General features: G+C 40.1%; 8 protein-coding genes across 9 annotated transcripts; 4 read left to right on the top strand and 4 right to left on the bottom strand.

Annotated features, from left to right (window-relative positions):
* The first annotated feature begins 23644 nt into the window (after nt 1–23644).
* On the top strand, nt 23645–30704 carry LOC116768423 (GATA-binding factor A-like). The gene is given in 9 exon segments (XM_032659165.2): nt 23645–23834; nt 24240–24329; nt 24332–24361; nt 24364–24396; nt 26103–26272; nt 27307–27440; nt 27585–27709; nt 29362–29699; nt 29785–30704. Coding segments are annotated over 9 exon segments (1065 nt in total). The 5' UTR covers nt 23645–23782; the 3' UTR covers nt 29878–30704.
* Nucleotides 30705–33399: 2695 nt separating this feature from the next.
* Nucleotides 33400–36904, bottom strand: LOC116766780 (thialysine N-epsilon-acetyltransferase-like). The gene is made up of 4 exons (XM_061526753.1): nt 36760–36904; nt 35606–35657; nt 35304–35521; nt 33400–34871 (listed from the first exon to the last, which is right to left on the bottom strand). The coding sequence occupies exons 1-4, from the start codon at nt 36835–36837 to the stop codon at nt 34683–34685; spliced, it is 537 nt and encodes a 178-aa protein (XP_061382737.1). The 5' UTR covers nt 36838–36904; the 3' UTR covers nt 33400–34682.
* Nucleotides 36905–38428: 1524 nt separating this feature from the next.
* On the bottom strand, nt 38429–39400 carry LOC116765586 (thialysine N-epsilon-acetyltransferase-like). Its single transcript, XM_032655110.2, has 4 exons — nt 39152–39400; nt 39028–39079; nt 38744–38961; nt 38429–38662 (listed from the first exon to the last, which is right to left on the bottom strand). The coding sequence occupies exons 1-4, from the start codon at nt 39233–39235 to the stop codon at nt 38486–38488; spliced, it is 531 nt and encodes a 176-aa protein (XP_032511001.2). The 5' UTR covers nt 39236–39400; the 3' UTR covers nt 38429–38485.
* A 2580-nt stretch (nt 39401–41980) lies between these two features.
* Nucleotides 41981–45890, bottom strand: LOC116769532 (zinc finger protein 506-like). The gene is made up of 7 exons (XM_061526755.1): nt 45191–45890; nt 44804–44932; nt 43561–43787; nt 43349–43468; nt 43178–43278; nt 42579–43110; nt 41981–42504 (listed from the first exon to the last, which is right to left on the bottom strand). Exons 1-7 carry the CDS (start codon nt 45751–45753, stop codon nt 42425–42427), a joined length of 1752 nt encoding a protein of 583 aa, XP_061382739.1. The 5' UTR covers nt 45754–45890; the 3' UTR covers nt 41981–42424.
* A 249-nt stretch (nt 45891–46139) lies between these two features.
* LOC116769547 (protocadherin-16) lies at nt 46140–59984 on the top strand. Its single transcript, XM_061526793.1, has 13 exons — nt 46140–46337; nt 49411–49537; nt 54487–54576; nt 54645–54841; nt 55045–55242; nt 55321–55548; nt 55621–55827; nt 56197–56358; nt 56433–56576; nt 56657–56968; nt 57680–57834; nt 59019–59236; nt 59311–59984. Exons 2-13 carry the CDS (start codon nt 49477–49479, stop codon nt 59490–59492), a joined length of 2154 nt encoding a protein of 717 aa, XP_061382777.1. The 5' UTR covers nt 46140–46337; nt 49411–49476; the 3' UTR covers nt 59493–59984.
* A 584-nt stretch (nt 59985–60568) lies between these two features.
* LOC116766191 (uncharacterized) lies at nt 60569–64418 on the top strand. 2 transcript variants are annotated; one of them, XM_032655953.2, is made up of 6 exons: nt 60569–60696; nt 62384–62534; nt 62699–62928; nt 63010–63199; nt 63319–63501; nt 63578–64418. In XM_032655953.2, the coding sequence occupies exons 2-6, from the start codon at nt 62384–62386 to the stop codon at nt 63874–63876; spliced, it is 1053 nt and encodes a 350-aa protein (XP_032511844.2). In that variant the 5' UTR covers nt 60569–60696; the 3' UTR covers nt 63877–64418. The 2 variants fall into 2 exon arrangements, with proteins under 2 accessions (XP_032511844.2, XP_032511835.2); XM_032655944.2 differs by having other exon boundaries at nt 62681–62928.
* On the bottom strand, nt 63986–68111 carry LOC116766184 (dnaJ homolog subfamily C member 3). The gene is made up of 11 exons (XM_032655930.2): nt 67896–68111; nt 67709–67819; nt 67311–67405; nt 67123–67227; nt 66495–66695; nt 66234–66359; nt 65729–65953; nt 65528–65645; nt 65192–65324; nt 64963–65092; nt 63986–64801 (listed from the first exon to the last, which is right to left on the bottom strand). Exons 1-11 carry the CDS (start codon nt 67972–67974, stop codon nt 64652–64654), a joined length of 1473 nt encoding a protein of 490 aa, XP_032511821.2. The 5' UTR covers nt 67975–68111; the 3' UTR covers nt 63986–64651.
* Nucleotides 68112–68941: 830 nt separating this feature from the next.
* On the top strand, nt 68942–70380 carry LOC116766067 (large ribosomal subunit protein eL33). The gene is made up of 4 exons (XM_061526772.1): nt 68942–69067; nt 69290–69516; nt 69775–70005; nt 70227–70380. The coding sequence occupies exons 2-4, from the start codon at nt 69292–69294 to the stop codon at nt 70248–70250; spliced, it is 480 nt and encodes a 159-aa protein (XP_061382756.1). The 5' UTR covers nt 68942–69067; nt 69290–69291; the 3' UTR covers nt 70251–70380.
* The last annotated feature ends 373 nt before the right edge of the window (nt 70381–70753 follow it).

Raw genomic sequence — 70753 nt, 5'->3', positions numbered from 1 at the left:
AACGAAGAGTCACGAAACTGATTTGATTCTGAATAACTTCATCTTTCTGAAAATGTAATATGTGAAGCTTCCGTCCCTCTGTTCATTGCTCTATTCAAATCTTTTTTGTGTTTTTTCTTTTTATTTTCATTCGGGATGTTTGCTTCTTTGATGATCTTCTTTATTTATTTTGGCTGTGAGTGATATATATTCAGAGCAGTTAGGTAGCTAGCATCACCTGGCTTTCGTTGTGATTTCTCCAAACGACACAGATAGCAAGGAGCAGAGGTAGATTTATTCTTTATATGCTTTTGCTAATTTACCAATTTAGTTTAGTATTGTATGCAACCCTCGTCGTAAATTCTCTGAACTTAAGGAACTTGGGTTTTAAAATCTCTATTGTCTATAGGTCGGACGATTTTTTAACAAACACTGATAGCCCTCCGTTTATCTGTTTAAAAGGGTCCGAGTGACTGTTGCACGATCCTTATCATACGTCCATGTGACGGGTGAGCCTTTACTAGTATATTAAGAAAACTTGAGTCGCTAGTTTCAAAACACTACGTTATGACGTGGTAAGGCTCGTGAAATAATAGTCATGATTTACGTCGCTAACAAGTTATCCTCTAACTGACGACGAATCAGATGATCATGAGTTTATTAAGTTTATTAACGTTGTAACGATACTCGTACTAGTCTAAAGGCACTAGTTATAGATACTTAAGAAGGCTCATCTGTGAGAGGTGGTACCATCCAAAACAATCGAGCCAGTCAAGACACGGCCTTTGACCCACTGAAAGTTGAAAAAAAAACACATTTCTGATAAGGATCGTTAATAAAAAAAATGTGTATTTGGCTTCATATGCTAATTTCACGCAACAAAAAATGTAGAGCGATTTTTTTAAAACCTGTCTCATTTAAGAACATTCCCACGGATATTTTGGTAAGCCTATTAATCGGTTACCGAGAATGTGTTCCGAAGGCGTCTTTTGTAGTCGAATTGTAAACAATAGGTTCCTACATACTGAGCTCTCGTCGATACAATGAGGCTTCGACTGATCGGTGACGTCACACAGACAACACCTAATGCGTTCCCAGAATAAGAAACAGACTGCATAAAGAATATAATAACATGTTAAAAAGTAATCGGAACTTGTATTTGGAGCGTTTCTTAAAGATGTCATTATGCAAAATAATATCTAAAAAATTCATCCGCCCGGCGACCACATAGATAAGAATGTTTATATTTTTTTATTATGAAATAATTAATATAAAGGAGTTATTTAACGTTACAAAAATACAATATTCATTGGCGTCTTAAACCACAGCTCCTGATAAGTACAACTCTAGTAGCTGGGACTCTCATAATGTTTACAAAAGGACCATCATCGACGATTATCTGGTGGTCACAGCGAGCTCTTTTTGTTCCACGCTGGCCAAATGACTCCTTGTTCTCTCTAAGCCCATGTTAATGTCTCAAATCCAGGACCCCAGGATCGACTCCGCGCGGCGCTCACGGGTCCTCTACGTCGTAGCGGGTGTGAGCTGCCCGCAATTAACATTCCCATTGATTTAGAACGAGTCTTACCAATTAATTAGAGAACGAGCGAGCGTCCATAAACAAGCCGCCGCTAATTCCATTAGGGCCAGTCTGACCCCGATCGTAAATCTCCGCCCACCGCCCCGTCGCGGCTTATTTATGGAAAAGCGTGTTTTCCAGCCCCGCCCCGGCACAATGGCGGCCCCTTCCCCGGCCCCGGGCCCCGGCCTCAGCTCCGGCCCCGGCCCCGGACACGGCTCGAGCCCGCGCCAGTAGCCTCCCGCGCCTCGCCCCTGACGCACGCGCGTTCCTACAGTGTCCACGTGCAGTGTTCGTGTTCTCGTCTTACATTCACACAAACAAACATCCACTAACACAAACGGGACAGTGTCAGTTACGTGTCATCACTCAGCAGCTGGATCTGACACTCCTCCTGGCTCCAGCGGATTCAGTAAGTGAATGTTTATAATGTTATTAGTCGTCACTTTGATATTTGGAAGGTTCTGTCGTACGTCTCTGCAACGAGTCAATTGTCACTATGATAAGCAAAACTCTCAATTGCACCAAATTAATATAATAATAAATAAGAAAAATGAAATGAAATAAAAAGCGTTCGACGAATCAGGAAGCAACAGTTGTCGCGACCGAATCTAAAACCAGTTATGTTTCATGAATGATTTGGAGGTGTTTTGTTTGATTTAGAAAATTAAATTAACATGGCTGACTCGATGTGTACGACCTTACTACAAATAATATACCTTAACACTATAAAACAGTACCGGGTCGTGTTCCGCAGTAGTCTCCTATAGCTCTCATTAAAATCAGTTGTAGATTCTCTTGTAATAAGTTTGCCTAGTCCCTTCGTCCACTGTATCTGTCAGTATATTTACAACTCAGTGATTTCTTTGATTAAAAAACAACCTAAAAACAAACAATAGCTAACGAAATAAACGGAAACTGTCTATAAAATTTCTGCCACACTCTTTATATGTCAAAGTTTAATAAAAAACAATGTCCATTATTTCAATTCATGGTTTAATGTTATTCTATACACTAATCATTTATTTGTACATAATCTAATATGTACATATGGATGTGTGGCGTGGTCCATCTCATTACAACTATTGCAACAATTAGTTCATAAGCTTTGTAGTGAGGAGTGCACTCTACCGTAGGATACATTTTATGATCTTACAAAATTAATCAATAGTCAGAGACTAGACCCAGAATTTACTGTTTAAATGAAAAATAAGTTGTTCCGTGTCTTCAAAGAAGTCAACTGTTTACTGAGGGTAAATTTAATTGTAATTATTTCAGACCAAAAATCTAATACCTAAATGTATAAAGTCATATGAAGAAAAAATTTAATATTTAAGACAAATTTATTTTAATTTCTTAATAAACATACTTTGGAAACATCCAAAAATAGAGAATATGTAGGAAAAAATATTTTATCATCCGTCACCAATAGACTACAGTTTTGTTTGAAAAACCTCTTCATGAAACTGAGTACGAATCCTCAAAGAAAACAATTACCGAAGAATCTAAATCATAACAGACTGACAGACAATGAGTCGGGAGTTGAGAAAGACTTGCCTCTATTATCTCTGTTTTAAGAACAGAAACATATCTTAATGTATGAATAATTATTATTAGCGTTCACTTAGAAGTTGAAAATTAAGATGTAGTAAAGTCAAATTGAGCAAGTAAAGTTGCCAGATACACACACACACACATATATATATAGAGAGAGAGAAAGACAGAGAATTGTATTAGTATATACCAAAAGAAGATTTATGTACATTTATGTTTTAAATATTTTAGAATAGTCGCTTGCCGTTGTAACTAAGGATAAGAAAACAAAGTTTCTTCTCAAACTCACTACTCATTACATTTGACCGGAATGTTTTTAATTAATTAATGTAATGAATAAGTTGCTTGACTCTTACGAGCGATTTTGAAAGCCTTCTTCGAAATTCGGTAATATTTGTAGTTGTTTTTATGTCATGTCTATTTTAATAGCAATGAGGAACAAATATATCTTCTGCATTAATAATATAAATATACAATAAATGTATCACACTCTATATTTCTCTCGGTCTCTCAGTCCGTCGGTCCATCGAGTACAGCGGTATGTTTAACAAGTATACGAATAACATCTTTATTTCCCTAATAAAATAAAAGAAAGGTATACAAAGTACCGTCGCACGGCGCGAGGCGCGAGGCGGCCGCGCGGAAACTCACCGAAAACTACACGGCATCGAGACCACCGGACAACTTGCATGCGGTCGATCAAAAATATATCCTATCGTCAGCTCTCAAAGATCGATATCGTATGACCCGATGACCCGACAAGTCTTACACGCCGAGGTCCTCAGTCGTGCGCCTTTCATCTCTCACCGTCACACTCTGTGCTAAGTGTGATATCACCTTACATTCTGTCAGTAACTGTACGAGTGTTGTCAGTCTGCAGAGTGAAGTCCTGAGAGTCTTCTTCGACTCTAATCCGATCCATTAAAGTATCGCGGGTGATGTAACGAGCCGGGCGGAGGCCGCGCGTCAACTCGACATCACATTCATGTTTCGGAAGCGGTCCCGCCGAGTCTGTATGTTAATTTGAATTTGCGCTGTTCCCATATACTATTTCGAATCAATTATACAATTTTTAATGATCTCATTAAATCGAAATGTTCCGTATGTTATTTGATGAAGCCGTGATATTGTTTGAATGGCCTCTCTAATAAGTCCGTACGGTTCTTGTGAAGTGGAGCCGTCGCCGGCCACCCTCAACACTGTCAACAGATCTCAATGCATCATATAGACTTGACCAAGGAGTCCATTACACCGACAATATAATCTCACGTGCTCTTAATAGAATCGATCGATCAATGAATCACGTTCCGATATTAATTGTTCATTCCAATATTAGATAAGATCAAAGTTTGCAAATCGCTGGACACATTCCATTCTTGAGTTGTTAATGTCCGAGGTTATATTCAAATTCGTATGAGACGGCTTGTCCGCGACCAGTTCACTGGGACCTCTCGGAAACATATCCGGCTCACCTTCGCTTCGTTTATAACTCATTATGTATTTTAAACGATTTCTATAATTTAAATCCGACTTGTCTCTTCACAGACAGCGATGACTTCTTTTCTCGCCTCTAATATTTATATATTCGAGTGTTCCCTTCCTGCGTAATGTTGTCGAGTGTTCTGCATTGTCTGTCTGTATGACTAACGTCGTCTCTGTGGTGAGTCCTACCACCCGAGCCCTACCTGCAGCGGCGCCACATTCCTCGCATATCACACCCCTTACTCATCACCACTCGACCATACACCCGGCGTCACTTCCATCACCGTCTCGTGTTAATGAGCGACGTGGTAGTTCCTTACCTAAAGAGTAATGTATTCGTCATTTAACAGTTTTTTTTAAATATAATACTTGTCGTTAAAAGTCGTATAATTTATCGGACGGTCGTAACTCGCCTCGTGAATATAAATTGCATAACGCATATCGATAATGTGCCAGGGATCGGTCTTTATAGACTCTCTGCCACTCGGGACATGTACACATTACATTTTAAAGTGCTTTCATACTTATTATTTAAAACTTACAGATAAAACGAATTATCTTGAGAGATATAAATTGTTTAATGTGTCCAAGTTCAGGTTCCGTTGTTTCGTAGCTCCGTTGGGAGTTTGTTAGTTCGCAAGCGAACGAGTAATCTATTTTAATAAACAGTATCATGACGGGCGCTGTCATCACTCTCCGCCCATCATTAGAGAGTAACACGCGAGGCGTCCCCGGGGACCACATACCTGCACGGCGGGACACCGACACTCGACACGGATCTTCATCTCGCACTAAAAGCTTACGGCGATTAATATTTTTTGGACATTTGTTCACAACGGTTGTAATGTATACTTAATAGTACAATTATCCTAGAACTACCGCTAGTTAGTACCGCCTAAAATACGGGCCTAAGTCGGAGATTTCAAATATGTTGGATGAAAATGACCGTATTGTTAAAATATATAAAGCGCAACCTTTCAGTCGGTTTTGAGAACGTCTCCAAGAAATTCATGAATATCTCTCTAGTACAGTTGCCGTTGATATTGATGTCACTGGTAATACAACTGGCTTTGTTCTTCCATCAACAATACGTAATACAGAAATGACTCAACGCTCTCTCTATCAGACAAATTTTAAAAGGGAGCTGTCAATAATTAGGGATAAATCTTTGGAAAGTGCCATTAATATATTACGGCATGTTACGTCAAGCAATAAATCCATCACGCCAGTCATAGTAACCGGGGGATCCGGAGTTAGTTATTAGCGCGTGTAACGCTCCTCCGCCCTTTTTACCTCAAAATGGATAAAAAGTTTTACGAGGGTCGATTCGCACTTAGTGACATAACCGACCGTTGAAGCACAGAAAGTATAAAATGAAACGTTTTCACGTGTGTCATATATTAGGCAGTACACTCGTATGTGTGGAGCGATAGGTTGGTAACAAAATTAAAAAATGTGCACACTTAGGCACAACCTCAAAACAAGATCTCGTAAGAATTTTTCGATTCTGAATCACTAGCTAATGCGATTTGAGGCAGTGTCCATTTCATATATTTTTTTATTGTTATTTTAACTGTTTTGCGCAACACAAAGTTAACAGATCGTATTATTGCCGAATGTCCACAAAAGGCTTTATTTTTTTGTCGTCTCTGTCTTTAAAAGGGTCAGTCTCTCAGTAAGGGCTGACCTGGCGCCTGCGCATTAGGAGCCGGATTATTTATAGAGGGTCGTGCTCTATCCTTGTCCGTCTCGTGTCGATCTATATCTACGTCTCTGTCTGTCAAACAATTAGCCGTCACCACGGGACAGCTCAATAACTCTGTTTTGGGGACATTAGTTTTTTGCTCCACATTGTTGTGACGCTAACGCGAGCGTGGCTCGTGCTGAGGCGCCGCCGTCGTCAGTACCACCAGCTCGACCGCGGCCGCCTGCTGCACGACGCGTTGCCTCAGACCCTCGCCGTATTATTTGAGTGTCCGAAATAAATGTTTCGGTGGTGCGTACTACGACTCGTCGTCGCCCGACACTAGCGACATACTTTCACATTCGAGCGGCATTAAGTTAGGGGTCGCCGACGGGCTAAAACGTAACTCACTGACGATATTACAATAGTTGTTTTTAAAATTTGTTCATACTTCATGTAATTATTTAACATAAAAAAATACGATTATATTTTAAGGAGCTTGTCTTATCCCATATGATAACAACGCAAGGTGTTTGTATTAAACAAAACGTCTCCTCACGCTAATGACCAATTAAAAGCAAGCGACCAGATCTTTCAATGATCACTTTAACATTGTTACGAAATCACAAAAAATATTAACTGATCTTTATAAGTTTCCATTATTCGATACTTATAAGTAACGTTAGCTCTCACGTTCATACTTAACGTTCCCTACGCGTTCTCTTTATTTCCGCCTCACTTCACTAATCGACAGGCTACACTCACTCACTCACTCACTCACTCACTCCGCGTCAATAGTTTCAACACCGAAACCTGATTGTTATTATTAGAAATGTCATTAATAACCCACACGAGTCTATTATAAAATCAGACGTAATATTTGACGGGCTTACACCGCTAACGTGTCGCGTGCAAATATATGTCTCACATGCAGACGTGGCCCGATAGCGGATTCAATAAACGATGATTTGTACCAGTATGAGAGGATTGCTACTATAGAAAATATAATTATGAGATGAAGTAATTGCGGTAACGCTCAGATTCTCCTCACCGTGATTATATCGAGTACAATGAGGTCGTGTGTCATGCATTCGTATGTACATGAGCCAACACTATCTGTAGACGAGCCTCTCTCCACAGCCTGTGACAAGCCGGCCACTCTGACAGGTGACACTTACATGAGAGACGCTTACATTTCACAATATACAATATGTAGTACAAGTGACGCGGCTCACTAGAGAGTACCCAAGAGAGGCGGTTTGATGGATGGAAACCAGGCTCAGAGTCGTCTCATTCATTAAATTGAATTATTTTGTTTTACAAATTAAATTAACGTCATTAACGATCACGAATAAGGAACATGTCTTTTTACTTAAATTTCTTTACGATCGATTCATTTCTTGGAGATAATGTAAGCTTTATAGAGCTTAATACATTAGATTTGTCTGTATGTCACACGGAGCCAACAAGAATAACGGAGTTTTACGCTTCTCGAAGATTCTATGCTAGGACATTGTAATGCATCTCATTGAATGTTATTATATAGAGTGACTCCAGACATCGCCTTGGGACACATGGCTATATAGAGCATCACTAAAGAGAATTACATATTACGTTATAGTCTTTGTCACATATGAAAATTTTCATAAATATCATCTATGTTTAATATATAAGTAATACCTCAATGCTCTCAATGAACATTTCTGTAGCTGATGTGGTACCTTTATGTATAACGTCGCGTCGCCGCAACGCACGGGTCAGGCTGGAAGTATTAGTATGTCGGTCAAGTTTCGTTCACGACGAACGTTTTAAATTATTATTGAAATGTTGTTTCTGTTGAAAAATTATATTGCACCAAAAATGACATTAATCTTTAGTATGCCAGTTGATATTGGACACTAGTATTTATATCCTTAACCTCTTCTAATTAATCCAATGTATTACGACACATGTTTGTAAGTGAGACGAGCGAGCGTCGAGATCGTTGTTCAACCTTAATATTAACAGTTCCAATTCTGGCCTGGACCCTGTAGACTGCAGAGTGTAGACAAACGCTTCTTCGCATAGAGTGTAATCTGTATCAGTCTATTATAACAATAATAATTTACAATATAATTATTAATCAAAGCGAACCTCGATTGTAAAATTCAAACACTTCGTTCCCGATTCCTATTATTATAATAAAATCTCAGACGACTGAAACATTTAGAGAAATCACTTTAATATTATTTAATAAACTTATTGTAATACAAACAATATTTTGTAATATGTTATTCAATTCGTGATTACTCAATAAAATACATGTCAGCTTGTGACGGACACCATGTAATATGCACCTATACCATCTATACATTAAAATTCATATAAAGGAACCTTTCTCTATGTTCTCCTGCCTGGTACATCCGCGAGTCAGTCACAGCACTATTTATATCTAGTGCTATTGGAGCTCCATCAACGTAACTCTTTTTTTCTTACATTAAACGTAAGTTCCTATGATACTCGTACATAAAGCAGGAAAGTCGATCGAAATCATAAAAGGCGAGAATGAAAATTAAAACAACGTTCATAAAAATAATATAAATTTTGTGGTTAAAAGTTCTTACAGTTCAGAAACCAACACACCGTCAAACGTAATTTAGTGCTCGAATGGATACGGGGCGCCGGCGCTAGTTGTCGGGTTTGGGACACACAGAGCTTAACGCAACCTGTTCATTAGGAAGTCGATAACTATCAGCTATATTGATGATTATACTGGGCATATTACTTTTTGTTCCATCTCAGAAAGCTATACTTCAGAGTGCAGACGGACTTGGTTCTTATGCACCTGTGCCATAGCCCTGTCCAAGGAGCGCTCGGCTGGCCGTCCGTGTGTATTTTGTCACCTCGTGCAGTAACAGTAGCGCGGTGTGCCTCAGCGCTCTCGCCGGCGCGGTCCCTCTGAAGCGCCGCCTCAAAAGCCTTTCCGTGTTCCGCGGGACTCGGCCCGCTCCCCCGCCGCCGTCTCCGCGCGACGCCGACACAATTAAACCGATGAATTTCAATCCTTCCTACTTATAAATAATTTGGTTTTAAAAGCATGTTACTGTTACGTCACGACTCGTGACGCTGCTAAAGAATCAGCCTCCTCGGTTACTTCGAAAGGTGACCACTTAAAGATTTAGGACTCGTGTAAACCGATATAGCGATAGTGAGATACCTAAGTCATACTGCTAGTTTCCTGACTTCTCTAACTTCCTTCCATCGTCTCACAGTCATCATCTCGTATCTGGAAGTCCCTACCTCCTGCCGGTGTCGAATGTCGATCGTTACAAGTCCTACTAATTGCGGCTCGCTCCTAAGAGACGTGTCACCAAATTTTTTTCGTCTCCGTCGGTGACATTCCCCCGGAATGCTTTTATTCCGTCCACAGCCGACTCGTTAATGTGTTAATCCACTCCGATCGCCTTGTTTTTCTGTTATTAATAGCCAAACAACGGATCGAACCCGTCCCCCTCGATCACGTTACCTGTGAGATGCGTGGGAGCGAGACGGACCACTCGCAATTATAATATGTAAATGATTAATTCCCATGTCGAGAAGTAGAATAGATTAGTAGCGGACAGTAATTGCTCGCTCGGCTCGTATCTCGTTATCGAGATCTCGGTAGTGAAGGACTCGGAATGGAAGGAGTCTCCGGTGAGATGTTTCGAAATACTTTGCTCTCAAAAGACTTTATGCAAACGCGAACAACTTTTTTATAAACCTTTCACATAATGATTTCGATATTATAAAGTAGGTCGGAGAGTACTTCAACGTCGGTACAACCTCGTTCATAAATGTGTGTACAGATATGATCCATATAATCCATATAATTCGTTTGTATTAGCTCTCATGACGATATGTCTCATTGAAACCATCTCTTCGATAGTTGTAACTGAGTTTTCTCTAGTAGTATTAATCTGTAAAGCATAATATTCCGTCTAGTCGTTTGATGATTGTAGATCGTTGATCCAGTGGCCTGAACCTCTAAATATGCACGGCCGTCTCCTGGAGAACTCCTTTTACCGCAAATGTTCATTAAAAGTCCTCGAATTGTTCGTCCTAATTAATTACCTACTACACATCAAGGGCTCACAAAAAAATGTCTTGTCGAAGCTAAGAGCCCCGGCGCCACCTCGGCCTACCGGCTGGCGACGGACGGGGGGAGGCAGGGGGTCACGTCATGGGACCTCCGATGTGGAGGTGAGGGGCAGGGAGGGGTCGCTAATGCAGGCGCCGCGAGATAAGAGCAGGCGCATGGGAAACCGTCCCGAGCGATATCAAGACATATACCCGTGGACCGGCAAGGATCACCTGAAATTTGAACCGAGAGCCTTCATCAGGTTCAAGTTGAAAAAGATTGAAATGTATTTTAGGAAAATACATTTGGATGATTGTAATTCGCTAACAGATCGTAAACATTTTTATGATGCACTCATCTGCATGTGTCCGACTTCATTTACATCGTGTAGGAGTATGTTTGTGTGTGTCTGTGGTGGGAACTGAGAGCTGGTCGGGTCATAAATTATACTATTATTATATTGGAAAGAGATGACGCCGGAGGCTGAAACGGGAAACAAATGATTGGTCTAATTGAGCCTCTTAAGAACCCTGAAAACTTAACAATTTTCAGACGCTCGGCTACTGAACCATTAAAAAAAACGAATATTCATACCTATGAAATATATAACAACTCTATTAGCCGGTCGTTTGACTGATATATAATGAACTAAGTATTGCTTACATCACGTTCTTAATTTTTAAATATAAATCTTCTTTTCCTTTTTGCACTATTTAGTATCTGTGGCTACATACATTTTTTTGTATAATTATTTACAAAAAGTTCACTTCAGTTCATAGCTGTAACTTTAAATATCAGTCGTCACACTTGATAAATAATAACAAAGTAAACTAATTCAGATTTTTTGAATATCACTCAGAGAAATATTTCGGGTTCCTGAATTTTCCTTCTATTTTCCTTTTAGAACACTCTTTAGCAAGGTTCCGGTAAACAAAAATATTTCATTTGGAAATGAGATATTATCCAAATTTGATAACACTTTACAATATTTTTTGTTGGGAAGCTCCGCCTTGTTTTCGTGTTTTTTTTTTTTGTAAAATAGCCACAAATAATGATATCCAAAAATTGTTGAATATGTTATATTATAAAGTGGTATTCACATGAATCTTCAAGGAAACCAAACTCAACACTATTCCGTAAATACTTAGTAGTAGGTAAAAGAATAAAGAGCTGTTTCCACATGTTTTGGTTCACTATACCATGATATTGAAGTTGTTGATTGAAATAAAAATCAGTAGTTCTTCGTTTAATAACCTTAACGTGATGGTAACTTCGGGATTTAACCTAAGAAATATATGTATTTTCTAATGTATGTTTCGAAAAGTATATGTGTATCATATTATTCTCTCCTTTTTAGACGAAAACAGAGACATCATAGATTTATGTCACAGGTTAGTAAACATCACTTCGAAGTAAAACAGAGCTGAGAGCACTGACAAGACTTGTTCGGTTTGATTTAAATATAAAAGCATCCAAGTGAAGTAAACAAATACATAATAACGTACCTTCATTATCACATGAGTTGGTTTGCAACGAATGAAAAGTATTCTTAAACTAGCAAAGAAGGAGTCTCGACACGCAGAGAGATGGTATAAATGTACCTAGTTTAGTACTGTGGTGTGGTGGAGGCATGGTACTCCGCAGGTCAAGGCATAACTTAATTCTTACAAACAGCTAGATTTGTGGTGTGTGTGAGATGTGAGGTGGTGTGTGTGAGGTACAAGGTATAAGACTGAAGTATTATTTGAAACTCTTGAAGAAAACGATGGACTCTGATATTAACAACGGGAAGACAAAAACTTTACAAAATATTCAACAAGCAGCTAGGTTGATCTACATAACGAGTTGAAGCACTTTATTTCTGCTGTACATATGTATTTTTTTAATTAAAGTAATATCTTTCTTTAACGATACAACATGTTTAGTAAGTCGTGTAATATTAACATGTTCCGTCTGCCGGAGTGTTAGTTGAAGGCGGGTGACGTTCTGTTTCTTTATTAATATTCATGAAACATACAAAAAGTAAGACACCAACCGCTAATGAGCCGTCCACTTCGGACTCTAATTAAAAGACACTGGAAGGAAACGAAACCTAGAGCGAGATGTAAGAAATTAACTGTATAAGAATCGTGTCTCATGATGTGCTCGTCAAACAGAATGACTGACCTCACAGACACGGACACGGAGAGGCAGCGAATGATGTACTGGAACTATCGGCTACCAGAGACGAGAGTGACGTGAATGATGACCTCGATAAATGTTCAGATGCAGTACATAGTAACGATGTGAATGTAAACGATCTTGACATGTGTGACATAATCTCGACTGCTTTGGTTCAGTCGTAGAAATACGTTCAGCTAGTTATGTATAAACCGATAAGAAAATTAGTTGTACAGTTTTAGGCAGTGATTTAAATATAATGCCGACTGCCGCTATTAAATAGCAATGAGACGGGTCCGCCATTAAACTATTGTACATGAAATGTATTCGACATTCGGCACTTTAATAGACTCCGTCCGTACTATTTAGCGATACATATATTACATTAGAAAGCGGCTAGACATCAACGTCTATATAAATATGCACTCATTAACCACGACTCAAAAACGGCTAACCGGTTACGAACACACACACACAGACACACACTCGCTCACTACATATTTCGGTAATTTAAACAGCGAGGGTGACTATGATCACGTAATTAAAATGAGATTATTATCAGAAATCATTATTTAATGAAGAGCTCACGGTCTATATTATTAGGTAGGTGTACTGTGTCCGTATAAACGGGAATCTCGGGGATTGCTCGGAGGCGGTGTCGGCCACTCGGCGAGTCGGCGACTTCAAACGACTCTTTTATTCGACGTTTAACGTAAAAACTTTTATTCGTTATTCATTAAGTTCGCCGCGACTCGGACAGTTTATCATACGATGTATACACGGACCAATTATTTTTAATGGTTTTGTCGAACATAGAATTTACATTCGCTAAAAACCTAATATAGTGAGCGTAAGAGGTAAGCGATTCCTTGATAGTTATTTTTACGTCTGACTTACAACTCGACATCACAATGTAGCCGTTACCGATACTTAGTCGCCCAGTTAATGTGACTTATAATATATAATAGTGGCTCTGTTATCATAATATTGTAAAAAGACTTCAAATATTAAGATAAGATTGCTATGTTAAATGTAAGCGGACGCTCTGTAACTCGATTACAAGTTTACAACCAAACGGCGCTTCACTTTGTTGATGAATGTCGCCGTACGTGTCGCTTATTCATTACTAGTCTGTTATAACAGTGGACGCTCGCTGTGAACACACTTGGAATAAAATTACACTTCACCTCACGAACCTATACAAGTGCACACACGAATACTTTCAGTTGGACTTTAATGTATGTGCGTCGGGCGATTTACTTTATAAATGTATTCGAATCACCCTCGACAAGAAATTGTATATAATAATGTGAGAGACGTTCAGTGAGCTGCTGTGTTAGTTGCTGTAGTGTTGTAATTGGCGTTGGTCGGGGATCGCGTGGTCCCCCTCGGCTTCGATACAATAACTTATGACAATAGCGGCCGCATATCACCATTAATCGCCCCGGGGAAGGCTGGAGGGGCCGGGGTCCCCGTGGGCGGCAAAAGGGGCGCGGGCCGGGGCGCGGGTAGGCCGGGGCGGAGCCTGGCGGAGGCTCTACTCACGGCCCTACGTTTATTTTCTCCCGACATTATTTATTTGCCTCCTGTGTAGTGTGCGGGGGAACATCGCGTGTTAACATCGTCTTATATGTTCTCGTCGTAAGCTATGAATGACAGCCGACTTCTCTTAGCTAATGAGCGTTGTATGAAACACAATGTTGAGTATTGATTAGTTTTTCTTCAAGTGGTTGCAGTAATAACAAATATTAAATCCAACACCGAGTATGTTCCTTTTCTGTATCTAGTAGCTACAGTTAAAAGTATACCTACTCTATATGTAATACATGTGTTCTAAAAACTACAAGTAAACGTTGGAAACATGGTCATTCATAATCTCAGCTACGTACTAATATGAATTATTAAGCCGAGCTTCTTTTATCTGTGAGATTATTTGTTAATTACTGATATTTTCGCCGGTTGATGGAAGAACGATAGCGTCAAGCGCGGTTAATATAAACTTTACGATTTACGACTGTACAGGCGGGGAACAGATTACTATAACTATTACAGTGACTCCGTTAAAAACTTTTAGAAAAATAATTGCTTGAATTAATTCAATTCAAAGATAACTTAACTGGATTATCATATTAGATCATAAAATGAACTCAGTAATCTGTAGCTTCAAAGAAACGCTAACAAAACTACCAATGTAAGTGGGATGTGGTTTTAATTTGATATCATTTTTAAATATTTCTATGAGAGACTCGGTGGTCACGCTTTTGGAAGCGAGACTCGGCTTGTAACTTTTCAGGTTAGTTATTGTTTAACTGTATAGTTGAGTCATTACAAATAATTCAACTTGACACGAGCATATGCCGGCAACAGTCAGCTCGAAACATTGTAACTGTTATGTATATAAATGGAAAACGAGAGCCAGTCAGAGCGGAGGGACATGTAGGAGCTTGAGTTATGACTTATAATACACACAGCGACATAGGACTTAACGCCGTCGTGGGGACTGAGGCTTTTCGGACCCCGATACAAAAAGAGGGGTGGTCTACCTTTGACGCGGATGGCTGTGAGTGTTGTGTGAGTGGATGTGTTTGTCGCATCGTAGCTCTTAAACTGATCCACCGATTGCTGTTTTTTCTTCATTTACAAACGAGATTCCCTGAAGTTATATATATATATATATGTTTTTTAATATCGGTCGAACCGTGTATGATATAAGTGCTTTTAAAAAATGATGTAAAGCACAATCAAATGCCTCACGCGTGCCAGTAAATATCTTAAGTTAATAATCTTTAAATGACAACAAATGTGTTGGGAGTCTTTTATAATTTAATGATTTGTAGCAATGTAAAGTTGCTTTAAATAAAGTTAAGTTCAAGAAAACCCGTTCCAGACGATTTAAACTAGAATGTTGTAACGTTTGAATTAATTTGAATTATAGCTGTGACAGTTTTTTCACAACCAAGCGCCAGGATACACAAGAAGACCCACAATTATCTGTAAAATTTATATTGTTGCAGAAAGTTTTTTCAACGCTACTAAAGTATACTAATATGTTAAAAATTTTCATCAATAGTTTTGTAAATATAGTTCTCTACGAATATTCAAGAACAAAGTGTTTTTTACAAACTAATAACGAAATTTTATTTTAGTTATAGATTGTGCAAGTTCTGTTTCGTCTCTTAAAATCAGACAACTGTCCTGTCTGTGACGTGAAGTGCGAGAGAAGTCTTTTCAATAAACTTGAGAAGAAAATCGCATTGTGACATCTAAGATCTTCTCTCGTATTCATTTAAATGAAACCAAGATTTTTCGGATGTACCACACGTTTTTATTATTTTAAAACTACGTAATTCCGACGTTCCTTTGCAGCAACCGAAATCAACGTCGGGATTACGTAGTTATGAATAATAACAGAACGCGTAGAATTTACGAAAATCTTACAATTAGTTTTAATTAAAATCGCATTGCATCTGTCATAAGAAAGAGACTGTCATAAGAAAAGAGGGAAGAATAATTAATGTGGACGAATTGCTTCTGCTTATAATATATGTGTTAGGTATAATATTAATTGATAAGATAAAGCAATCAGATTGGTAAAAACATACATACACATAGAAGACTTGACCGAATAAACGCTCTCTAACTAAACATTCAGTTATTTTATATTAATATATAAGAAGAAGCTTCTTCCCGCGACTTTCATTAATAAAAAAAAACTACGTCACTCACGTCTCCTCTGCCCGTGGTTACGGTTGCTAAAAATTAACCGAAACGTCGGGAGTATGTAGTTTTTTTTTAATAATAAAATACGCGTGGTAGTCCGAAAAATATTAGTTTCATTTAAAAGAATACTAGGGAAGGCTTAAATCTCATCATCACAATATTGTCACAAAGAGTTCCACTTCAGCATGTCGCCGGGTCTTACAGCCCTGATCTCGCCCTGCACACGTTTATTTTACTTTTATGACACTTTAATCAACGGCGCAGGAATCGCAAATTAAAGGCAGTAGTTGTCAACTATTCGCGTTTTATTTGTTTGTCATTTTAGTGGCGATCGTGATTGTGGTACTGTGATTAGAGATTACATATACCTTCCGTGACAATTCAATCGAGCAGTTTGTAAGATTGTCTCATTCATCTAAACATACAAATTATTCTGTTTTATAAAAGTAGTAAAAATTACTCACATTACATAATTTCGGAAAAGAGCTGAGATTATTACTCCGCCGCGCTAAACCGATATTAACCACAAACAACCAAGAACCACCTCAAGGAATCTAAATTTCTGAAAACATCTACATAGAAATTGGTCGATCCGTTTGAGAGTTACGATGTCACACACACAGATACACACATATACATACATACATACTCACCTAGACGCACTTCAAACCTTTAACATCCCTCTATTGGTATCGGCAGCTAATTAACAAAATACTATGATTTCAGACTTATTTAGCAATTTACTTAATTCCTTTAAACGTATAGTCGTGAAAGCCTTAGCTATAATGATTAATAATTATTATTTACGATCTGTAAAGCTTTTCATTTTATATAATCCGTAAAATCCGTTGTCTAATATTAAAAAATAACTTTAGATGCTTGCAATCCACAGAACATTCATCAAAATAAAAAGTTTTTTGACTCATTCAAAACAAGATTATAGATCATAGCAATAGCGAAGTAGGCTGATGGTTGAACTGATGGCGAACAATATTAATTGTTTGTAAACGTGTCGTATCTTAAAGAGCAACAACTGAACAACTTTAATTATTTATTCAATTATAAATAACACCTAATGGTTGGGTAATGTTGATGTAAATATAATTTTCAGCTTTTTCTCCACCAAAATAAATAAACAATAGCTTCAAACTCTCCAAACCCACATTTTTTTTAAGAATATTAGAAAAAAAAGCGCCTTTAATGTTCTCCTACGAGTATTTTTGAATGTCTGTATGTTTGGTGATGAAGGAACTTTTGGAGGATTCAATTAAAACTCATTAATTGCTAGGATGTCCTCTAATACATGCGTAAGACATGAATTAGAGGAATGTACGTGAATTATATATGTGTTAATGAGATCTTAGACTTTCGCGAGTTTCATTCATTTAAATGACATTCAGACATTCACATCTCGTCTGCCCGGGATAAGGGTTGCTGAAAAATAACCTATACGTCGGGAGTATGCAGTTTTAACCAAAAATAAAGCACGCGAAGTGTATCCGAAAAATATTAGTTTCATTTAAATATATATGTGTTAACAAAAGGTAACTAAATCAATTTTGTATGAGCCTTAACAAACAAACTATCACTGTAAACTTAAATAGTGTTTCTCCCATGTGTTTTTTTTCTAAATCATTACCAAGACATGTCAGGGGATGAAGTACACCTCCCTCTTACAGACAACAACTTGTACTCTGCTTCTCCTGCGCTTCTCTTTACAAACTTCTAATAACATTTAATACTCCTATGAACAGAAATGGTTCTAGTAAAAAAGAAATAGTAACTGTTTTTAAAATAAGTTGATTAGTTTAAACCGATAATAATATTTTATAGTAAGTTCATTTAACAGTAAAAGTGTGAGCTCGTATCTCTTGCCCCCATACCATATTTCATGGTCTAATCGCAAACGTGTAGCAGATGGTACCTCCGTTGCCCCTCCTTCCCCCTACTCCTCTAGCCTTCTCTCATCACGCTCATCAACCTCATCACCCTCGCATTAAGCAACCATCCCTTCTACTCTCATCTCATATCTGATGTCGACCAGACGATTTACTAAATCACTTTGTCATCATTAGTTCATCCAACTTTTTCTGTCACTAATTTTAAAGTTTTTTTACTTCTTCCTTTTTTACAAAAAAGCGACAAAGTAAAGCAATTAATGTAATTCTCCTGGATTTATTCTCGTATAAATTTCATTTTATAACCCGATGCGACATTCTGTTAAAGTAGCCAGCCGGGCTGTGACTGTTATGATGTCTATTTATAGAATGCTTTTAAAACCTCCAACAACATTGTAGTAAGTCTTCGTTGCTCTGTACATATTTAAGTGTAATACCGAGGTCCGTGTCCGTGTCTGTGTCTGTGTCCGTGTCTGCGAGGTGCTTTGTGCGGGTCCGCTCTTAAAAGCGTCTCCGTTTTACGACTGCGACGAACGCTAATGTGGTTTGAGTGTGTTCCGAGAGCCGGGGCCGGCTGAGGAGCTCGGTGTGGTGAGACTGCAGTTTGAGAGTTCGTTTCAAGCAAAAACATCTCAGTTCTGAAGAGGCTGCACCTGTGACGCCACTTGACACCACATGCAGCTCGCGCAGCACAGACACGGCCACGGGATAACGGACCTTGACACCAGTACTTAGGACCTAATCAACACCGATCATCTGTTTTTCTGATGGGAATCCAATACAAGATACCGCTACAAGTTTAACATTATTACCTAATGTCTCCGATAACGTTTTGACTCATTTCTTTCAAAGTTTTCGCACCGTTAGAGCAATGTTCTAAGCTACTGAGGACGATTACACACAGAGAGAACATTATTGTTAATTTTTTTGATTTAAAATTTAATACCTATATATGTTTAATTGACATTTCCAAGATATTTATAATTGCTGTACAATTTTTTTGATCCCGTCGTCTCTAATATAAGAAATTAAATTTTTATAAATTAACATAAATCCTCTGTCGTGGTTACATTGGCACGCGACTGTAACACTCGTCATATAATATATACGTAGTAAATAGACGAGATATGAAGATGTGTGTGTTTGTGAGTGTAAGTGTGTGAGTTTGGCACATTGATTGATTATCGAGAGCGATCTCTGCACCAGATACAGCATCACGTCATGTACCGCCGAGCGCCGGAGACCAGGGCTGGCCACTGATGAACGAACATGTGATATGTGAAGCAGATAAAAAAATATTGAAGACAGTTATGTATCATAATGATAGACAGACATTATATTATATTTAGTATAGCCATGTGGTTGTGATGGCTCTTGTTATAACTACGATTACAGTGTTTAATGAAATTATTTGTTAAATATTATATGAATATTCTACAACGTAGGTAAAAACACATGATATAAATTGAAAATTAATGATTAGAACAAGTTGTTTTGCGAGGAGGCGACGATTACAAACTTTTTTATGAACATATTAATACGATGTTATAGTAGGTACTGAAACAGCGTCACTGTATCGGCCTCTTCTCCTTTGTGTATGCCTGTTTGTTCTGGTCGCCAGCCCTCCTCTCGTCAGAGACAGCCCTGTAGTAGGGCGCCGGCGCCGCTCCCGACGCTCTCAAGTGGTCTGAAAGCCGCCGCCGCTTGCCCTAGGTCAGACGCTCTCCATCTAGTGCACTTATCGTATCAATTATACCTTGGACACTTGCCGGGTATGTGCTTCTCATCAAAGGGAACTATTAGTGAACCGCCGCAAGGTCGATGCGGTTATAAACGAACGGTTAATTTGGGATCCACTGATCTTATTACACACTACATCGAAGCAGATGCAACGCGAACTGAGTTATTATTGAGGGCGAGCGAGACGGTTCCGGAGAGAGCCGTTCATGTTTTAAATGAAAATTATGATTATATAGAAATAGTTTAAAGATTATTCTTCGTCCGTGCCCGTGATGGATGGACTAGACGTGTACACATATATAGTACGGTGAGTGTAAACTGTAGAGAGCACGCAGCACGAAGATCGTGTAGACGAAGCCTTAAATTATGATAACCGTTATGGAAAATTTACGAGTAAACGGCGATGGCGGCGTAATGTAAATTCAATGCATAATAATTTTTGGGCGGCGCACATAAATCCCGGGCCGGCGCTCGCGGCGCTAATGCAGCGCATAAATATCGGCGGCGACGGTCTAAGGTCTTGTACACATTACAGACACTCGCACGCAGACCCACCCGTCGACCGGCCGGCTGGAGCCTTAGATAACAAACAAATTGCCACAGAAACGACCTCGCGTTATACGCTATAGGACCTGACTCACACGAGCTCCGGCTTCACGTCTTCACAGAGTCGAACGTCAACAATTATGTAAGGAACGTAACGCATTTCCATATATAGATGCGTTAGGGGTGTAATGTCGTCATAAATAATGCAACGAGATCCCTGGAACATCCCGGGATCGTCCCGGGAACGTCGTTAGCACGTGTGTCAGATGACATCATTTACAACGCACAAATATTTGTTAACAAGTCACAAGTCGCTCGTTACAACTCTATTTGATTTACTGCACCATACTCGCACTGGGACGGTGTTGTACAATTTTATTCTTCGTTTTTAAATCTACTCGTAACTAACTTAATGCCTTTTCTCTGGTCGAATGTATCCCTTGGGATCCGATCTATCTCCTTATTTTCCTATTTCAATTTCATTTTCCAATACATCTAATTTCTCTTCATATAACTTTAATATCAATATTAGTTGTCGCAAGTGAGGCATACATAACAAATATATCCTCCTAGTAGCACTTTCCTGGTCACGCCTCATTCAAACTCATGGACACACATATAACATATAAGCTGTTTTTAATACAAACATTTTCAAGAGATCTTTAACCAGATACAGGTTTCGTTGTAGTGGACTTCGTCAGTCAATAATGATCTTATTGAAGTTAGTTGTATGGAGATAATATTAAATACAAGACAATAAAATACTTTACATATATAAATATACGCTCCGACAGTACGAGACGGAGACGTCACTCGCTTTACTCAATAACAACGAATATGTTTTGTTTTGATTACGAAGAAAAATAATACAATGACATGTGACGTTAGCACTTAGTAATACTTTGAGATACCAAGTGTAGATCATGTAATAAATTTGAACTAAAGATTCATCTTCAATAATACTGAAATTAAATGTTACATTCAACCGAGACACGCGTGATGTGGAACAAAACCACGTCAAATGTAAGAGAACTCGACCAGAGCCTCGCACGTCACTTATTGAAACGGCTTATCAGAAACATGACAAAAATATGATAGAGATGGAGATACAGTCACAGATGAATCACGCAGATACAGTTGACAAAAGACGGGTTAGGTTGTTACAGCTTTGAAGTAGAGGACTCGTCCCGACACGCGCCGGACACTGACGGGGGATACGACTGTACAAAAATATAATGTAAAAATGTTCAAATAGTAAACAGTCGGATCATGAGAAGACATTAACTATTATTATAACAGAAGTCTTAATAAGATTATAATACTACTATCAACTGCTATGATAAAAACTTAACCTTTATAAATGTTTTGAAAATGTTGAAATCGACTTGAAACAATGAATTAAGGCTAGATATAAAAGTAAGTTGATTTATCGCAATAATTACAAAAATATTAAATTAGTTAACTGAGTCACTGTGGCAAGTTCTCGGCCAACGTACGAGTGTATCTGATAAACGACAACAACGTCCTTAACGCTATGCAATAGAGATCATTATCGAACGAGCCGTCGGCAAGGCGATCGTGTGGACGTCCGTGCTCTATCTGGTGTGCGCACGCGCAACCATCAGCGTGCGTTTGATACATTGTATGAAATCATATCAGTATTTACTAATAACACGATACGGTAACATAACACAGAATAGTTACATTTTAATTTATTATAAGTTCCTCTTTTATTTTATAACAAGATAAAATGAGGAGAGTATATTAAAGAAAAACTAAGAATCATTCTTCCTCAACGACACAATGTGTTTTATTATAGGAGTGCTCCAATTTGACTTCTCATACATTATATTGAAAAAGAAAGGGACAGTCAAGTTGATCTATCACGTCAATATTATACTCTCCAAACAATAATAAAAAGTCTCAAACAACTTGATCGTGAGAAAATTTAAGCTTTTGAATGAGATGAAGTGAGCCCGGGCGAAAGATGTCGCTGGCGTTCGGTTAACACAACCATTATATTAATTAAATATCATTCATTTGTCTCAGAACATCATACCGAAACGATGCAGGCGAAGTCGCTGGCAAGAACTAGTTAGACAAACAAATACAATAACTGAGAATTATATTCATTAGTTATCCCATGCTCATCATAGAACAAACACCATATCAAGTTACCTTATCATGTCAGCTCTGTTAACTATTGCTCAGCGAACACGAGTAAAATAAATAACTTAAATATTAAAATAATAATTTCATTCAATAGTTTTCCTCTTTGCGTCGAGGGTTTCTATTTATACTACTCAAACCATGTTAGCGTAGTCGATTGACGCACCAATACACAGACGAGCTCTCATTGCAGGTGGAAGGATGCTAGTTTAAGACTGCGGCAGCATGTTCGGCAGCAGCGGCAGTGGCGGCTACGGGGATGGGGAGGGCTACGGACTGGGCTACGTCGGAGGGGGAAGGCTCCAACAGTACGCGCACTTCGCCCTCATCAGACATGGCATCATCACCCCGCTCACCACGACACCTACGGTACCGTCATCAATAATAAACATCACTTTATTCTCACCTGCTCTCATAAATGTATAGGCGACTTTTCTTTCGATGTTCTCGAATGAGAGTGAAGTATTCATGAGAAATATCATGAATGTGCTAAATAAAAACATATAGCTACTTTTCATTGGCCAGTGTTCACTCTTCACTGTACGTGGTGCGTACAAGTACGTAATACATTACCACCAAGATGTTATAATCGTTTTATGAGGGCGCCGTTAGAGGATAGTAAGTAAGTTCACTGACGCTGACGGTGAACTGAGACCGCAAATTTGAATCAATGGTCTCACTGGCCTTCCCAGAACGATATGATTCCCGTCACAGGATAAACTTGTTTTGTCAAATCTGTTTTGTGAAGCGCTGTTTAATAGAACAACCACTTAAGATACGAGTTGGCGGAGGTTTGGAAATTAAATCATTAAGAACAGTAACTGAAACTATGACTTAACGAAGTTAACCGATTGTGGACGCGTGTATTGTATTTCATACACTTTTCAGAAGATTGAAGCTCCTCACCTGAGTATTCGTTACACAACGCTTGAATATCGACACCTCGGATGCGTCCATCGATAACGTATATAAATATAAAGTCGAAAGCCGCAGCCCCGTCCCTCGGAGGTCAGTCCTACGTAAGTACGTCGTCCGAGTAACGTAACAATAGAGGACTCATGAATCAGAGCCGATAACGAGCTAGAGACCCGCGCCGCGGTGCTCCGATCAGTCCGCGGCGACCTCTGACCGCGACGGTCGGTGTGACCTGCCACCTCCTGCCACCTCTCGACATGGATCTGCAGTTAACTCAGTCTTGGTTACAAAACATAGCCCTCATCGCAGGTTGGTCACCTCGTCTCAGCATCAACTTCACTCTATATTCGTCTATCTATTCCGCCAAACATAGATCAGATAGATCGCTTGTGATTCTTTTGTTCTTGTCGTCGCCTCTTAGTCGATATCTTTGGTTATCTCTGTGTTAACTTCTATTACGAGCTCATTATAATATTGTTGATAATCTACCGCTACTTAGAAACTTCCACAAACGAGTTTACCCATGTGATAACAGAAGATTTGTATTAAAATATTTTCTTACTTGTGCTTATATATTATGTGTTTTTGCGCATATTAAGTTCAATGTTATGTAATTAACGTGTTTTTTTTTAAGAAATTGTTATTAATTAATAAATACTCTACATCAACATTTTAAGAGGAATATCTCCCTATTATAACGAACATTCTTGTTAGCAGGAGGGAGCGGTGTGGGCAGCGTGGGCACCGTGGGCGGCGTCGGTAGTGTGGGCGGTGTGGGTGGCGTGGGCGGTGTGGGCGGTCTGTACCCCAGAACATGGTGATGGGATCTTGGTGCGGGCCTACGATGCCCTCCAAAGACCTCCAGCTTACGGTAAATACTCTTTTTTACTTGTAGCCCGGCCGTACATTGGCTCCTAGGTCTTTCGATACTTACATTGTTTAATTGCAAAATCTAAATTAAAAATTCTATTTAAAGCAAACCTGCATATTATAACATATTTTAACTCCTTTAGGTTCAGTTTCAACCAAAGCAGATTCGTTGAATCTTTCGAAAGTTTCATCTAAAATATGTTAACTTTTGTTTTCCACTTTGGATAGAAGTAATCATTAGAGTGTATAAACTTTAATAATGAAAGCATTAGACAAATCTTCAGATATAACAAAGAACAGTGATTCAATGAGTCAGTTATTGTTGGTGATGGTGTCGTCACCTCGCGACTCGCTACCGAGCGATCAAACTCCCTAAAAATAAATCAGTGCCCTCATCAGTCAACCAACACTTACATATTCAATAAATGACAACATTACATTAATATCTTGTATATTGTATATTCTCTATCACCCCGCCACATCGGCTGTTCTAAGCGCTCTCCGCCCCGTCCGCGATATCTTCCAGCTGTGCTGATGTCGACGTCAAGGAAAACTGTATCTAAAACTGTGTATGATATGTCAACTGTAAATCCCAACCGCACGGTCAGCCGACAACCGTCACACAGATGTGACCGACTTTATACAAAAATAATTATATTTTTTATTAAACTAAACACAATCACTTATTCTATTTCTTATTATTAAATATATATTGGCGGCGAACTCTAACACACATACACAATAACTGACGCTACGTTAATAAAATAACGAGAAAGCAATATTAAGATAATCTCTACCTAAGTCTCATTCAGCGGGTCACATTGTAAATATTTTCGATCACCCAATCTTAATAGGATGTCAAGATCATTCTTACTTGAACCCACGTCGAGACTATGAAACAAATTAAAATACTTTATATCTTATTGGTATGTTATAGTTTCTATGACACCTTCTCAATCACGTGTGTTTTGTAAGCCGTTTACTTTAACCAATGACAACTAACAACTTGTCGTCCTAAAATCACGTTCTCACGAGACTCATGGTTTATTTAATAGGAATTTCAGCTTTTTAATTTCACCATGAAGTGAAATTTGTTATTCTTTTTTTAAATAACTTTTAATAAATAATAAATAAATTAAAACATTTAATTAGACCGAGATAAGTAATAGGTGCAGTTAGTATAATTACAAGGTTGGTGTTCTGAACACCGGTGTGATAAGACATGCTAATCAGCAATACTACATGCGACCAATATCGGAAACGTTACAAGTAGGTTGTCGAATTATATACACACACATGCTCTCATGCACACACAGACACACAGACACGTTCAGACACAACACAGACACACACAGATACCGACCGGCTGATTAGTGCATGTAGTGTTGTTAGAATTAATGGCTTCCAGTTAACTGATGCGATATGGCACAAGTTGCTGTCGCGCGTATTGTTGTGAGGAACGTTCTGCGAACTGATAACAGTGATCTACTTTGTAACCGCAAACACCGCTAGGACTCAGAGGATTATATTATTATATTGTATAAACAAATATATAGCTAACTTCAACATTAATAATCAAAAATTTACACGAACACTAGAGACCATTTACACATACACTTTGTCACTGACGTGAGTGACTCATGAGTTATGGGATTTTATGAAGTGTGGTCATGTGTGGGACGTGTGGTGACGAGTGGTCGGACACAGATGGAGTGCTGGAGGCGTACGAGGAGGGTCGCGAGTGTGTGAACTGCGGCGCCAACAACACGCCGCTGTGGCGCCGCGACTCCACCGGCCACTACCTATGCAACGCGTGCGGTCTCTACCACAAGATCAACGGAGTGAACCGGCCGCTCGTGAAGCCGAGCAAGCGGCTGGTGAGTTCGTTTTCCTCTCAATGTAACCGTCTCTCTGCGAACAGGTGCCGACGCCGAGCTACTCACCCGCTTCTATAAGGACGGCTCCGTGCAGAGATGGATGAGTGTGGAGGGCATGGCCAGGGGCATGAAGAAGGTGAGTCGGTGGCGTGTAGACTAGTGCATGTTACCCTTCCCCCCCACACCTCCTCCCGGCGGACCCTCGATTCCAGCACGTCATTCCTCTAATTCGTTCTGCTCCGTCTCGATCGCTTCCGTGCTAGGGAACTACACGCTACCGCTCCCCACCTTTGATCGGCAAAGAACGCCTCACTCGAGCACTCAATATTAATTGCCTCTATTTACTCTTGGCTATGATCCCAATACCAAATTAGAATAAGTCGCTACTCGCTAGTCTACCGAGATAACTTATCGGGGAGCGATCACACGCTCCGTCCAAACGTTACTCGGACGAAGAATGCTCAACGAGACTCCTCTAATTACTTAAACACATCGCGCTCTCTCGAGCTTCGAAATCATCCGAGTATAGTTCCCGTCGTATAGTTATACTCGTATATAACGAGACAAACTATATAATACGACAGAAGGCTGGACAGTTGAATCGTATCTTAACAATGCGATGATCGCGGATGAGTTATCTCGGGGACGGCACGTGCATGTAGTATGTATAGCGCAGTAGAGAGCAGGTAGCGTCGTCCAATGAGACTCAGCGCTCCGCCCGGCCGAGGCCGCGCGCTCGCGACACTCACATCATTGGACGACGCTACCGTCACGAACATTGAACCGCATGCAACGCTACTTCACTTCCTTGTATCAGCTTCGCGGGTCACTACTGGCGTTTGGTGAGGGAGGAAGTTAAATGCGATAAGCCACAGTCTAGTATATTTACTTTCCATTGAGAGCTAAGGATATGGTCAAAATAGCAGAGTTAAAATTACAGATATACAAATTATACTAAGAAGTAATTGTAGTATATTTTGAAGTAAACTAAAATAATGTACTCATAAGAATGTTAACATGTTTGTTTGTAACAGTCAGCGGCTCGTCGACACGGTCAGAGCTGCACCAACTGTGGCTCCAGGAACACGACCCTCTGGAGGAGGAACAACGAGGGCGAGCCCGTCTGTAACGCGTGTGGACTCTACTACAAGCTCCATGGAATCAATAGGTAGGACCTCGGTACACACGGTACTTGTATACTTGGAATGCTTACATTACGACAAAACCGCTAAAAATGAGCACTTCACTCCTTCATAATATATAAGTATATCTTAAATTTTTACTGACAGTTATCTTTCTTTAATATTTTCAGACCTCTGGCTATGAGGAAAGATGGAATACAAACCAGGAAACGTAAGCCGAAGAAATCGGCGAACGGCGTGAAGCCTTCCCCGGAGACGGCCAAGAAGGACGAGCAGACGTCACCGGGAGTGGACGGTATGTATAACGTCTGGAAATGTTGTCCACAATCTAGCGTTCAAAATAAAATGCAAGATAATAATTAGAAATAATTGAAGAAGAAACACATTATAATAATCACAAGGCTCTGAGACACTAATATTCTAAATTCTTAATTATTAAACCCACGGCATCCATTTATACAATCTCAGACATCATCACCGACCCGACTTGTAAAAGTTATAAAATTCAAGTCCCACGCATATTATAATTATGTTTAAACACAGTTCTAATGTTCAGGTAATTCCTTGAATTAAAATTCAAACGCTTTATATAAAATCCAAACTTCATCGACACGAGCGATTACACTTCATATGCGATGAGTTTGATGTAGGTAGTGACATCGCACAGAGTTACTTCTATACTACAAATAAAACATGTAACGGCTGAAACATGATTTATCACCACCTGGAATCAGACACGATAGTTTAGCTGGAAAAACGAGTGAAGCCATGGATTCCAAAAGCCTCCGACTCGATCCCTGCCGTGTCGAGGAATTTTTCGATTCGAAATTAAACATGCAACGCTTAACAAATGCGGTAATTGAAATATATAAATGTAAAACTGTTTAAGAACTTTTCATTCCTGTGAGCTCTCGCCATTTCCAATACAATAAGAATTTTTCATATAGAAAGGCTATATATTAAATCACTTTTAATTGCATAGTTTCATTGTCAATCCGTAGAGATATATTATTTTCTCAGGTTTTACCTTTCACATTTTTAAATAAGAAATACAACGAAGTCACAGACAAAAAATGTTTTCGTTCCATCGCATGCATTGAACAGCTTTCGTGCAGTCGTTCAGTAACATATGATTTTTTTAAAAGTTGTTACAATAAAATGTATTAATGCTTGATATAAATAATTCCAATGAAATATACAAGAAGAGCTTAAACATTGAATATGACACGACACACGAGTTGTGCTCGATTTTGTAATACAGCCGCCACTCGGCTGTCCCGACCACGAGCCGCCGACAGCCCGCGCCGCCGCGTCTCAAACGTTTTGTCGGGTGTTTGATGTTCCGATATTCCAGATGACTATATTAATATTTAATTTTTTTAATTAATTACATTGATTTAACGAACGCTTATAATTTACGTATTTTTGTGTATTTTTTAATGAGCCAACTGGTTCTTAATCGATAATTGCCTATCTTATCGTTAATTAAATAGATTTTGATTGATTTCCATGTTTCTTCAAACATCTCAATTCAGAGTTAATTAAAGTTTTGATCTTGACATTATGCCGTCGTTATAAATTATATTCGCGGAAGGTACAGTTACAGTGAATATAACGTCTTCTGACTTACCACCACATCATCTTTTGTGTCATTTGGAGTCAAGCATATATATATATATATGTGTGTCTGTATATCTAACAGTATCTATGAACATATATTTATGCATCCCTCTGTTCGTCTGAAGAAGTTTAGGTAACCACGCTATTATAATGCGTTTTAGATTTTTATCTCTTCATATTACCAGGAATATTTTACAAAAATAAAATGGTTGGTCAAAAGTCCTATGAAAATGTACGAAAGTAGTGTGTCGATAATATACTGATATGTTATAGCAAATGTGAAAGAATCAATAGAGAATAATAATTAGTTTGTTGTTTTGTTTCCAGAGAGCAAGCCCAGTATACCAGAGGTTCCGTTGCCTCTGACAGCTACCCTATCGGGGCACTCCTCGAGCAAGTCCCGCGAGCCTCTCGGTGCTACGCCCTCGCCGCACGCACACAGTCACTCGCACTCTCACGCACACTCACACACACACTCCCACACACACTCGCAGAACTCTCAGTATCCCCTGGCGTTGCCCTCTGCCCCCGCATTCCTCTCCAACCCGTCGCTGTTCAACATCAAGAGCGAACCGAACGCAGCCTCCGGCTACGAGGGCTACGGCTCGCACGCCGCCTCTAACGGCCCGTATCACTCTCAACAGCACTACCTGCACGCCTTACAGGTAACCCAGGGTTGATACGTATTTTATATTTTGAATTCAAATAATGAGTTTGTCGGAACGTTCTTTTAAAATTCTCGTTCTGTAGTACGGCCTGGGCGGTGCTGAGGAGGAGGAGGGCAGCGGGTTCCTTCATCAGCGGAACGTGACCGCACACGCCAAGCTCATGGCCTCCACGTAGCGCGCTCAGGAGTCAGGACACACGGACGACGAGCGAGTGAGACAGAAAGATATACCTGTCCCCTCTTATGTGTTTTGTCCAAATAATATGGAAGATTCCGGTCGTAGAGTGAGTTAGACGAACACGTGTAGTTGATTTAAATACTAGACTTCTTGGTTGAGACTAGTCATTTGAAGATGAATTCCGACGTCGGAGCACAGCACTAAGGTTTTGAGTCTAATAATATTTGTATGGCTGTATGGCGTGTTTCAGTTCTAAGAATTAATGATAAGTAGTAGGGAGATGTCAGAGAGAGTTTAACTTGTACATATTATATTAGCTTTAAGTATTGACTGAATTTTAGTCACTGATGTATTTATGGAGGCATAGTTAAAGTTACTTCTAGTTCTATGGTTTCCTTTTCGTTTGAGCTGGTGGGTCTTGAGACCCGTCCTCCGGCACGACACTAACTTCTGTCTTCAGAACCGTGTCTGGAAATATTTCAACAATGGAGTGAGACTGTAGTCGCTTTGGATGCGATAACCGAATCCATTTAGTTCTCATGTTTTTAGACGAGTTATAAATAGTATTTTACCTTAACGATAACTAGTAGAGTATAAAGTACGACCAACACAGTACACGCTGCACTTATTGTTAATATTTAAGACTAGCATCAAAAGAATGGCATTTATTGTTAGTGTAAATATTTGTAGATAAAAACTTAACAAAGTAGTGAGTAATGAATGTTTCGATCGATTTCTGTTTCTCCTTTCTAAATGTAATCTCCTGTCAGAGCTGTTTGTAAATTTATTAAACATGTACAATATAATATTAAACATTGGAGCACACGCGTGTGTTTTATTATACGCCAGTCAATCTGATGTCACGGGGTGGGGTTGTGGGGTCAGGGACCGGTCCATAGGCTAACCATCGCCGCAGTCTATCAGGTTCTCATTTACCTAATTTAAAAGTGTCACTCATCAAACATCAGTATATAGAATATTGCAAACTCTATGATCACGGATTGCTAATACCTATTAAAATTCCTTACAAAGAACCCACAAATACTAAAGCAAGTAATGCATTTGTAATTAAGATTCTGATCGTCAACGTCCTCACAACCGCTGGCCTGCACACAACACAGCAGCGATGTACAGAACCATCTGTACCATCCTGTTACAATGAAACTACGTCGTAACGTGTCACACTCCGTCTTAGACTTAATGTGTAATATAGTTTTGAATCCAACGTATTAATGTTCACATATATTATGTTATTGAGTCAAAATTTTTTCGTAACATTAGTCTTATGATTATTCCTTGTGACGCTTCACGGCCGGTGATGCTGCGCGAGGTCCGTCTCTCCGTTGTCACATCTAACACTGAACGTTATTTGCTTGGTTATAACATGTTTCTAATCATAGTAACATTCAGGCTGCCTCATCTCATTACCTAAGTACATTATTACACTCTAACCTTAACTTGTTTCTTACTTTACTTATATATACATAAAATTAAAATATTTTCAACTATGAGTACTTGCTCAGACACAGTTTTGAATCCCCAAATAAACTATTAGAAAATGATGTCGGTCATATTCAATACTAACGGACAAAAAATTCACACAAAAAAAACTATAGCTAACTGGATTGTAAAAAAAGCGTAGATAAAGAAATTTATATTGAAACCACAATCAAAAACTTAATTTACGAAAAACAATATGACAGAATGACCCTTAATGCAAGTAATTCTATAAATAAATAATTAGATAACTAATGACAGAACAAGGTGATTCAATAAGGGTAGCCATTTTGTCTGTTTGTTTAGAAACTTCTGAGGGTACAGATCATTGTATACATGGTTGTAGGCGAGTGCGCGGTGTCGGGGGCCTATCCCGCGGCCGCGTGGAGCGCCTGGTCCTTGAGTCTCCAGTAGTGTAGTCCGTCTGTGATCATGAGGTTCACGGCCCCGAAGCGTTCATAGAGCCACCTGGCTCGGTTCCAACCTGCGATATGGAAGTCGAGGACGGTGCAGCCGCTCCTCGAACAACAGTCCTGGAACCATTAATGATGTAACTTATATTGAGGGCTTCACAAAAGTGTGTTGAGATAAAATATTTCGATCCATACTTTCGCCACAGCCTCCAATAAATATTTTCCAAGTGTTCGAAGAAGGACTTCTTCCTTGACGTACAGATCTAGGAACATTATGCCTCGACCTTCACGAAACGAATACGTCGGAAAGTACTGGGCATAAGCCGTCGAGATACCACCGTTTCTCTCGACTTCCGCCACTACACTCCGAAAAGCCGGCACCTCTCTCTCAAATCCATCTCTCTACAATGCTAAGGAAATACACATCATTTTAACATTTCCCGAGTGCTTTCATTATGATATCAATAATACAACTCACTTTCCGCTACATTCACCGTGGTTATAGTTATGTTGTGGTCGGCGGTCAGTTCCTGCGCACATTACAAACACTATTAAAATGCTTCGTTAGACATTCAACAGTCGTTGTCTTTAATAAACACAAATGCGCCACTGCACGCATGTCTTGCTTGTTGGCGCGTCTTATTATAAAGTCCTTCTTCTTAACAAACATTTATCTGTTATTATGTCTGCTTTATTGTTTTATATGCTTGTATATCGTCTGAGCCGTGTGTCGACTGCACTCCGGTCACACTCGACTGTCTCATTATCTTAGACGACTTCTCGTCCACACTCTAACCGTCCAACGTAGCGTCTTTATCGTTCGCTTTATCTGTATTTCATAAACACACTCACAGTAAATCTTTTAATAAAATCGTTCAAATGTTCCTTTATCTAATAGGTATTCGAGACCCATATGTCCGTATAGCCATTTAGTCGTTTAAGTTATTAGAATGTATGTCACGAGCGCTGTAGCCGTTGAAACCTATATTCGCTTGTATTATTCTGTGTTCGGTACATTAATACAGCAGACTCATGTAATACATGTCAGTATCTTATGATGCCATGTGACACACGTGATACCGTATGGTACGTGACGTACGGTCACTGAACACTTCTACAAACGTCCACACTGTGTACTGAACTGTCGCTGTACTACAATCCGTAAATTTATCTTTCTCTCAGTTTCTTCATCAGTCCTTAAGATAAGATGTTTTTTAAAACTTTAAACGTTGAGATATCTTACATAATATAATCGTTCCTACTTCTTGTATGCTATCCCTATTTTCTGATCCTTGACTGAACTCTACTTATTTAAAACCCTATTTATATTTCTGTAAGGGAATTAGAATTACAATGTGTGTAACCACTTCTCTTATGTCTAAAGTTTCCTCAATTGACTTCATGAGACGCTAGTGACTTTATATATATATATTGGGTATGAGGTAATTTTATTAACAAAAAATATAAATGTCAAATAAGTCATGAAGTCAACCAATCTTTTTTACTGAGGTGAACCCAAATGGAACACTTACACTTATTTATACATAATGAGACATTGAATCATTTATTTAATTATTTGAATTGGAAATAAATGATATATTTAACTTTATAATAATAATAAATCAAACCCGTCATCGGATTTTAAATTGAGCTGCTTACAAGTTACAGCTTAATCACAAATTATAAAAACTTTGCGAAATAAAACAAACAGAAAGGATTATTATTTAAATAACATTATTATACAATTAGTAACAATAAACCAATTTTATACTTTTACTTTAACTACTGTCATGTAAATTTTCACACTTTACATATTTTTTTTGGATCTCAATCAGATTATATCCATCAGAGTGTATGTCTGTTATTCCGTTTCCTCTGACGATAATGCTGTGTGGTGCCATCGTTCAGAGGCTACATATACTATATGTATTGTTCTTGGGAATCATTTAAAATAGAAAAAAGATATTGTGAGGAAGAATATGATAGAAGATAAATTCTGTGACGAGTATATTGCGATGAATATAAAAACGATATTTCACTTTGGAACACCCTCCGACCACCACACAAGCTGAAGATTGTTAAAGTTCTTCCTAACTAACAGAACCAAACTAATATCTGTCAGAGGTGACGGAAGAAAAGTCGAAGAGAATCCTCTATAAGAAATGTTCAATGACGATAGAATACTTTTACTTCCCAATATTTTTCTTAACAGTATCGTTAATTATTTACCTATTAATATCCCTTACACTCGCACAAAAATCTCACACACAGAAGGAAAATTATGGGACTTGGCGGAAACGAGAGAAATACATGAAAAAGTCAATAACAACAATCATACAGTAAGTTACATGTCCCTTTAGGAGATGTTGTTTTGAAGGCATGCCTTGTCGCAGCCTTACCTCCAGCTGATACAACAAACGAGTCACACAGAACTTCAGTTCCATGAGGAGGAGCTTAATGCAATGAATTGTTCGAAGTTGCTGTCTGGCTGTCTGTCGTGACAGACAAACAAATGTTCATGACGGATAAATTTAAAATATGTATATCTTAAATATATAGCGGTACATACAACAAGTTAAACATTCCAGTTGAGAGAAGTGTCTCAATGTAATCAGTGTATTTGAATCTTTTTGTATAATCTGGAAATATTTTAACAAATTCTTCAAATTGACTTACTACTGTTACAAAACTAATTCTCTGCGGATAGAAACTCTATTAAACTTTGTCACCTTTAATTCGCGTCTTACTTCATTATGATTCTGTATATTTAAATTATAATTTTATTTTATTTAAAATATAATTTTTACAAAAGAAAATCTAATTGTTGTTTTGGTATAATCTTATGGTGATGAAGGATGATACAAATCCTTAGTCCCTCAGTAAACTGATACACTTATAGTATAACATGTGTGTGGTCCGCCGCGGCGGCCGCAGCTCTCAGCGGCGCCCCCGTGAGTCGATAGTGACATACACCCATAGTCTCCGTCAAGTTCTTTGCACCTTTTCTTTCGTAAAATGACCTCGCGCTGTTCCATCCCGCCACGTGAAAGTCGACTCTACTGTACCCAGCAAGGTGCGCCTCCTGGGAAAATATAAGTGATGGAAGATGAGTTCACTATAAAAATAAACAGCTCACAGAATCAAATTAAATAACAAAGCTTCTTAGTCCCGTCGTGCAGATTTTATTGTTTGCGACAGAGAAACTTAGACTGTGAGGAATAATAAAATGAATTAAATATCAAAAGAATATACATTACAATGATTCATAGTGTTAATGCTGTTTCGCTGATAGTAGGTGAAAATATTGCGAACCTTCGATAAAACAGTTCTAGAAGACAAGGCCTAGATACTTATGAATATTGAGTTGAACCCTACAGTTCTCACTGGTAATATAAACTTTACATTATTTATATCATGAAGGACGGTTTTTGCCTCCAGTGTATACTGCGTACATCGCTACTCCGTGGATCCGTAGACTTCAACTCAGACTAAACAAGTCAACTAGCGTCCTGACCTTCACTACAGCTTCGAATAAATAACTACCAATTTCACGTTTTCTTTCATGAGCTTTCACAAACAGATCTTCTAGCAGCAGAGCCTTGCCTCGCCAGGTGGAGTACACGGGGTAGTACAGAGCGTACCCGACTATTGAACACTTGTTCTGTCTCTGTACTTCAGCAACGATACATTGAAAAGCCGCCGGTTCTCTTTGAAATCCGTCACGCTGTAAATCTGTATTTATAAAAATTATCAGACGACATTACTAACAGTATTCTAGATTCATTAATAGTTATAGTAAAAAACTAAAGGTCAAACCTTTTTCTAGTTTCAACGGAAATCTCACTGAGTTATGGTATACTGCGAGCTCCTGGAAAATTTAAAGATAATAATATTATAAAAATATGGAAAAGCAAAATAAAACATTGCTAATAGTATTATGATAAAATTTTAACAAATGACTTAATTTATGTTAATTAACATATTAAGTTATACAATAGTAAGTGTTTTATACAACGATATAAAAACTTCGTTTAATATTAACATCCAAAATATTTACTTTCCTTGTAATACTGGATTCTTCCTGAGTTAAATATATTATAAAGTAATGTTATCCGTCGGTAGCTGTCTGTCGCCCCAGCGCAGCTATTTCAAGTAAAAGCTTAAACTGTATAAACTATCAACATAATTTGTTTCTAAACGAAACTAAGATTTTCTGCGAATGATAGTGGGAAAGTTTCGGTTCCTTTCCAGTCTACAGCAACCGTGACAGCGGACAGACGAGATTAATTTACACACGGACACGCGGAAATCTACGATATCACAGTTTGTTTCTTTAACTTTAATGTTTAGCATAAAAATATTCAGTTTTAGTTGGGGGCACTTTTATTTTTAATGCAGTTAAAACCTATAATGAGTTAAAGGTATCCTTTATGTGGTTAAGGTTTTATTCTTACGACTTTGTATCAGTGGCGTGCACTAGATATAAGTAAACAATGCATACCCTACACTCACATCAGGTACACGTATATTGATATAGTTTCACTAATATGAACTCACTCACGCAATATGAGTGTTCACAGAAATTTTTATGATTCCGTAAAAGCGCCATCTATAAGAACTACTCGCTGATTAATCTGGTAACCTGACACGTTTAAGAAGTCGTCTAAATGAGTTGATTGTAAAAGAAGTTCGTGTATTTCGGTCGGTTTGCTGTTTAAATATTTTTATAGCTATTTTATATTGATTATTTTACAGAGCACCAGTAAAATTGTAATTATGTTATTAGTGAGTTCGTTAACAAATAACGGAAAATAATCGTTTTGACTGCTGACCTCTGTGGTGGTATTTATTTAACAAACTAAATATAATCGTACATTTCCACCAGTGAATTGTAACACAGTGTAAGCTTTGTTAGTATTTTAAAAAACAGTAAATCGAGAAATTATGAACTAAAGTTAGTTGTTACTCACATTGATCATCTCCGCGACAGCAGGCATGTCGTTTATTGTCGCACGGCGTATAAAAAAATCTTTATGTTTAAAAGACATTTCATACGTTTCACTGTTTTGAAGTTCTATTAGTCTAATAAAATCAGCCCTCGTATTAAAAAGATAAGTTAAGTTTAAAGTTATTAGATAGAGCTCGTACAATAAGTATCACTTTATATTTATCGCTTAGCCTAAAAATTTATCTTGACTAATTAATTACTCTCTAAATAATTTATTTATGTGATATGCGTTATAGAAAACTAATTGTAATAAAGAATATGTAAAACTAATGTGATCATTACAGTCACACACTGTTATCACTACATTTAATTGATACACTTGTAAAAACAATTGGAATTTAACCCAATGTTGCTAATTAAGTCAAATATTTTGTTATTGTTTTCTTCTCCAAACTGGCCGCTGTTGTCTTGACCAGAGCTGTAAGAGCCGAGACGACAAGTAATCACCATAAAACAGCTGTCACATTCGTTATTCGTCGCCTATAAAAAAATCCATTAATGGGATTTTAAAGTTTATTTGGCTGATAATTTAGTCCCATTTACACCTGGAAGACCTTATATAAATACTAAATGGAACTCCTCGAGGGTGATTTCAACGAAAATGTTCAAAATGTTCAATGTGCTGATCGAATTCAGGAAAGCCAGAAATGGTGCCACGCAGCCCCTTTTTTCCCTTTACCCATACTCTATCATACTTTCCCATTTCTTTTTGATTCTGCTAAATAATAAGAAAGCAAACAAATATCCGTCATACAGTTTATTTCTTATAGAACCTCCAGGGCCCTTATATAACAAACACTTCCAGTTCGTTAACAACCTAATTAGAGTAGGTGCCTACTGTTCTTCAATATGTTTTTGATGTATAAAGAAAGTTGAAAAATATTGTTACACGTGTCGATCCCTGTTATGTTAACGGTATTTGTTTATATTATCTTAATTTCAACTGTCTAAATGTGAATTTTACAATAATAAAAGATTCAACACATATGCTATACACGTATAGCATATATTGACAATAAAAACCGAGTTTATCGTTATAAGTTTCTCTTATTTGATATATAAACTCAAACTTTTCAGTTTCCGGATCTTATCAGTTTCTGTACAAGTTCCTTGTCACTACTTCCAGTCGTAATCCACTTACTGACAACTATTCTCCATTCTTTTATCTTTTACTACATACAAATCATTATTTTAATTACTTTAAGATGTTGGTATGTAATGGGTCGTATAATAGTAGTATCATTAAGTAGTTCTATTGATATTGTTTCAGTTAAATAAGTTAAAGTATAGTACATTTATTTAATCTACTGTAGACCTTAGCTTTCACAAGTCAGTAGATATATTTAGTGTACTCGTGAGGTTGCTTTGTATTCCAATGTCCGGGTAGAGATCATTATTTACTGGCCATTCAAGAAACAGTTGTTTGTCAACAACAGTTATCAGTGTGTAAACACCAACACAAATAAACATTATTGATTGTATCAAAGGTCTCCCTAAATAGAATACATCCGTTACATTTGGAATACAAGCGACCTCTTCTAATTGATATCAAATAAGTAGTTTTATTAAAGTAATCAAGCAATTTTTCTTCATTTGCTAAAATTGAAATTAATAAGAAATAAAATGTCATGTTATAATAAACAACAATGTTTTAATGAGAACTAACAAAATTATCTAAAGAATGTCTATCATGATTTAGCAGCGAGAGCGACCTTCTGCAAAGCATCACCGCTGAGACGGTAGAAGCACCACTTCTCAGTTTGTGTTATGTTGATGGCTCCTTTCAAGTCATAGAAATCTCTAGCATTTTTATTCCACTCCAGAACATGAAAGTCTAGTCTAGATGAACCCATCAAGTGAGCTTCCTGGAACATAACATGCGAATCACTCATATAATATGTGCTCATTTTTATAATAACAACCATGTACATATATCAAGTAATTACTCTAGCGACTGCATTAAACAATCTATGTCCGAGCCCCCGACGCCGCTCACTGGCCCGCACATACAGATCCTCTAACATCATGGCCTGACCATTCCAGGTTGAATAAACTGGGAAATATAAAGCATAGCCGGCTACTAGAGGAGCACCGTCCTTGTTAACTTCCGCCACCAGACACAAGAACGCTGGCGGCTGCAGATCGAAGCCGTCTCGTTGCAAGTCTATCGATAATATTAATTAGTACAACATTATAACATTTAACTATTCACCGAAGACGTCCAACTCACCCTGCACACTCAGTTTCGGTCCGTCCGACATTTCCTCCAAATCCGCGAGTTCCTGAGAATGTTCATAAAAGAATATAGCGTCTTTTACTCACACATGTATCACTAATACCATCACTGACCTCACCTGTATCATTTCAGCGACAGCCTTCATATCGTCCCTCGTGGACCGCCGCACCTTCACTTCTCCGTCCTCATATTTGGCGGCCATATTAATAAAATGTTTTTAATGTCCTAACTAGCTTCACTCACTCAGACTTCATCAGCTCTAGCCAGCTCGAGTTGGCTTGTGAGTTGTGACTTATAATTTATCACACATCTAGTTATCATGTGTAATTGTTTATCTTTGCGAACGTCACTGTCAATATAGCTGTCATCGTCAACAAGTCTTGTAAAAAAGTAAAAACTTGAATTAAATTTACACAAAAAAAACTTGGAATAAATTGTACACATTTAACTTATACGTAAAGAAAAATGAATTTTGTTTTTATTTGGGTTTGAATTGTTGTTATTATTATTATTATGTTTGTGGAGTATTTATGTTATTTATGGCTTGCCTTGTCATACTTTTATCTGTATGATCTCGGGAGAATTGGGAAAAAAGGGCGCGGGAATTAAAAAGTTGAAAATATTAATTATTTTAAATAGTTTTATACCATAATTTGTAAATATTTGTAAAAAGTTGTAAATTGCATTTTTAATTATTTGAACTACAGAAAGGTGCATGATAAGGTTAGCAATCAGTTATTTGGTCCAAGGTATTCCTGAAGGATGTATCACAGGGTGTCCTATTGAGTCCACTGCTTTTATCGTATGCATACATCAGCTAAATTCGACTCTGGGGTGTGAAGTTTCTAATCTGCAGTTTGCAGGTGATTTAGTTGTTAATTGTTCTGATACTAGTCTAGTACGTTTACAATCAGTCCTCAACGTTGCTCTCCAGAAACTAATCGACTACATTGATAGCCTTAGGCTAGAGGTCAGCACTGACAAAAGTAAAGTTGTTGTCTTTTCAATAAGTGCTATTAGAAATAGAAATGTAAATATTTTGCTCAACAATAATGTAATGTCCTTAGATAGCTCTGTCAAGTTTTTGGGTGTTATTTTTTCGAACAATTCTTGAGGAAATAAGTATGCTGAAACCCTAGAATCGCGTGCTTTAAATGCTTGTAATGTTTTAAAATCTTTGACTGGCACGTATTGGGGTGCTGATCCAAGGATTTTATTAACTTTGTATAAATCGTTAGTAAGGACTCATTTGAATATGCGCTTTTTTGTTTTGCAGGGGTAGGAACTATAGGGGATAAATTAGAAAAGATACAAAACAAATATTTGCGTATTATAATGGGTGCGATGCGAACTACTCCCATAGTGTAAAAGCAGGTGGAATGTGATATGGAGGTCCACTGGCACTTAGGTTTAATTACTAACAATCTAAATTTTTTGCCAGGTTGACTGCCAACATTAATTCATATTTGTGACAAGGTTTTTCTGAAACAGAACAAATTTTTCAGGAACATGTTTTTTTCCAGCATAGTATGGCCTTGTTACTCTTGGTATGACCCAGAGTAACACGATAAAGCAGTCTCTATGGCTGTTTATGATAGTCAGGTCAAAAGTGGATTCGGTCATAGGCTGACTAGACTATAGCTATGGAGCACATTCAAACACACTCTCCAAAAGCGGATTATAATAACAGACAGTTTAAGCTTATTAATGGCACTACAAAATCCATAATTAAATTCGAAAACCACCTATATTACATAACTATATAAAATAAGAAAGTTGTATCACCTGCTGGCACAAAACAAACAAATAGTCTCTTCTGGACACCAGCCCACATTGGTGTGCACGGCAATGAGCAAGCAGACTATTTAGCTAAACTTATTACAAATCTGGATCACGACCAATTAAGCCGTAGCTTTTAAATTTCCCAATTCCTTCTTCAGACGCTCTATCTCTTTCAAACTCAAGTTACAGGAAGAATTTTACAACTTATGGCGATAGGTGGTCCAGGTAAAAGGAAAATGGCTAGCTGCAATAAAGAAAAAGACCTCTCCCCCATGGTTTACCCGGGGTGGCGACTTCTGCAATAGAAAGTATTACACTACAATCTGTAGTTTTGCGTCTAGGACATTGTAGTTTTGGTACTCACCTTTTTAGGATCGGTGTTTTTGACTCTCCAACTTGTAGATAATAGTGCTGATGGAACCCTCCAACATATATTTTTTGATTGTCCACAGTTTAGTATTCAAAGGATGGTCCTTGTATACCAACTTTTAAGTATTTTCGAACCTGCTGAAGATATCCGATGCTCCCTTCAGCAAATACTAAGCATTCAAGAATGCTTCTCGCCAGTTTATGGCTTTATTGTTTCTGCTATGAATGAAATCTAATTGCCATTTCTACATACATATGTATATAAAACTAATTTGTCTGTTTTGTTTAAGATATTTCTGTTTCAGCTTTTTTCGCTATTTGACTGTTATTTTGATTTATAAAATGAAATATAGCAAAAAAGACATCTCAAGGATTTGACATTGAAGAGACGGAATGTTTAAATACAAGAATTTGAGAAAAATATATTTCAAGCAAAAGACATGGCTGTATGGGCTTTGTTCTCTTTGTCTGTCCTGAAGGAAACGATATTAACCAAAAAAAACTATGGTCTAGTTAAAGAAGAGAAACATTTTCACCTGGAATTGTTTCTGTTGAAATAATGGTAAAATTCTAGATAAGAAATATAAGATAGAAATAAGGATAATTGTAAAGGAATAAACTTTTGTTGTAATAGGCAATAAGTCAAATGTGTAAATCAGGTGAGTTGTGTCGTTTCTAACAACAAAACTTTGGTCACAGGGCAACGCGAGTTTATTTTCTTGAAAAAATTTCTTAAAAGAGAGAAAACGTCTGATATATATTTAATTTGGTCCAATTAATATAAAAATAAAAACTCTCGTTTTTAAATTTCTTTAATGTTAAATCATCAGTTACATATTACACATCCTTACGGAATATTGTCGTTACAACGTGCGGTCTGAATCAGACGCGGACACCACCGCGCTAGAGGCGACTTCGTTAACAGTACACAGCTGTACTCGACTCGTGTGTTCTATATAAATTCTGTACACTGTAGTATAGAAGTATGACGGTAGAAAAATATATTAATAACAGTCGCCGGCCCTACACCGGCGCGATGACGAGGACGAAGTACTAAGGAGTTACGGACCTTACCATAAAATATAAAGAAAAAACAAAACATTAAATATGTCGCTCGTTACTACTAAACCTTACACAGTAACGATCTTACTAATGCTACGAGCCTCATCGAGCAGCTCGGGTGTACGGAGGATCTTTAGAATCGGTTTGGTCACGGGGTGGCGGTGGAGGAGAGCTGCGGCTAGTGGGTGTAGTCCGCGCGCAGACCGAACTCCGCGACGTACGCGCCCGTCCACGAACCGCCCACCTCGCCCGGGCTGGCTGCGGACACGCGGCACGTCACTACGGCCATATGGAGGGACGCACAGGCGCGGCGATTCGATTATTATACTCACAGATCTGTGACAGTTGCTTGGCGGAGGGTCTGGACTCGTTACCGCGGCTCGGCTTCCCGTGGTCGTCCGTGCTCGTGGGTGCGTGTTCCCGTCTCTGAGCCTGCGCCTTGAGTAGCTTGCTCATGGTGTTCCGCGGCGTGGGCGGGGGACGTTCGAGCGCGCGGCCGTGGGCGGCGCCCGCATGTCTCTCCAGCATGTAGCGCCGCTCGAACCTCTCCGGGCAGAAGGAGCAGCGGAATAGCCTGCGCCGAGCGCCGGCCACCGCGGCCGCGCCCGCCCCCGGCGCCGCGCCGCCCTCCGCGTGCGAGCGGGCGTGCGCCACCAGGTTGTAGCGCTCGGAGAAGCGCTTCCCGCACACCGGACACTCGTGGCGCTTCTCCCCGGAGTGGACGCGCGCGTGCCGCTTGAGGTGGGAGCGGGTCATGAGCGCCAGGCCGCACACCTCGCACGAGTGCGGCTTCACGCCGGAGTGGGACAGCTTGTGCATCTTGAAGGACGACGTGTGGATGAAGGACTTGCCGCACAGGTCGCACTGCAAGGAGGACGGAAGATCAGTCATGGAGAGGGTCGCGAAGACGAACCTGGCGCGTGAGGCGGACCTGGTAGTTGAGCTTGCCGGTGTGGATGTTGTTGTGTCTCTGCAGGGCTCCCTTGGACGGGAACAGTTTGTTGCACTCCTCGCACTTCCAGTCGCTGATCCCTGCGAACACAAACGACACCGTTCACAGTCTCCTGCCTCATCACTGGGTGGTGTTAGCGCCGCGTCCTACCCTTGTGCATGGCGACGTGTATGTCGCAGGCTCTCTTGTGCTTGTAGTGGGCGCCGCACACCTCGCAGATGTAAGGCGGCTTGGAGTCGTCGTGCTTCCGCTTGTGGTGTTCCAGACGCACTGCACAGTCACACACGATGTATTTTTTAAACTGCCAACAGATCGTTCAACATCAGCGAACTACCAACAAAGACAAGGAAGCTATTCCTCACCGAGCGACGTGTACTTAGCGTCGCACTGGTCACAGTGGTGCACCACTTTCGGATCTTTCTCTTTGTGTCCGGTGTCCTTGTTGTGTTTTCTCTTGCCGCGGGTCCGCAGTCTCTTCCTGCCCTGCGAGTCGTCGGGAGCGTAGTTGGAACTGTTGTCGTCGTCTTCGAAGCCCTCGACCTTGATGTTGAACTTCGTGTCCAATTCCGTGAAGTTTGGACTCTGTGATCTAAAGAATGATAGTAATGGTCTGTGTCACCACTTGACAACACTTGGCGAGAAACAAAAATAAATAAATATTAATCAACATTAGCTAGCTTTTATTTACAGAGTAATACAATACACTAACTTAACAGCCAAAGAATTACGGAATATCTTAGATGATAAGGAGATCATCCTCACAGATACCGTCACTACCTGGAAAGCCGTTACCAACACGAGCTGCTTTTGTTTTTGCTGTTAAATATTTAATGTTGATGGTGCAGAGTCTACAGCATTTTGTTTGACTGAGGGAACATCTACAGATCACTGCCCAAGATCATCTGATCTTATTCATTACTCTGTACTATACAATGATTTGCAACTTTAAAGTTCCTGCCTCTGTATTGGGTTTAATATCTCCAGGGCGTTGGTGAATTCTGTTTCAAGCCCTCTTACTGAATTAAATTGTCATATATATCAGAAAGTCTAAATTTGTTGTTTTAAAAATTGTTTGAAATTTCAATTTCCACATCCAGGAAATTTGTGTTATATTATATAGAAGAAGTGTCCGTGTATTTCGAAGAATTATGAAGAATTACTATTTTATTCTATTAACATACTTTCAGTTTAATATTTTACTCCTGATACTCTATTTTAACTCCACCTTCAACATGTACTTCACTATACAAGTATAGGGTTCCTACAAATCAGAGGAGCACTTGTATATAGTAAATCATGCGTTGGATTAAAATTCAAATTAAATAATATATAAATTTTATCAACCACACAAGCAGGGTTTGAACCGGCCACCCTCGGAATATCCTGTTCCAGTCACTTTATCAAATTAAGCTAGTGTGTCACGAGGCAAATCTTCCTTGATAGATATTGTTTCATAGAATAGAAATCACTTTATATAAAAATTATGTAATGTTATAAGGCACAGAGCGTCCGTCTTTCCAACAAGTCATGAAAAGACAAAATCCGATATTAAATCATTAACTGTTAATAATATTTATGTATGAGATATCAGGCACAACACTTCACCTATCCGATGACTCCTCCTTCTTCAGTTGGTCGACGGTGGAGGTGAGTGTGTGCGCGAGCAGTACGTGTGTGGCCCCTGCCAGTGGACCCCCCGAGGAACCCTGGGCTGAACACTCACCACACTCCCACCTGGAAATTCACAAACATTTACATATAACATAGTCAACATTTATACAATATTGCCACTTAAAATAAAAAACCAAATGTCTTTTAAACAGGAGCATAATAAACGTACAAGCCGTGTTCAAATTAATCACGTTTTCTTTATTTAATGCCTCCTAATATTCTCTAATATTATATTTAAATTTATCATTTTTCAGTTGATAGTAATACAGATATGAGTGAAATTATTTTGTAACATGTCCTATATACATTTGTAAACATTACCCTTCATTTTCCTTGGAGACAACTTTATGTTTAACATCGGTCATTGATTTTTTTTTCCTCTTGTCAACCTTCCGATGCCTCTTCTTCTTAGTGAGAGCCAGAGGTTCGTCTTCAGAGTCATTGTCATTTTCGGCGACTGACTCCAGACACTCGTTTTTAATGGATTCAAGACTGACATCATCTTGTAAAGAACTTTCAAACAGTGGGTTCTTATTAATGATAGATTTGAATTCCTCTTTTAGCTTAATATACTCTATTTCTGCTTGTTCTAGGACATTAACTAGATTGAGGCACGTTTTGCATACAAATTTGGAACTGACCGTCGACTTGGACAAATCAGAGTTTGTGAATTTACACAGGAAGTCCTGCAATGACGTCCCGGAACTGGTGTTAGCCGTGCTCAGGTCGCAGTGTTCACCGCTCCGACCTAGACATACGAGGCATTCCACTACTTCTTGTTTTACGATCACCTCAGTCTCCAACTTAACACCCAGTTGTACATGTTCTTGTACCAAAATTTCTTTCTCATCCGTTTTGCAATTTACAACACTGACTTCGGTCATCTTGTACTTCACAATTAGATAGGCACAAAAGATTCATTACATTTAATGAATTATATTAAATGCTTTCATTACAAATATTTCATCAGTTTTCATACAAAAAGAACAAAAACAAAAAATAGCGACTACACATCTTTGACAATTCGATGACAGTTAATTTCTTTTGGTTCTTAATGTTCAGGTTTAAAAAATCGAAGATTTTCTTCATACAGCCCAATGGTGATATTTTATTTTAATTTTAATCATATTTATTTTACAAGTTGTGTATAGTGACACTCATATTTTTTTCATACTTTAAAAACAATGTATATCCTGACACGTTAAATTAACGGAGAATACTAATGTGATATGAACGGCTCTTGAAGGCTAGTCAGTAGTTGGATGTCAGACATAGGCAGTTAGTGACGTTCCTTTGTTTGTGCTGTCCGAGTAGATTGCGCGGCATTATAAATAATCACGATAAAATACGAAAAAAAAAGTTTATCATATTTTTATACCTTATTAAGGGTGTGCAAATTTAATTGTATTTCATAGTTTAAATATTTTTATAGTCATAAATAGTGATTTCGTATTGAAATTATTAAGAGGTAAGTTGAATTTAAAATAAATATCTTTAGTTAATATAAATATAACCGAATATTGCTCAAGACAAATAAAACGCTCCAGTAATTTCTTTATTTACCGAAGTTTATTTACTATGACCTAGGTTTCATTGCTAGTGTTAGGCCAACATATCAGTGCAGGTAAAACTTTTTTTGTTTTTGGAGTGTTTCTCTTTTTATGTAAGCCAGTAACCACAGCAGTAGTTCACCTGCCAGTAAGTAACGTACGCAAGAGATGGTGTGTTCACGGTCGGGTGCAGACCGCAGAGCGTCGTTCTTCAACATATTGCAAAAGCTTACTTCACTCCCTGACTCACTCCAAACAATTCGCTTATTTACTTGTATTACACTTTTTATTTTCTTTATATTAACTCTATCGGGAACAATATCTAGGCGAAACAGTTATAATTATTGTACCAAAATATAACTTTTCTATATCATAGTTCCGTTACATTGACAAAAAATACCAAGTATGTAACATACATCGAACTAGTGTCGAAGACTCTGTAATAATACAAGAGGCATCGTGTAGTGGAGACGGAGTCTTAGACCCGAACACCGTGACGACACAACGGTCAGACCCACATGTTATGGGGAAGTGGAAATATGGATATTTGATAATAATATATAGCAGTCACGTTAAAATAAGAGCTCTACACTATTATAACTTATACACTCAATAGAATGATAGAGGTCTGTAGGTGTGTTCGCAACACGGTGAAACTTGAGAATAGACATAGACCTCGTTATAAAAAATATTATGATATATTCATTTGATATAAAATATTAAAAGTTTTGAAAACAAATGTTTTTATAAACAATGTAGCATTAATATTTGACATAGGAAAACTTTGTAAATATGTATGTATATTGTATATGTAGTATTGAAGTAGCGGGCGTCAACTAGTCTTCAAAACATATATGAGAAATCTTTATTAAAAGGAATATTTATCCTTAGCCTCCCGACAGCGTGCGATACGTTTAAACAAGTAATATTCTGTTTGCTAAAATCGTGGAGTACGTTCACTGGCGGCCGTCACGGTACTCGCGCGTGTTCCTTCGTAAGAGGAAGTCCCACCTGTCCCGGGTTTCGCTTGACTGACTCCGGGGTCCGGGGACGAGGGTTCACCGGACACCGCACACATCACCTCCGAAATATATCTACCGAATACTTTATAATTGAGGCATCACGCGCTATAGAACATTGTTATACATTCATTCTTCCCTAAGCTTATTTAGGTCCGATGTGTAAAAAAGTTTTTGCAATACCAAAAAGATCTATCAGCGATCCACTTCTTTTCGTTTCTTTATATCCCGACCCACAACGTAATTTTTTTTCAAAGCAAGTATTTCTTTCGCTAACGAAACGTGTTATTTCTTTAATTAGTTTCTTTTGCTTTTTTAAAAATAGTACTAATAAGGAAGATGCTGAAACGACGAAAACTGACAGTTTAAAAGTTTAATTTAATTAGCATCAATAAACTCTTGATCATAATGAATGCATAAAATGTGTGACTGAATCCCTGGAACGTGTGTATACTGAAATAATAAATGACCTCCGGCGGACTGTCAGGTTTAATGGATAATGTGAACGACGCCGAGCAATACTGATCCCGATGACATCCTGCTCAGTGACCTACCCACAAGCAGAACACATGAAGTGTTACACAGTTCATGAGACTTGGTTGTATTCCAATTAGAAATAACAAATACCTTACATTACATCTAAATACACTGATTCTGAATAGATGTGTAAATTCAAACATCACGGTTGCTTCTGATAGTTGTGATGGTAAACGTACATAATTTAATTAAAAATCAAACTTCTTACTACTACGATAAACGTAACAAACGCAAATGTGCCAACTCAAGACAAACATGGACCTTGTATGAGTATTTTATATCGTAAGAGAAATGTATATTTTGTACGTTAGTATTTTATTACTTCAATACTGCCAGATGAGAGATCTTATAGCAGGCGGGTGGGGAGTAGACCCGGTCTCATCCGTGAGGAGAAACCAAAGATAGTTCAGGTGCCATGAACACGCATCGGGCAGATGTTTACCGTAACCGTGATACTGTTATGAAGATGATTCAAAAGAAAGCGAACTTAAATCTATCATTGATCTTTTTTCCGCTTTCTAAATGTTCCGTCTCCGTCTGTGAGGACGGAGCAGTGGTGACTGTGGATGATAAACGTAGACATTGAAACATTCACAAATATATAAAAGATATGAAACATTACAGACCGACCACACATACACGGAAAGTGTTTCTTTACATTACGATACGTCGAAGGTTTAAGGATTAACTTTCTTTTTAAAGTTCTTAAAAAAAATCTTTTTAATTAAATAATACCAAGTCATAATCATGCTTATTCACAGTTTCCATCATCGCACTACCCACGAAGCGTTTCCCGTTTCTCATTCGACAACGCACGCCAATACTATAATGTGACGCTGCAAACTTAGAGTAAGCGTAAGAATCTATAAGTTGTAAACATTTCCACCCACACAGCCTCGTAGTTCAGTTACCTTGCATCTGGCAGCATCTCACACTCGAGATCTCATTTCTCGCTAGCAGTCATCATTACACATGACAGATCTTTTAGTACTTCACACCGCTAAAGTTATATGAGTCGCGGGTCATGTTATAGGTTCTTATAATTAATTGTTATGGTATTGAATTGTGAAATTGTACGGAACACAAAAAGCGTCAAGTGTGCCGTGAGAAATAGACTGAACCATTAGAATAGCTCTGATTGTTTTTAACGACTATTAAATGGTATCCGACGGCAGGAGGTACTCGTCGTGAGATATCTGTTTATAGGAAATAAAAGTATCCTTGAGTGCTTTCAATTGCGGTCATTATTGAGAAACGAAAAACAAATGATTTCTTCGGAATGGCTAAAAAATATTGATTGGCTAAAAAAATTTATTTTACTGAAAGACTGTGGTAATTGAAGTATGACGTGTAGTTCATATAAAATCCTGCTTCATCCATCCCATATTATTAGTATGACTATAATAGATACGGTGCTTATGTGTGTTGTGTGTAGTAGTGGACGGGTCGCTGTGATCATCCCCGAGGCTGGTGGTGAGAGGAATGCGGAGCCGGTAGCAGTATGGAGACGCTGCTGTGTCTCGCGGTGACCCTGGCGGCCGCGCGACCCACTCTCGCCCAAGGTAACACTCACCTGATACATCCAGGAATCTTTCTTACCGCAGCTTTGATACAACAGATAGGATTACAAGGTCCGTATTTTATGTTCCTGTATGAAGAAGACGAAAACTGCAACGTTACTCACATAAGCAAGGTTTTGAACTCGAGATTTTAACTATTAATATTTTTTTACAAGTATTGAAGAGAAGTCGCGGCCGAGGGTTCGTAAAATTACTAAATTTAATAGAAAAATATTGTAACATGCCTTCGCATAACTCAGAGAATACCTCAATATGTGTCGGCAAGACTGGACTTTGGGAAAGAGTTCTTCAAAATATACAATTTGGAACCTGAAGGTTTCTATTGGCACATATCGTCTTTAGCTAGGGAGCCCTAATAATTCATTTATTTGCAAACAACTCGTGACAGCCGGCTTTGTCTGTTTTGTGTTTGTGCACACGTGACGTGTGGACTGCGTAGGTATTATTCTAGAACAATTCATTGTTTCAACTCGTTACTGAACGTTACTACTGATTGTATCTCATTGTAAATGAACCGCCCTACATAGAGGTGGACAACGGAAAAAATCAGAGTATTATAATGAGTGGGAAGTAGCATGAATCACGGGGGTCGTGACCCTCTGAGGGGAGGCTGGCGGGGTGGCGTGGGCGGGAGGGGTTGGCACGGAGGTGGACGGTCAGCGATCACTCCACGGCGAGGTCGGCCGTAGATAGTAGACACATTACAGTATCGTGATACACGAGACGATCGCTTGTCTTGTAGCGTGAACACGGCCTCTGAACACAAAGCTCACAGACAACTCCGCATACACTGAGTTTACTTAAGAAGGCATTTTTATTATTTGTTCACTACAATCGAGAAGAAGGCCTTAGAATAGAACATAAACACATACATCGCTACATTACAATAAAATTATATAAAATTTATTAATTTAACGTCAACGACCTGCCACAGTAAATATTAATAGAGTTATAAGTCGCGTTAAGGTTTCATTCTGTACTGTATTATAAACGTATTGCGGCCGTCGCTCCGCCGCTCTAGTTGCATGCGAGCCCCGGCCCGCTCGCTGCGACGCGCTGAACACCTTATAACGTAACGTGTAATTGGTTCCTGAACTGAACGGATCTAATGGGATGTAAGATTATAAAGAAAACACATTTCAGCAAAACGTATCGTCTTATTCTGAAAACGATATTGAAAAGCAGATTTAAAATTAAACTAACAATAAAGTCAAAACAAAGTCAGTGGTTTATTTACGATTATTTATAAAATTAATAAATATTTAATTGTTTAACAAATAAGTAAACTCCCCATCATTTTATCTTCCGAGTCGTGTACTGTATCCAGCTACGCAAGTGGTACATTAAGTTTGATCGTTTGTTAATCAGCGGTCAGTTTGAACTCTGTTCCACGATTGAGGGCGGAGGTCAGGTCGACACTTCCACTCCGGTCATTGTTACACTGACGGTCGACGGACCCTCTGATGAAATATATCCCGTAGAATAAATACAATCATGGATGTCGTAGTAATGAGAGATATTATTTAATTTTTTAGAGGTGATAATGTGTTTTAAGTGCGTATTCATTACATAATTATCCTCAGTAAACAGCCACTCGTTAAGACTTCAGATTATTATCAACTCCTCAGTACTCCATTGTTCGGAATGATTAGCACGAGTTCACGTCGTCACACTACGCCCGTGCGTTAATAGTTAATCATTCATTAATCTTCGTACATTATATTATGAACGTAGCTTATTGAATGAGAAACGCGGGACGCTCCGTATGTAGTGTGAGTATGAAAACTCGTGCTAAGCCTTCAGAACATACTGACCTGTAGGAATTCTCGAGAACTAGCCTCATGTCTTTATCCAACGTTCATACACACAGTGCTACGTATTTTACTATGAATATCGAGTACGGTTATACATTCAACCGATCGCCGATATTATTTCTCAGTCTATTGTCATCGGATTGAGTAATTTATTTTAATTTCTCGTCAAGTTCGTTAGAGCGATTCTTCCGCGACGTCTAGAGCTCGGCTGGGCATTATAATGGAACTGTGTCAATCGCCGTTTGCATCTCGCAATGTTATAAAACGTGTGACTAATTCGTGTTTACAATAGTTATATGGTTAAAACGGTTTTGTCGACACCTTGACAGGTCGATTTGAATGAATCTTGGTCGTATTAGACGATAGAGAGTGGGGGGAGAGAACAATGAGAGGGAAGGGGAGGAGGGAGCAGAGAGAGGTGGCAGGAGACACGCTCCGAGGATCAGGGGAGTGTACAAAGACACTTGCGAGACACACGATACTAGGTTAATAGTTGAAGAAATACTAAAGGTACGATCGAACAGTACGCCTACCACAAGTTCGCAGCGATACATGGTCTCAAAGAATGAGTTGTACATCGAGCTTCAGGTGTCGAAGTAAATCGTATTAAATTTTGAAAAGCACGTTTTTACTCCCTAACATTAATATTATAGCTCTGTTTTAACTTAAATAATATTACAAAAATTAATCGCAAAGTTCTTTTCACGGGAATAATAAAATTAGTTCCGTTACTGAATATCTTCTCTTTGTAATTCCGACCGCGGATAATAAGATTTGTGAAGTTAATCAGACGTAATGAAGGCTTTAATTTACAAAATTAAGAACGTTTTACTAACATTTAAACACCGAGTCATATGAAATCTACGGATCGAGAATAATTAAAACGTTTTACACGTTAATAGTGAAACTTAACCAGCAGACGATTTACATCATCAATTATTGTAATTCAAAATACAAGTAGGTGCCATCAGCGACCTGCCGACACCTGCCGCCCGCACCGACCCTCCTCGGTGGTAACAATATTATACCTGTAGCTAGCAATACTGCTATTATATATTAGTGTAGTGTAATGTTATCATCAACTGAGCGTCTTTTATGTAGTGCGTATCTATCAGTTAGTGACGCCGTTGGAGTGAAAGTGTTCCGGCCGCGGACGGTTCGTGTATGTGTGGGTCTGTTTACTTGTTATCACTAAATACGAAACATCACCGGAAACGGTGTAGGGTGTCGGGTGTGGGGTCGCTTCCTGCCGCCCCACCCTCCGTAACTACCGGATGAGTGTTAAGTCTTCAGAGCAATGTAAAAACTAAATTGCTAAATGTCTCTTCCTGTTATCCGCGGCGTGTCGATGCTATACTACGTGCTGTTTACGTTTTAATATAGCATCTTGAAGTAAGTATGTTTTTGCTGCGATTTCTCGTAACCTTCGGGTATATTCCTACGATTACTGCCATTATTTTGTGAAATCCTCTTGGATATCAATTATAATAATATATTTATAATAAGTAGATGTAGCTCGGTGCGTAACTTTTTCCTCATACGGTCCATTATTGAGCGGATTTCATTCATACTCATGTTTCCAGTGAATGTGGGTTTGTTTTTCTTATGTATTGTTAACGAGAGATGTCGTTACCGTCCGAGAGGGCCTACATTTAGATTATTAATATGTATTTCGTACTTGTCTACGTTAGGTGCATGTGAAACATATCGTTATAACCTCCTTAGGAATATCTCTACATATTGTTTGTGCGAGGTACCGTGTATGCGACATGTTATCCTATACTTATGTTATAACTCGGCGGTGCCTGTCCCAGGGTCTCCTCCCCCGTCCCTGGCCGCCATAGCGCTCTCCATTCGTTCTCGGGGTGAGTATGTCGCGGTGTAAGTGTATGCGGTGCATGATGTAGTTCACCCTCACCTAGTCGTGTCCTGATCACTACACTCCTTGCTACAGTCAGTGTGTACATTCTTTTATGTTAGTAATACACACCGTTTTGTCGCGTCTACACTGAGCGGTCGTGGGAACGACCTCCGGGGGTCACATCTCCGGAGACGTCCAAAGGTCAAGGGAAAGTGTCGAACGTAACCGATCGTCGTTATTTCGGTGGAGTGTGTTCCGCTCTCACGCTATGATGTCTTCAATCACGGCACAATATCACGAAGCATGTTTTTTGTTTCGGGTCCGGTCAGTAATGCCCGCTCCTCTGATTGACAAACGAAGCGCCTCACCGACAACGATTGCGATAATTTTCCACCATATTAAGTACGGCAGAACGAATTAGATTCTGTTTTCTCTTTCGTGTCCCGCACGTTTTACTTATATTTAATATGTAACTGTATAAAAGTTATTATTTCGTACGATCACGCAGCAGTGAGCGTATAGTTCGTGGCGAGCGGCTCAGACTCAGAGATCGACCCCATTACGATTGGTTATGCTCTGGAAAATGACACACGCGGACAGATTGTGCCGTCGTGAGGTGTTCCGAGCCGGCGAGGTGTCGAAACAGATAGATCGGTCTCTATGTCACTCGTGTCTCAATACTCATTTCGAACAACCGATCAATGTAATTGTTTTATGTCCATCGTAACACGCACGTCATGTGTGTTAAACACACCAGCTAGTTGCTGGTGTGTTTAACAATGCGTCCTTCCCCGCAGCCTCTGAATGTTCCCATCATCATTATAAGTGATGATAACGTCACATACGATTCATGACTTCCTCTCACCGATTCCCTCTAGGACCGGCTAATTAGTCATTAAAGTGACACGCCAGTATAATGTATTTGATGTCGTATGTTCGGAAGCCCTTTGTTCGATGTGTCCTTACCTCACATCATCAATATATTATAATAGCTCTACATTTTGCTTTGTCGCCACTCTATTTTCTGTTTTCATATGTACATGTATTGTTGCCGTGTCTATGTCTCATATAACTCTTGGTCTCGCTCCACATTTCCACTCCTCTTTGTCTGTTCACTAATTGACACGGATTTATTGTTGTCAGTTTCGTGTTGCGTTCACTTTTATATTTTGCAAGTAATTAGCTAATACACCGAGTGCATGGTTTTTTTTGTAATGTTAGTATATAGTAGGTACATATATAATATTTTATTTCAGCTATCCAAGATAGTCGATGTTATTTGATGAACGGTGGCGCCGTGGAGAGTTTCTTCATCAGCGAGGACACGCCGGTCGGCAGTATTATTGGTGAGTTTTGTAAGGATCGTTGGAACTCATGTCGATTGCGATAAACGATGTAATCTCCCAATTCTAAGGAACACTATCAGTGAACGGTGACCCCGGTGATGAGGGCGACATCAGTCTTCGGGTCCAGGAGCGCAAGCCGGCCGTGGCGCTAGTCCCGGGGTCCAAGAACGTCACCCTGACCCGCGCCCTCGACCGAGAGGAGAAGACCGGACCCTCCAGCGTCTACGTCAACGTGCGATGTGACAGACGACACACCACAGACCCGGTCGGTATCACCTGCGACGCAGAACGTCCCTCCCCAGGACTTACTGCAGTTCTCTATTATATTTACGCTAAACTGTTTCAAGTACGGTCCGTCTTGAATTCTATTGTTACCATGAATTTATTAATCTGAAGCAGTCCCGAGAGTCGAAACTCTCAAAACAGACTATACGGGATGTATATAATATATAAAGCTCGTTCGTCCAGAGCTTCGTGATCCCGGTGTCGGTCCGTGTGTGGGACGTCAACGACAACGCTCCGTCGTGGTCGGGCGCGCCGTACAGGGCGCGCGTGTCGGAGCTGGCCGCCGTGGGCACACGCCTGCTGACGGCGCGGGCGCACGACCCCGACCAGCCCGGGCCGCACGCCACCGTCAGATACTCCGTGCTGCCCGGACCCGCCGCGGTCGGTACCACACTCGACACGAGCAATGCCCGTCCTTCGCACCACGGTCGATCGACTCACCCACGTGTCTCATGACAGGAGTACGTGGGGTTCCCGAGCGAGCTGGACGGCGCGCTGGTGGTGAGGAAGCCGCTGGACTACGAGACCGCCACCAACCTCACGGTGACTCTGAGGGCGCAGGACGGCGGCTCCCCGCCCCGCCACAACGACACCACCCTCACCATCGTCGTCATGGACGCCGACGACCAGAACCCGACCTTCACACACGATCACTACAGCGCGGTCATACCCGAGGACGCGCGGGAGGTACTCACCCGCCGGCACCCTCTGTGGAAACGGCCACGGCTCACTGTGAGAGATGTTCAATGATGCTTCCAGGGTACGATCCTCGAGACGTTCCCGGGGCCCGTGGCGGCGCACGACCAGGATCGGGGGATCAACGCTCCCGTCACGTACAGCGTGCGAGCCTCCCCCTCTCCCGCCGACAACAACACCGCCCTAGTCCGACTGCACAAGGACAGCGGCGAGCTGAGCGTCACCGGCGACCTGCTGCGGGCCAGCCTCCCCACCACCATCGTCATACAGGTACGGGATAAATATAGTGGTACAGGCAGGTCGCGACAGAAAATTATCAAAGCGACTGAATCTCGTATTCCCGGAAGTAGCAGCTTGGCGGTCGCGGCGACGATCAATATTATATAGAGCGGCAACCGGAGGGTCCACGACAACTACGGAACTTGTACGTATTAAAACTAATAACCTATACCTAAGACTACCTGATTGCCCCGATGCTAGGACAGTAATGCCATTCCAAAGCTTGTTTGATGTTGGGAATCTTCTGGTTTTTATTTTTTAATATGTAGCGCGTACGTAACATTCCTGTGTTACATTATAAAGAAAGACTTTTTGTTTCGGAACCTCACTCCGCGCCGCTCGCTCTTCTATTCGTTCCAGGCCACTCAGGTAGACAACCCGGACCGCTACGCCCTGGCCACCCTGTCCGTGTCCCGTGCCGGCTCCGGGTCCGTTTCGTTCCCGCGGCGCCTCTACTCCGTGTCGGTGCGCGAGGACTCCGCCCCCGGGAGCGTGCTGCTGTCGCTGGAGGCCCGGGGCCAGGTACCGTCACCGTCGGGTCGCGGGAGGTATCCTCTCCGTCCGCTGTATGGTGTTGTATGTGTCGTGTGTGTCAGGGGCCGCTGCAGTACTTCGTATCGGACCGCAGCTTCCTGCAGCAGTTCGCCATCAGCGAGGCAGGCGAGCTGCTGCTGCGACGAGCGCTGGACCGGCTCGTCAGACACTACGACTACCAGGTCATGGTCACCGACGGACGGACGGTCGGTATACACACACACACACAGATACATGTAACCACATACTTAATGAATATGAATCTAAACACGTGTGTGTCTCACAGAACGACACGGCTCACATCAACATATCGGTGGAGGCGGTGAACGAATGGGAGCCGCGGTTCAAGCACGCCCAGTACTCGTTCGTGGTGGAGCGGCCGACGGGCGAGGGCCGCGTGCGGGTGGGGCGCCTGCACGTGCACGACGGCGACCCCGAGGACCGCGTGTCGGTGAAGGTGGCGGGCCCGGACGCCGCCGCCGTCACCGTGGACGACGCCGGGGACGTGTTCGTGTCCGCGCCCGCCCTCAGGAACATGCGCTCCGACACGCTGCACCTCGTCGCCACCGCCGTCGACTCCGGCACTCCGCCCAGACAGGTACACGCACACACGCCCGCACACACACACACACACACACAGGAGACTACCTGACGATAGGTGGAAAAAAAAGGCGAAGGTTCTGAAAGGACCATCTCAGTAAGAGCCTACACTCCTCCCTTGAAGACACACAAATTCCAAGGAAATCTAAACAGAGACGCACACCAGGTGTTCCAACACTTATCCGTGCGTATGAGGAAAGTAGAAGCGCCTTGAGTTATCCTGAGACAAGAAAGAGCTGCTCCCACAAGAAGCAGACTCACCGCGTGACGCGGAACTGTCGACACCTTGGAGAAGGCGAGGCGGAGCAAAGATGATATGGGGTTTATCGTTTAATGTCGATACAGAGCTCATTGGACAGGGCACAGAGGTTTCCAAGGAGTACGAGACTTCGATGGAGTATTAGTTTGGAGCAGTCACCAGCGGGAGAATCGCACAGTTGTCCGTTCTATGACCCAGCCCCTCACCGACCACAACCGTCACAACATTCACAGTGTGAACAGGCCGGGGTCTCCATGGTGACGGAGATGCCGACCACATGTCACTAGCGACTCACACGAGCCCGACGCGCTCAGAACAATGATACTATATTCATTAGTTAAAGCGCGGTACCCGCGTCGGGACACAGACACAGAGTCCGTGTCAGAGAGCGGCTCTGTGATGTGTGTAGGGTGCGCTTCTCGTGGGTAGTAACGCGTGTCTCTCCGCCAGTCGTCCGTGCCGCTGTCGGTCCGCGTGTCTCCCCCCGCCCCCACGTCTCCCCCCGGCGCCGCCTCCCTCCTGTCCAGTGTGGGCACGTCCGTGTGTGTGTCTGTGTCGTCGCTGGTGCTGCTGGCCGTGCTGCTGCTCTTCCTCCACAGGCTCAGGTCAGTGACTGTACCTCACACAGCGTTCGCATAACATTATATTTTCTTTCTATGTATAATAGTTGTATATTCCGTGTCTCCTCGACTCTGCCGCTGCTAGTTTTTTAAATTCTACTAATACTCTAATAAATCATTCTATACTAGCATGTTCTGACAGTCCAGGAATGTATGATGATGGAGAGCAGAAGACTTATATCGCGTAAAGTAGTTTATTGTAGTAAGTTTATATGTAAGTAGGTCAATCCGTCTCCCGGGGGCGGAAGAGAATATCTGGCTTATATATTTTCAGTAACGCATACAACTTTGGCGCACGTCAGCGACCTCACACCCTACAGCTGTAGGCCAGACACGTACAACTGTACAACCATATAATAAACATCATCAACCATATACAAGTATTCTTATTAGACTCTCTTTGGACAAAAACCTCCAACGTGACCCTCAAATCTCCTCAGCTCACCTCACACCATCTCACAATACTTCACATCACCTTCATCACCACCATCACATCATCTCATCCATCATCACATCATCACATCACACATCACCTCACTCTACCTCACACCACCACCTCACTCTACCTCACATCATCTCACCTCACATCATCATCATCTCATCATCACATCATCTCACACCTCACCTCACACCTCACATCTCTACATCACACCATCTCACATCATCTCACACCACCTCACTCTACCTCACACCACCTCACATCAGCTCACATCATCTCACATCAACTCACATTATCTCACATTATCTCACACCACCTCACTCTACCTCACTCTACCTCACACCATCTCACATCATCTCATCCACCTCACATCATCTCACACCATCTCACACCACCACTCTACCTCACACACCTCACTCTCACATCATCTCTCACATCATCACCTCACATCATCTCATCTCACATCATCTCACAGCACCTCACACCACTTCACATGATTGATCACCTCGTGCTGTGACGAAAAATGAATAATCGCCAAACACAACACTAACATTGCATGTTTTTAAATGGTTAGTTTTCTGTGATATTTCGTGAATTTGAATTCTAATAATAATAAATATATTCTCAGTTAGCCCCTCCCTCCTCCCTCCTCAGTCCTCCATATTTTGTAGTTCTTCTCTCTGGGATCTGATGGAATGTTCTTCGTTCGATGTTTTGAATTTATCGACAGAAAAAAACGCCAAGTGAAAGACAAGAGCTCGAGCAGCACGCTTCCTGAGAAGACGGCTCCCGTCAGCACGTCCGTCAGCTCCGTGGGCACGGAGGGTGGCCCGGCGGTCCCCGGCGGCCCGAGCGGCCCGGGGGGCTCGCTGCAGAGTGTGTCGGCCGGCGCCAGCAGCATCCTGGCCGCCTCCACCACCAGCCTCGAGCTGCACGACAAACAGACACGTGAGTGACGTCACTACTCCACACTACCAATCCTAGCTACACAACCCGGTTTATATGTTGCGAGTGTTCCTCAGAGCCGGCGGGGGTGCCCGGGCTGCTGTCCGACCACCTGGCGGGGGGAGCGGGGAGCGCGGGGCGGTCGGGGGTCGCCTGGCCCAGCGCCACCATCCCCGCCAGGGTCAAACAACTCAGCTGGGAGGCGGACGAAACGCGCCCCCACACGGACGGGAACATGAACCTCACCGTGTACTTCTAGAGGACACAGAACAACCCTCGTAGAAAAACATCGTTAGTCGTGAAACCAAAATGAACCTAATCTATTCGGAGAAGATTTAGATCACAAACGCTCACCAGTACTCATTAATTTCTATTTAAATTAATTGAGGTTGTAATGTAACGAACGAGGAGATACATCAGGGTGATCGTTGTATAGTTGTAATAAAGAAAATAGAATATAAGTGTTAACGAATTACCTATAAGGATAAGTGACCCGACCAACATAATAATATGAATAAAAAATAAACATTGATTATGAGACCAACATTCTAGAAGTAATTTATCAAGGCACGAGGAGACACACCGACCGACTGACTGACTGTTACCGGTTACGTTCCCTCCGTGATAGAGATGCTCCTCCGGTACTCGCCGCCCGTGACACATCCGTCCGCGACGCTTCATATAAACTATTATTGATTGTTACTTGTATAATATCATTAAATAAATTATTGTTATCCTGTATTTTTGTTAATTGCTTGTTTTATTTCGAGTGAAAGCTCATTCCGTAATGAAAGTTATTCATACTACATCTGCGGATACTACATCTGTGGATATGTACTTAATGTTCTGTGTTTTTTTTTTACGAAAATAGGTTACCGACACCGTCGTAATAGAGTAATGTGAATATTGAATGCAAAAACTCAACACGCAATTATAAAATTAACTTACAAATTACTTTGAAGAAAGTTGTCTTTTAATAAAAAGTAATAACAAAGTTATGGCGCCGGCATCACAGCAAACACTCGAGCGGACTGTGTTGCCAGATTAGAATATTTGCCCATAATCAGATTATTATGAAATAAATATATAAAATTGCTAAGTTATTTAAAAGTTTTAAGTTAAAAAAAGACTAAGATATAAGGCCTATTTCAGATTTTAAATATCAATGAAAATTATCAATATATTAAATTAGGATTTGTTTTAGATTGGTACTATTGTTTTTATGTTAACATGTATCCATATTTTTTTGAAAACTGTTATGTCTATAAATCATTCATATGTGTAGTGAGTCGTGAGTTTGTAGAAAGAAAGAGATTGGCAATATCGTTGAAAGTTTTCTGGCAGCACTGGGCTCAGAGCCTCAAGGCTCGGGCTCAAACGAACACTAAACACAGTCAGAGTTCAGATATTATAGGAGACGGTAGGTGAGTGAGACAGAGCCGTGCAATACATCGCGTTACAACGTGAGTACATTTACTAAATAAAAATAATATTTCTTCAATTTTATAAACTCTTATTTTTTTTTAAACAGAAAATATTTAATTTGTAATTATTTTCTATGTTTTTACATCTGTTGATTTCATGTCGACATTAGCTTTGAGAAAAATATTTGTAACGCTTTCCACATGAATTATAATCTATCTGGTATATACTGTATAGTTTCTAGACTGGTTACATTATATTATAATTCACAATGTATTGAATGTCCCGTGGTTTTCCCCAAGTGTGTATGTCGTTTGTGAATCCGCATTTCGCGCCAACTTTCTCCAACTTGCATAACAACCCACGCTCGCTGGCGCCATGACCTGACCCGCGACCACAAGTGTTTACAAACAGGATTCACTAAAGCTATAAAATATGCTAAAAATATTCTTTCTTCGTAAGACATCGGGATAACAGCAGGTTCTATGGGGATAATATGACATTTAAATGAAACTAATATATTTCGGATATACTACGCGGATTTTATTATTTTAAAACTACATAATCCCGACGTTTCGGTTACTTTTCAGCGACCGTGATCACGGGCAGACAAGAAATATATTAGTTTCATTTAAATAAATAAAACTCGCGAAAGTCTTAGACCAGATAATATGACATGTTCATAAAGATTATTACTCATATTATGAATAAGCATTAATAAACTTTCTAAACATAAATAATCGTCATTTGTTGGTGACATGTCGTTCCGCCACCCTCGTTGTATTGTTTACCGTCGGTGCATGATTAGAATGAAATGAAACTCGGAACACGAGGGAAGCGAGGAGTTGGTCCAGCAGCAACAACACAGACATTGCGGCTAAGGATATAATCCGTTGACTGATGTCATTTCTGTTACATTTTACGCTAGCTGTGCACCCGACTACGTCTGCGCGGAGTGCTTAGTTTTTATTACTCATATTAAAATGCATAAAATTTCCAAAACAATATGAGCTATGTTACTTTATATTACATCAGTTATCTTCAGTTAAAGTCCCGGCAGAATCGATATTCTCGTGCATGCAACTTTTAAAATACCGTTCTTTAAAATGCGTTTATTGTTATATGTCAAACAGTCATTACAATTTTATTTATTAGTATATATGAAGAAAATTCCAGTATTCCTTGCTTCCTTAAGAGGAAGGTTGAGAGACTGACAACATTAAAGTTTTCTAAGAGATCGAACCAGCAAACAAATCCAGTTTGTGTGTGATGTCACTAACTAACTTCCTAACTGGCATTCTACCGACGCCATGTAAGGTCTCTGGAGCTGTATAGTAAAAGTGCGCGGCGCCAGAACCTGATATTGTTTGAAGATAATAAGCTTCAATATAAAGTGAATCGTTCGCAAGTTGAAATTCTCAAAATGAAAGTCAAAACGTCTCGAAATTCGGTCAAACGGAAAGTTAAACTTTCTTGCTCTGTATGAACCACTTCAAATTTAATATATATGTATGTAAGTTCATAAAAATACTCCTTTTTCTTAAAGCTGTTACATTTAAGGGAGTGAATACATCGAACAAACTGTATATTAATTAGGAGGCATTGTGTTGTGAATTACTTAACTGTAATAATGAGGGCACTGTATAAATACCCACATAACTACACACTACTCATTTGTCGCTTCAAATAAGGTCCTGAATTATAATTGAGGAAATAATGTTCATCCAGATGGCGCTGCTGTTGTTCGGAGTGGCTTTATTAATAGCCGGCGTGAGGAGTGACAACTTCACGGAGTTAGAGTTATGTACGGTGGAGGGTGACGGCCCCTGGAGCCGAGCTCTGGAAGACTGGAGCATCTCGGCCGGCTCCGGCAGACACGGTGAGGAGGACCAGCGATGTAACAATTTAATGTAGCAAATATACTATCCTAGTAAAACAAAAATGTCGGGATCGCCTCGCCTCTCGACTTGACTTCTTTCGATCGCCGTTTTATTAAGCCTCTAAAAACCTACTAAATATTAATAGGTAAGAACTTCAACACAGGTCGAATCATGGCGCTGCCGCAGAGTAAGGGCTACTACGTGTCGGATCGTGTCGAGACGCCCTTCCTGTCCCCCCCGCCGCCTCTGTACAACCCTCAGGGGTACGCGCCCCCGGCGCAGGCCATGCAGGTGCCGCACGGGTACAAGGAGTGGGAAGGGAAACCTTCACATCCCGGAAATGGCAAGATAGTCAACCGGCCGCCCAATAAAGATAAATTTGCTCCGAGTTACGTGAGTACTACACAGACATTCACTATATAATATTTTTTTTAAATCAGCATAATTATATGACACCTTGGTGTTAACTTTCAGCCCCCTCAGGGTCACCGGCCCTCCATCGACCGCGTGGACGACCCCCCGCGGCGTCAGGTCACCGAGACAGACCTGTACCTCCTGAGCGCGGTCGAGAAACTCGCGCACCGAGCGGACTTCATGGAGAAGAGACTCCGGCGACTCGAGGAGAGCCTGTACCACGCGCTGCAGAACAAGGAACCCGCCCCCGGTACACAGGGTTACGATCACATCAGTTGCATCGGGAGTGACGCTCTGAAGTCGATCTAGTTTAAGTTAATAAATGAGCCTTCCAAGGCCGGTTCGTGTAACGCGTGTGTTCTCTTCCAGCGCCGTGTCCCGGGAACTTCACCCGCGTGGGCTCGTCCTGTTACTCCGTGTCGTCCAGCCAGCGGGACTGGAAGGACGCGTCCCTGGCGTGTCGGGCGATACACGCTGCCCTGCTCGAGCTGGCCGACGAGAAACAGAAGAAGATCGTGCTGGCCTGGATGCTGGCCGACACGGACCGCAGAGGTCGGTGACGGACCGGTGGAGGGGGGAGGGGGGACCCACTCCGGGCACGAGCTCAACGTGTGTTATTTCGTTCCAGGCGTGGACTACTGGACGGGCGGCCTCAACCCCGGCCTGCTGTGGATCTGGTCGCACTCCGCCCGCCCTGTCAACGGCAGCGTGGCGGGCGACGGGCGGTGCCTGGCCGCCGTCCACGACCCCGCCCTCAACACGCACGTCTACAGGGGGAGGGACTGCGCCGCCAGGCTGCACTACATCTGTGTCAAGGAGGACGACGGACATCTCAGTAACGAGGTGCAGAGAGCGGCCAGGGAACTCACGAGGAGGAGGGAGGGAACCGGGGGAGAGACGGCGGGAGCGGGGGCGCGCACATTATAATACATGTAAACCGAAAGGTCACTTAATATTATATGCATTAAGCCAGGAGGAGACTGTAGCATGTTGGTTGGGGTTGGATGAGAGTTAGGTGTGATAATAAAACACGGCGTCTGGTAAATTCTTATTTTTCTAAATATTTACAAAGTTGTGTGGAAACAAAACAAACCTAAGTTAATTAAGCGAGCGTCCAACGCCCGCCCGGCCGCCCGACCGGCCGCCGGACGGCGTCTCCTACAATTTTTCACTTTAACCTTTTGATGAAGTGACCTTCAGAGTTTTATCAAAATAAATTAATATTTACAGAGACGTTAAAGTAAAAAATTGTTTACATTTACAAAAAAAAAAGGAACTGAAAGATACTTTCACAGATAAATAATATTAGGGAAGAGATACAACAGATTATATGAGAATATACAACAGAGACAGAGCAGAGAGAAGACAAGAAACATTCCTCTGGTGGACGTTAGCATGTAACGATAATATATTCGGTAGGGACTAGTCGCAGACGTATTTATTAATAAATTATACGAATTACATTTATACTTTGTTTTTCATTCATCCTCGTCTACTGACTATGGAGGGAGGGAGGGGGAGCTTGGTCCGACTTGATGTTAAATGTAGTATAGTATTATGCTCATACAATTAAATATAAAACTTAATGCTTAAGACAAAGTTTACTAAAGGACTCCGGACGATTGAAATGTGACGACTTCCAAGTTACCGAACCGATTCCACGGAGTTTACAAGAGAGAGGAGAGGGGTCCGAGGGGGGGCGTCAGTTGAAGTGGAACTTGAACTGGAAGGGGCTGCCGTGGTGGAAGTGACCGAAGGGGGCGTTGAACCCATGTTGCTGGCGACCCGCCTCGGGGTCCAGCGGGTCACCGCCCGCGTCGAACACGGCGCGCTTCTCGGGGTCCGTCAGCACCTGGTGTACAGACACACACCTTACTGACCTTGTATGAGTAATTTATTGACGGGAGTAAATGCTGCGAGCGGCGCCGCCAGCCAGCGACATGTTAAGAACGACAACTATCAATTCTGTATATCAAACTGTGTGTGTGTGCGCGCGTATCCGTGCTCGCTCACCTCTTTGGCGGCGGCGATGTCTATGAACTTCTTCTCCGCCAGTTTCTTCTCGTCTCCCTGGAAGTTGTCCGGGTGCCACTTTTGCGCCGCCTTGCGGTACGCTTTCGTGATCTCCTGTTTATTCGCCGTTCTAAACATATCAAACATAAATTCAATTTTACAAATTTACAACAGGCTGTCATCTACACACGCGTATGAGTGTATGTGTGTCTGTTCTTCCTCCACTGACCTCTTAACTCCTAATATCTTGTAGTAGTCTCTCTGCTCCGACTGTTTCTGTAGTTTCTGTGCCCTGCTGATCCCATCCTTGGCTCTCTGCAGCCCCTCGTCTATATCCAGCGCCTCCTTGTAGGATCTGATAGCTGTTCATTGTAAAGGGATGTCTTTATATTGGTTATCTTTAAACCATCAATAACTTTTTACTTCGTAGATATTGCACAAAAAAATATGGTTTAAAAGTTTTATTTCTCTTAGATCACAACAAAGACTCGTATCATTTCTCTAGGAGACATTCCGTGTTCAGTATATCTAGTATATAATGTATGTACACATCATATTCACTGACCGTCATCAAACTCCCCCAGTCCGAGCCAGGCGTCTCCTCTGGAACATAACACACCCGCATCTCGTTGTAGTTCCAGAGCTCGGCCACACTCCAGGATAGCTTCTGAATACTGCTCCTCCTGAAACATTTACACGGCTGCACAGTAGCATCACTTCCATATATATATATAATAAGTGTATAGTGAAAGATCCCTGATGGTACCTTAGCATGACACGAGCACAGCCACTTCCTGGCCTCAAACACCACCAGCGTTACCTCCTGTTCCACCTTCAGCACCGCCTCAGCCTTGTCCACACACTTCACAAACTCTCTGTTCTGACTGGCCTCCTCACAGTCTAATAACAGTTTGTCCACTTTCTTTAATTTCTTGTACAACGGGAAACACAGCTTGTGCTCCGGGTCTAGTTTGAGACATTCTCTTATTTCCTGGAACAAATTATTGATAGTAGGACGGATTTTAAAAACATATCATATACCTAGCAATATGATTTATTCTTTGTTTTATAAAAAAAGAATCCTCAAGTTTAAATGATACAAAGAACAAAGAAGACTAATATAACAAGTGAAGTGGTGTCAACACGTCGCTGGCTCGCCACCAAAGTGCTACATATTTTCCAGTACTGAGCTAGTGAGGTTTAATAACATTGTTGCATAAAATACAGGTAGAAATTCCTATTATTTCTAGTCCCCAGAACATTTATCTCACCTTGAGAGCGTCACTGACATGTCCCAGTTGGTACAGGAGTGTGGCAAGACGGTGGTAGCCATCAGTGGAGTCCTGCTGTAAACGATTCACAGACCGGATATCCGACACCGCTGAGAACAGATCATTCTGGAACAACAATAACACACTAAGAAAACATTCACATCACGAACAGTATGTGCAGTAGGAGCACAAAAAATATTTAATAATTAATTGAGTCCTTTCTATAATCAATGCCATTGTTCTTGTTAATTAATAACTCACTAGTGCAATATAGCATTCCGCCCTAAGTTGTCTGAGGTTAGCGGCCCAGGGGGAAGCCTCTAGCAGTCGGGAGGCGAGTTCAGCGGCGGCGGCGAAGTCCCGCCCGCGGTAGTAGGCCTCCGCTAGCTGTAGCTCCTCTGACAGACCATCCATCCGGTGATACAAGGATATCGCCTCCTCATTGTAAGGTTCACTATAAGTCTGAACCATAGTTTATAGAGTGAGTACATACTTTACTTGCAAGTTGAAGGTATGATACCATCTTTAGAGTTATTTGGTAAATTAGTAAAATAATGTTCAGGCTTTTGTGATTATTAAATAACCAGAACCAAGTACAATATTATAATCTCTCAACATTAATAAAAAAGTATTGTTTTTGATATCAAATCATAAAGATAAAGGATTGCATCATAAAGGTATGTCTCAGATAGCGACAGCAACTGTTTACAGCGGGGCCTTTATCAGTTTAATTAACAATAACATTCACACAACGCTGCGCTCACCTAAAAGTACACTTCAAGTCACCTCACACTGTTCACTTACACTAAATAATATCACATTTCATATGGGCAAAGTCATGGGCTGAAACTAGTATATTAATATTTTGTACAAGTAAGTATAGACTCACAACTTGTAGGTAATCTTCCTTGGCCTCCCTGTACTGAGCTAGCTTGAGGTACACATTAGCCCTGTGGAGTCGGGCGGCTGTGAAGTCGGCCTTCATTTCTAACACCTGTAACAATTGTTCACAATATATTACAAGTTCTCACAGAAACATGGTCCAAGAACACTTCAACCTCCCTCAGGTATACTTGCCTTACTAAAATCTTGTAAAGCAAACTTGGCTTTACCGAGTGCATAATATACAGTGCCTCTCTTAAAGTATGTGAGGTAGTTATGTGGATCGCCCTCTGAAAATATATTATTATATCAATAAGAATTACATGACGTTTTCAATGCCTGTATTCCAAAATGTTATAAATAATTTAACGTCAATAAGATAAAATTAAAAAACAAAAATAATAACTACTAATTTAAAAAGAAGAAAAATAAATTAAAATTAATGTATCCCGATAAATACGGAAATATCCTAACTGGAACGGTCAATGGACAGAAGGGACAGGGTTGTGTTATTTCTTAGGATGATTTAACTAAGTAGATGTTTAAGTAAGGTATATTATTGTGATGAACGTTGCATCTTATGTGCCACTTACCAACAGCGGCGTGATAGTGTGTGAGTGCGTCGGACAGCTGACCTCGGGCCAGGAAGTCGCGGCCCAGCTCTAGGTGCTTGTTAACTTCCGCCTGGGTCGCACATTCTGAAACTACACCACACGATACATCTCCACCAGTCAGAAAACAAACCAAATGAATACATTTACGAAGATCGGCAACACTTACATTCTAGCAAAACTTCTAACGCTAATAACACTAGGCATGGCGTGACTTTGTTCCAATTTTTATTTAAAAACAAGTCCATCGTTATTTACTCATATATTTATTTTTATACTTAATAAAGAATTAAAGTTACTCAGTTCCAATTTAAAGTATAAACTAATTATTTGACAAAGCCACAATCCATCTTTCCTTCGTCTCTTTTCGTGGTCTGTTCTGATTGGTCCAAATCAGTTTATATTGAAGTATAATACAGATATTAAACTAAGCTGTCAAAATAAAATAATAAATACAAAATATTATATAATTCAAATCTAAATTTACTTCCCAAAAACAAAAAATAAGAACTGATATTATATATTCTGGTATTTATGGTTCAAACAACCTGTGATATGGATATAGATGACCTTCGTATAAAAAATATCCATTAAAGATTAATTTTACAGCAAGAAATATCATTTTTAATTTTATAAAACAAACAGACTTTAAAACTATCTGATAAAATTTTGGTGACTATACATAATAATCTAAGTCTTACATTGTTTATGCAAACAAAAACAATACAATTTTACATCATTAAACCAATGAATAAAAATTCTGTATTTGTATCGTTTTTTAGTAATAAAGAAACGATAAGATGACATCTACTAAAGCTGAATTGCATAGTAACAGCATCACAGTTATATCAAGACTTTATGCATTTAATATAGCAAACCAATATCCTGTTTAATTTTTTTTTTAATAATATATAGAGCGAAATTATGTATATTATTTTTAATAGTTTGTATTTAAATAAATAAGAACTAATAGCAAAAGATTCAATTATGATTCTAACTATAGGCCTCATAATAAATATGTAAAAATTATGTATAATTTCAATAATATTTTTTATTTTATAGTTATTACTTGTTATAAATATCAACTGAACTATTAGAGTATTGAAAATTTTTATATTTATATCATTATTTTGCAATATTTCTTGACTTTGTATAAAAAACCTTTAATTTTATTTATTAAATTTTTTTTTTTATTATATATGCTTTAAATAGTTAAAATATTTAGGTGTAATCCATACACAAAATAAATATTAAAATCATATATTTCTATATTTATGTTAGAATAATATGTATTATGGCAACTCAGTCTTTCTTTCACTTCAACTGCAAAAGTAGTGTCCGGTTAGTTTTATAAAGTTTGATTTTTATACTTAAAATGCCTATTTTATCTAAAAATATATTTGTCACCACCTTCAATTTGAACAGTAGATTATATTATTTCATTCAAAAGTGGTGGATTAGTGATTTTGACGATGATAACTGGAGATTGTTTTTAGGCTGAGATGTCAACATAACCTCTTGACGGTTCGTGGTCTTAAGGATTAATTGTGTGGTGGTTTTAAGGAATGGCTGACGCAGCCCCATCGACTGCGCCTAAGGCGAAGGCGCCTAAAAGCAAGGCTCCCAAAGAGAAGGCCGAGAAAGCGGCCGCAGCAGCTCCCGCAGAACCCGCGAAGGCGATCCGCAAAGTATCGTCGAAGCCCCGCCACGGCCGACTGTACGCCAAGGCTGTGTTCACAGGCTACAGACGGGGTCTCCGCAACCAACACGAGAACACCGCTCTGTTGAAGGTACGACTCGCTCTGTTATAGGTTATATTTTAACATCAAACAGTTGTGACAGTGTCGTATCTCTTTGTTGAGTTAATCATGATAACATTGTTAATAATTTGTTTGGTATTATACTAGTAATATCTATTAATATTAAGTAATTTGTGATTAGTAAGTACAATAAAGAATTTAGACATCAACTGCTAGTTTCAGTCCACCTCTTGTAGAAGAATATCTTTAATGTATTAAATTTTAATACATGTCGGATGTCGCTTGCAGATCGAAGGTGCTCGCAATCGCGATGACGCAGAGTTCTACGCTGGCAAGAAGTGCGTGTACGTGTACCGCGCCAAGAAGAGGACGGCCATCCCCGGTGGACCGCGAGGCAAGAAGACGAAGCTGCGCGCCATCTGGGGCAAGGTGACTCGCTCCCACGGCAACGGCGGCTCCGTGCGAGCACGCTTCAAGTCCAACCTCCCCGCACAGGCCATGGGACACAGGATACGAGTGGTCAGTATCGCTTGTTATGGCTATATTACACTGAAAACCTTACCGTTGAAGTAAACATGACAGACAGACAGTCTGTGAGTAAACTAAATTTCTAAATGATGCTTAAGACATTTGAAACCTGAACCTTCATGTGGATAACTTGACTACTGATTGTGTAGCTATAGAGGTGCAGCGAGTGTTGGTGTGAACCGTTGTTGAAGCAAGGATTTGTTTTGTTTCAGATGTTGTATCCCTCACGGATTTAAAACCTTCGTATTTTAAGACTAAATAAAACAAAATCCCAAAAAAGTTTTGTTTCATGTTATCGCTTCCCAAAACATCTTACAAACAGATAAATTCTGGAGATTTTAAACTCGGATAGTTTTCTAAAGTATTGTTGAGGGAATAGGAATTTTTGTAATAAAAGTTAGACACAGTTGAATAATGTTGATTAAATAATAATGGCTTATAAAAATATTGAAAAATAGAAAATCAGGAAGTGACTGTTGGTGTTTCCACAGTCTTTATTTTCTACTAAAAGTGAAGTATATATATTTTCTGAGTGTTGCTGATGAGTCTCACACTCAGTAACTGAGTAAATTTAGTTTGAATGTTTTTTAGTATTAAATTTAAATCTAAAGGCAATTCAATAAACAGTGTATTTGTAATTCAAGAGTAATTAACATTAAATTACTGATTTTGTAATATTGGCGGTATCAAGCTTTCATACGATAATGTTAGAAGCCAGTGTACGGTCGGCAATGGAGGG

Source organism: Danaus plexippus (genome assembly GCF_018135715.1).
Source record: "Danaus plexippus chromosome 3 unlocalized genomic scaffold, MEX_DaPlex mxdp_25, whole genome shotgun sequence".
Taxonomy (NCBI): Eukaryota; Metazoa; Arthropoda; class Insecta; order Lepidoptera; family Nymphalidae; genus Danaus; species Danaus plexippus.
The sequence above is the reverse complement of the archived record's forward strand: the minus strand, read 5'-3'. Positions and strand labels throughout refer to the sequence as shown.

Excerpts from the sequence above, each read along its gene's own strand:
- LOC116766780 (XM_061526753.1), bottom strand. The coding sequence starts at position 36,837 with ATGTCTTTTAAACATAAAGATTTTTTTATACGCCGTGCGACAATAAAC. Across the intron at positions 35,658-36,759 it reads CTGTCGCGGAGATGATCAAT|GAGCTCGCAGTATACCATAA; the intron begins GTGAGTAACAAC and ends TAAATTTTCCAG. Across the intron at positions 34,872-35,303 it reads TATTCGAAGCTGTAGTGAAG|GAGGCGCACCTTGCTGGGTA; the intron begins GTCAGGACGCTA and ends ATATTTTCCCAG.
- LOC116765586 (XM_032655110.2), bottom strand. The coding sequence starts at position 39,235 with ATGGCCGCCAAATATGAGGACGGAGAAGTGAAGGTGCGGCGGTCCACG. Across the intron at positions 38,962-39,027 it reads ACCGAAACTGAGTGTGCAGG|ACTTGCAACGAGACGGCTTC; the intron begins GTGAGTTGGACG and ends TATTATCGATAG. Across the intron at positions 38,663-38,743 it reads TGTTTAATGCAGTCGCTAGA|GAAGCTCACTTGATGGGTTC; the intron begins GTAATTACTTGA and ends GTTATGTTCCAG.
- LOC116769532 (XM_061526755.1), bottom strand. The coding sequence starts at position 45,753 with ATGACCGAAGTCAGTGTTGTAAATTGCAAAACGGATGAGAAAGAAATT. Across the intron at positions 43,469-43,560 it reads CGCTAAGTACACGTCGCTCG|TGCGTCTGGAACACCACAAG; the intron begins GTGAGGAATAGC and ends GTGACTGTGCAG. Across the intron at positions 43,111-43,177 it reads CCGGCAAGCTCAACTACCAG|TGCGACCTGTGCGGCAAGTC; the intron begins GTCCGCCTCACG and ends TCCTCCTTGCAG.
- LOC116769547 (XM_061526793.1), top strand. The coding sequence starts at position 49,477 with ATGGAGACGCTGCTGTGTCTCGCGGTGACCCTGGCGGCCGCGCGACCC. Across the intron at positions 55,243-55,320 it reads TGCTGCCCGGACCCGCCGCG|GAGTACGTGGGGTTCCCGAG; the intron begins GTCGGTACCACA and ends GTCTCATGACAG. Across the intron at positions 56,577-56,656 it reads TGGTCACCGACGGACGGACG|AACGACACGGCTCACATCAA; the intron begins GTCGGTATACAC and ends TGTGTCTCACAG.
- LOC116766191 (XM_032655944.2), top strand. The coding sequence starts at position 62,384 with ATGGCGCTGCTGTTGTTCGGAGTGGCTTTATTAATAGCCGGCGTGAGG. Across the intron at positions 62,929-63,009 it reads ATAAATTTGCTCCGAGTTAC|CCCCCTCAGGGTCACCGGCC; the intron begins GTGAGTACTACA and ends GTTAACTTTCAG. Across the intron at positions 63,502-63,577 it reads GGCCGACACGGACCGCAGAG|GCGTGGACTACTGGACGGGC; the intron begins GTCGGTGACGGA and ends ATTTCGTTCCAG.
- LOC116766184 (XM_032655930.2), bottom strand. The coding sequence starts at position 67,974 with ATGGACTTGTTTTTAAATAAAAATTGGAACAAAGTCACGCCATGCCTA. Across the intron at positions 67,228-67,310 it reads CTTTACAAGATTTTAGTAAG|GTGTTAGAAATGAAGGCCGA; the intron begins GCAAGTATACCT and ends CAATTGTTACAG. Across the intron at positions 66,696-67,122 it reads AGGAAGATTACCTACAAGTT|ACTTATAGTGAACCTTACAA; the intron begins GTGAGTCTATAC and ends ACTATGGTTCAG.
- LOC116766067 (XM_061526772.1), top strand. The coding sequence starts at position 69,292 with ATGGCTGACGCAGCCCCATCGACTGCGCCTAAGGCGAAGGCGCCTAAA. Across the intron at positions 69,517-69,774 it reads AGAACACCGCTCTGTTGAAG|ATCGAAGGTGCTCGCAATCG; the intron begins GTACGACTCGCT and ends TGTCGCTTGCAG. Across the intron at positions 70,006-70,226 it reads TGGGACACAGGATACGAGTG|ATGTTGTATCCCTCACGGAT; the intron begins GTCAGTATCGCT and ends GTTTTGTTTCAG.